At 37.5% G+C, this 72,089-nt stretch overlaps 1 protein-coding gene across 2 annotated transcripts; it reads left to right on the top strand.

Annotated features, from left to right (window-relative positions):
- The first annotated feature begins 4,903 nt into the window (after nt 1-4,903).
- Sec62 (SEC62 preprotein translocation factor) lies at nt 4,904-31,736 on the top strand. Of its 2 annotated transcripts, XM_026394996.2 has the most exons (9): nt 4,904-4,973; nt 12,323-12,431; nt 13,344-13,449; nt 19,125-19,329; nt 19,559-19,651; nt 23,989-24,049; nt 25,866-25,985; nt 29,946-30,383; nt 30,998-31,736. In XM_026394996.2, the coding sequence occupies exons 1-9, from the start codon at nt 4,938-4,940 to the stop codon at nt 31,057-31,059; spliced, it is 1,230 nt and encodes a 409-aa protein (XP_026250781.1). In that variant the 5' UTR covers nt 4,904-4,937; the 3' UTR covers nt 31,060-31,736. The 2 variants fall into 2 exon arrangements, with proteins under 2 accessions (XP_026250781.1, XP_026250780.1); XM_026394995.2 differs by having other exon boundaries at nt 29,946-31,736.
- Nucleotides 31,737-72,089: the final 40,353 nt, after the last annotated feature.

The raw sequence follows: 72,089 nt of genomic DNA on the forward strand, positions 1-72,089 counted from the left end.
GTATTGAGAGTTCAATTTCTCTACCCTATAAAGTAAGGAAAATTCTGAATTTCAGAGGCAGTCCTAGGGAGAAGTGACAGAGCCCAGAGATTCAGAAAGGTGATAAATGTTCTAGAGAGAGTGAAGAATGCGGTAAGCAGGAAAAGAGGCACAGGCATGGGGTAGACCTACAGGATTAGCTATCAAATATCCCTTATTAACCCCTAGATAAGCAATACCATTGTGGGGTACTCCATTTAGCACTGGAGAAGGAGTAGAAATAGAGAGCCCATTAAAGGAAACTGATAAGGGATGAGAGGTAGGAAGAAAGCAAAAAGCTATGCAGTGTCCTGAGGGGAATCAAAAGATACTTCAGGTTCTTGGATTTATATACCATCTATGCGCCAGTGACTCTGTAGGAGAAAATTATTCCCTTACCCTCTTAGGTTCTATAATGGGGTCCTGTGAATTAAACTGATAAAAGGCAGTTTAACAGAAGCATAAAATTTTGCATCATGTTATTATGTTCACCATTCATGGGAAAGAAGTGAAAACCTCCTTGAATTCAATCTCTTGCACCAAAAGGGGGGGGGGGAGTGAAAAATCAAGGAAGTAGTTACACATGGAAGCTTACATACTTCATAACAAAAAGTGATAAATTGTTGAGAAGCAACTAGATAAAGGAAATGGGTTTGGGATGTCTAAGGGTGGGCAAATTGTGGGACAGCAAGAATACGGAGTTACATGGAGTTATTCAGTAAATTTATAAGATTCATCTGAGCACTGTCTCTATCACTATTGATAAAAGGTTTTTTTCCTCTCCCTGGTGCAGGGAAAGGAAAGGAGACACCTTCACAAGGAAAATGTATGCCCCAATTTCTAGGCAGATAAGAGGGGGGCAGAGAGCTCTTCTGGTGTCTTGTTTTTTCTTTTTTTTTTTAATTACCTTCAGATCAAAATACTCAAATCCCTATTCTTCCCATACCAAACTGCTTCCAATCTTATCTTTACCATTTTATTAAGTTGCAATTCCATTCTTCCAGTTAGTCAAGCACCAAATCTTTGTCACCATTGATTACTATCTTCCCCTCACTCTCAAAATCATATTAACTACCTTCACAATATACCTAGAGTCTAAGCACTTCTATCATCTCTACAATAACCATCCAAGTCTAAGCCACCATCATTTCTCACTTGTTTGTAACAATAACCTACTAAGCAAATCTCCCTACTTTTATCCCTCTTTCAGCATTTATTCCTACAGTCTATTCCCAATATGGTAATTAGGATCCTTTTAAAATATAAGCCTTTATCATATCACTCCTCTGCCCCTAATCTGGCTTGACACACCTCTTGATAGCCCCCATTTTACTCAGTGTGAAATCCAAAATCATTACAATGACATACCAAACCCTGTGCGGTCTGACCCATTTCCTTTCTGACCTTAACCCATAATTCCCTTCTCTTTTGAATGTACTGCAGCCACTGACCTTACTGTTTCTCAAACACACCCTGATTCTCCCACCTCTGGAGTTTTGTGAGTACTGTTCATTCCACTTGCAGTACTGTACCACATAAAGATATAAACAGGGTGCTGGGAAGAGGGGCTGAGCTATTTTTATAAAAGTATTAAATGGAAGTGGGACCCAGAAATTTGAAACTTGGTTTATATATGCAAAAATTAGCCATCAGTCATGCTGCTATACACACAGGAGGGTTTTAAACAAAGGAGTAGAAGATGACCTGAAGTGTAGAAGACAGAGTTAGGAAGAATAATTAGGATGCTGTTGAAGTAATTGTTCAGGGAAGAATTCCAAACAGCTCTGTTGTGGAATCAATAAGATTAGCAAATGATTAATAGAAAGGAATGGTTGGGATACTTCTAAGATTTCTAGCATGATTAACTGAGTGATTAATGATGCAGTTATCAGAGTTAAAGAATATAATAAAATGGGTCAGGTTTTGCTGGGGAAATGGTGATTTCCAGTCAGATATCTAGTAGGTATATGGAAGAGTCGGAAATAAACATGTATGCAATATTTTGGAATTAAATTGTTTAAGCATGAATAAGATTCATCAGAATATATAAAGAGAAGAGAAGGAAAGAAACCAAGTACAGAAATATGGTAGCCAGAAACATTTGAGAATTGGGTAGAAGGAGAAAAGTCAAAAAGAAATCAGAAGGAAGAACGTGCTAAAGGAAAATGCTTGAGATCAGAAGTGTTTCACATGGATTTTTGGTGGGAATTCTGGAATATCTGCATATACATAATACATAGAGATATGCTGACTTCATATACACCTTGCACAACAGCCCAAAGTTAATTGTATACAACATTTTTAGTGTACCTACATTTGTATTGCAATCTCTCACGTGAGATCAGGTGTAGAATTTTTCACTGTGACATCATGGCAGCACTCAAAAAGTTTGAGATTTTGGATTTTCATATTAAGGATGCTCAACCTATAGTTCCAAAGCAGTCTTGGGGCACAGAGCACAGAATGCCTGCTCTGAAAAGCACGATGATGGGAAGATGGGAAAGATAGCAAGACCTGGGGCTAAGGGTCCTGTGTGCCTTCCCAACATCCACTTAAGAGAGATCTGGTTAAAATGAATAAGGGAAAATTAAAATTAAATGACAACGGAGGGTGATTCATAAGAAGAGATGGACATAGATTGATGAAGAGGTTCCTTCTAGAAAAATAGCTATTGCTTTACACTTCCCCCCAGCTCTCAAACATCCATCATCAATCTACATACTTTCACAAATTTTGCCTTATCCACATAGCACTACTTATTTTTTCCTCTGAATTGACTTTTTTTTTTTTTTTTTTTGGTACTGGGGATTGAACTCTGGGGAATTCAACCAGAGCCACATCCCCAGTCCTATTTTGTATTTTATTTAGAGAAAGGGTGTCACTGAGTTGCTTAGTGCTTCACCTTCTGCAGAGGCTGGCTTTGAATTCATGATCCTCCTGCCTCAGACTCCCAAGCCTCTGGGATTACAGGTGTGTGCCACTGCACCCAGTCTAAATTGACTCTTTAATTTAAATGCTTTGTTAAAAATGAGAAACTGATTATCACCATAACTGAAATATGGGTATCACTTTTCAGAGGTTAACAAGACTGTTGCCTGCTGAAGTCTTTAAGTGGAGGGTCGTTTTCTCTTTATTAGGAAAAAATGAGAGGGATTAAAGGCATTCTGCATCATAAATGCTAAAGATGGAGAATAGGAAGTTAATGGTCAATTATCAAATACTTATTTTATAAGATGCTAGCTGGAAAAAGTACTGGATTTGACAAATGAATTATTAGTTAATGGTGGAGATAGAAACAAAATTGTAGTAATCTACAGAGTAAATGGCAATGAGACCATGGGAATAGTAAATCAAAACTCTTCTGTAGAAGATGGTAGAGATGTAGCTTGAGAGACGTTGTCCACAAAGGATTTTCATTCTTCACTGTAGTCCTAGCTTAACATTTTTCATCTACTAAGGCACTCAATATCCATTAAATGTAAGTGTTTTCATTTATAGATCAGCTGTCCTATGAAAAAAAGTCTCCAAACAAAACAGATTCATTATCATTTTGGGTGGGGAGGGTTGGAGGAGGAAAAGACATTTCATAATTCTAAATTATTTTTCAGATTAATTGGTAAGAATCATTACTAGTTCATCTCCCTTCTCACTACACACACACACACACACACACACACACACATTATACCTCTTAGAGGAAAGAAACTAAATGGTTTCCCTAAGAGCAGAATAACATAGTCCAAAAAGAACTTTGCTTTATAAAAAGATTAGGCATTAAGATTCTGCAAGTTGCCATAAGTACACATTAATTGCTAGTAGGTTATAATTGAAGAATTTTGAAACAAATAAATGCTTACAACATTAGATTAATAGGAAAAAATCAGGCTACCATTATTGCATGTGATCTGTTTGGGGAATGGGAAAAATGTAAATAGAACATATCCACTAGCATGCACACACACAAAGTAGGAATAAATACTAGAAGAAAATTTAAACGACTAAGAGACATCTGAGTGGTACAATTAAACTTTTCTTCATCTCACCTTTATTTTCCCAATTTTCTGCAATTAAAAATGGTTTAAAATCTCCATAAAGTCATGGGACTTTGTATGTAAGCGCTAGCTATTTAAACCCCTCTCTTTGGTCTTACGTGGCTCTAAAATACCAATAGTCCATAATAATAATCCACCAGACTTCCTGGGATGTTTCTCCTATTCATCTTAAACTTCCCTGGGTTCTTTCTCCCTGACTTCAGGATTCTAAAAGTGAGTTTTAAGAAACCCCCGGACAATGGCATGAAGAGCCTAATCTATTTAAAGGAGCTGCTACCGAGGAAGCCGCGTGGGAAAAGATCACTGACTAGGGTCTCGCCCTGCGCATTGGATGAGTCCGTTTCTATCTCCACCCCTCATTTACCTCGTTCTTCTCATCTTTTAAATGGAATCTCATGAAATTTGAAAGAGGTGAGATAAAGCTTGTTGGTGACATGATAGGAATTACCACGGTAAAGGTTTCTAGGACTCGGTAGGTCTCAGCCATCCCGTTGGGTGAAAGGCCCCACCCCAAATATACTGAGCCTGACTCTGAGGGGGCGGGGCCAGGGAATCTGCATTTTAGTAGCTTCCCAGGTAGTTCAGATGCTCAGTCAAGTTCGAGAACGGAACTCTCTTCCCAGCCTTCCTATTTTCTGATTCACTTCTTGACTTCCTCCGGGTTCTGGCGAATTCTCCAGTTTCCACAACAGGAGAGGAGGGAAGAGAAGCCGCCACCAAGGACCTCAGGCCCTTGGGGCAGCCGACCTCCCTCTCTCCCGGCGCCCGCCGGCGGGTTACATAACGGACCGCGGGACGCGTTCTCGCGAGATTTCCACCGCCCCCCTCCTCGCTCCACGTCAGAAGGAACCGGGCGGAGCGGCCAACATGGCGGAACGCAGGCGACACAAGAAGCGGATCCAGGTAGCAAAGCCCAGTCCAGGGGTAGGGAGCTTCAGCGCGCTCGGAAGTAGAGGAAGCGGGGAAGACCTCCTGAAAAGGCGCGCGAGGGAGAGGACGGGTGGGGTTCCGTCGCAAGGCAGCCCGCTTCAGGCTGTGTCGTTGTGAGGGGCCTGAAGTGGGGCGGTGTTGGCTACTGCGGAGACAGAGGTGGTGGTGGAGCAGCAGCAGGGGAAGGAAGGAGGCGCCGCTCTGGGAATCCGGCCACGGAGACGCGGCTGAGGGCCTCGGGTTCCTGTGGCGGTGCCGGCCCAAGCCTGCGCTGGCAGGTCAGCCTTCTCCAGAGCTCGGACAGGGACCCACCCCGCCCCGGGGCCCCTCCTCCGTTCCCTTCACCCATCGACTCTCGCCTTAGCTATCCCGAAATTAAGGCCACGGTAATTGGGGTAGAAGGAGGCGGAGAGCTGACCTAAAGCAGAGGTTCTTTGTGCGCGTAGACGGTAAGAGGAGGAAGGACCTGGACCTGGTCAAATAAATGTCCCAGGGGCGCAGGTTGTGATCCCCTAATCCAGATGTTCAGTTGCGTTTACGTTTTTCCTCAATATTTTAACCTCATAGTTCCACTTGAAGCTTACTGGCTTTCTTCCAGGCGACACGTTGTAAACAAACACAACCTCGCTGGTGCTGCAATGAGCTGGTGGCACCCAGAAACCTTTCACATGCCAATTTGTCATCCTCATAACCTACATAACATCCCTCCCTCATTCCACATGCATATCATCTGTGCATTTCTTCCCAGCAATTTTCCCCCTGTTGTTCTTTGTCAAGAGGATTAAATATGTTGAGCATCTTGGACTCAAGATGTTTATTAGTCTCAGCAGTTCATATGCTGAGAAATCAAAAGCATCATAAATTGATAGCATGTAGTAAAGTTGTCAGTTATACTAATCTCCAATTGTTACACTTACTGTTTTCTGTTCCTCGAATAGAGTGACTTTCCTATTTATATTCTCTGCACTTTTGTTTATCAGCTTTTTGGCCCTCTTACAGGTGTTTTGAGCAAGTTAAAGTTTAAATTAAAAATTTTTAAAGTGGTCTTTCAAGTACTCTGAAAAAAGATAATGATCTAGTAAGTTTGCAGTTTGGCAAAAAAAAAAAAAAAAAAAAAGTAATTGTGAACAGGGTACCAAAGGGAATTAAAAGAGGCAAATTCCAAGTTCAGACAGGTCTGAAGACAAGTCTTAAGATCGGTAGAAGTTTATATTCATACTATTCCTGATCTTTTGAAATTTAGTGTTACTGATTTATATAGACAACATTTTACCAAAATTTTATTGGGAGTTGTCAGATTTGTACTTACTGTACTCCTTATACTTGACAACACAAATTTTGTGCCCATGAATACCCACTGTTTGTAAGCTGTATTTACAAACCATTCAAAGAGTTTTGAATTCATACTCTAAAAGAAATAAGCCAATCCTAAAGAAACAAAGGCTGAATGTTTTCTCTGATATGCGATGCTAATTCACAATAAGGGGGGGGGCTAGGGAAGAATAGAAGTACTTTGGATTAGACAGAGGAGAAGTGGATATGGGGGGTGGAAGGATAGTAGAATGAATAAGACATCATTACCCTATGTGCATATATGATTTCATGGTGTAACTCTACATAACATATAACCAGAACAATGAGAAGTTATACTTCATTTATGTATGATGTGTCAAAATGCATTCTGTTATCATGTGTAATTAATTAGAACAAATTTTTAAAAATATTATATATATATATATATATATATATATATACACACACACACAGACACACACACACACACACTATTTTACAGTTTAAACTGCACCTTAATATTGTCAGGAAGGGTATATAATTCACTTTTTGAATAGTTGCTGATAAAAAGGTAGGTGAATATAGTATAGTACTATAGAGGTAGTGGCCCAGAAATTTAGTGTTTGCCACTGTGCCTCTTTGTACTGAAGCTCCACCAATTTTTAGAGTAATTTTGAGCGAGTTACTTTTTAACCTCAATTTTCTGTATATGTAAGGGATTTTTTACCTTTTAAAAAATTTGTTTTAAACCTTAGTTTATATTATACAGTTGCTGTGAAAACAGTAGGTAAATCAAGTACTTACTAAGTTATAAATGTTACAAAAAGTGCTTGGTGCACAACCTCTTCCTCCTTATCCTCCCCTAGGACAAAGAACTTAGGTTGGATTATTATTTTAGTTTTTGTTAAACACTTTTCAATGTGGTGAAGATTGATTAACAGCTATCTATTCAGTAAATAAACATTAGATTATGAGTTACAGAAAGTGTATCTACTTACTTTCTATTGTTTATTTCAGGATCTGATTGTTAAAAATTAGTTCTGCATACTGCAAAATGAAAATACGTTATTTTCTCATCACAGTTTTTAAAATAACTATGTAGAATATTTGTGGAAGATCTTGGAGTGGTACTTTTATGTCATTAAAATTCTGACAAATTTATAAAAATACACTGTCCTAGTCAACTCCCCCTTTTTTTTCCTTACCAGAGAGTCAGAAACTCTATGCTATTGATATCACGTGAGATAAAAAGATCAAATTAATGACAAAGTTCAGAGTTTGTTAAAGAAAAGATTCTTTTGTAGGACTTCAAAGCAGAGTATTCTACAATAACACCTGTTTCCTGTTATTTGATGTTTCATGATTATTCATTTCTAGAAAAGATTTTATGTTAAGTAGATTCAGTAACCTTGAATTATAATTTGTAATTTGGGGGAGGATGTTTGGTATAAACAATAAAATAAGCTCAGGGTTAAAAAAAAAAAGTAGTAGCTAATTCATTTGCTTTTTCTAGTGCAGCATAATTTCAGATTCTTGTGTCCCATCAAAGTTGGAAGCAAGAAGACTATTGTCACATTTCCTTCTAGGACTGAAAGTACTCGTCACTGAAAACCTGAAGTGAGCCACATGTTCATTGACATGATGAACAATTTTTAATGATGGAGATTCTCAAATAAGAGTGATATCAATCCAAATTAATGAAAAATTTGAATAGAGTTTTAAATTATTTAAGAAATGAAATTATGTATGTTTTTAAAGAAATACAGTAACTTCGTGCAGATTTAACAGTGCTGCTTACTAGAAGCATTGATTTAGAATCCTGTTGTCATGAAATTTAAGAGTTGAAAATAGTCTAGTAAAATTTTTTTTGAAACTTCTTCACCAATTAGTCTGATATAAAAATAGGTGATGGGCCTAGAGTGTACTGCCTGCCCTCATTTTACAGATAAACTGATGTCCAGTGAGGTTATGTGACATAACCAGGATTGCTCGTCAAGATAGTAAAACTAGTTTTAGACAGATCTTCTAATTCCCAATTGAATATTCTTTCTACCTCACCATTGATAAAAGTAAGTTGTTCAGAAATACTTAAATCCTGATTCTTTATATATCAAATTGTACAACAAAAAGACTTAATATGACTTGTCCCAGCTAAAGGGAATCATCTCATCCAGTATTCTGCATATGTGTATATGTTGTTGAGTTTTGGGACATTTAAATGGCTTACTTGTTCTTAGAACTTTTATAACCTCCACCAGTTATTTTTGTTGGATTTAGCTGTCTTCCTTGTACCAAACCCCTGACATATCATAAGCTATGCTTAATTTCAGGAAAGGAAAGAAAATAGCAACTTTTGGACCATAGAGCCAGACTACAGGTCTTACTTCTCAGGACCTTCTGAAGAAAAGAGAAGGAACCCAGGAAGATAGTCCTAAGTCTGAAATCTCCCCACACAGGTTTAATGGAGGGTTTTGCAGTTACCTAACAAACCTGTTGTTACAGAGAGAATACAATAGAAGTGAATTGGAGGTGTTACAGAAGGATACTAATACAGTCAATATACAAAGCTGTGTGACTTTGAGCAAATGATTTACCTTAGGTCCCTTCCAGCTTTCAGATTTTATTCTGTTAACCTATTGTTGGCATTTTCACAAGTATTTTATACTGTCTTTTTTGTGTCTTTGTGTACAAATTTACAGTTTGTAAACTTGAGTCTTTTTCTTTTTTGCTCAGTTGAGTATTGACAGATCAAGTAAGGCATTCTATTGGATATAGTTTTTAAATTCTTCTGTAACAGAAATTCTGTAAGATAAAACCCATGTTTACCTACTCTGGATCTAATTTTTTTTCCTCAAAAATGTTAAGTGTTTGGCTAAAATAATGAAACTGGTAATCTATGTCATTGTAGTATTTGTTGATGTGTTCTAAAGTAAAAATAGTTTTTGTTAAACAATCTTTTTTTTTTAAAGAGAGAGAGAGAATTTTTCATTATTTATTTTTTTTAGTTTTCAGCAGACACAACATCTTACTTTGTATGTGGTGCTGAGGATCGAACCCGGGCCGCACGCATGCCAGGCGAGCGCGCTACCGCTTGAGCCACATCCCCAGCCCGTTAAACAATTTTATAAGACTGTTTTAACCAAACTTTGAATTTAAAAGTGGTTTACAGCAATTAGCACATTGGTATTTGGGTGCAAAGAAAGGCAGTCTAGCTAAACTTGTTGGATCTTAACGTCCTCATTCTAACACATTCTAATTTTTTGTCTAAAAATTTCTCTCCTTTTGTTTCAGAGTTGATGGGCTGGTTTCCTTTTCATTAGTGGGTGCTAATTTCCTAAAAGGCCTTTATTTCTTTTTATAAACCTTGAAATGTTAATATTTTGTTCATATCAAAAGGGAACACAGGGAAGATACTATAGTTCATTGTATAAACAAGAAGCAAGTTAGACTATTTTATACCCTCTTTAGGCTGCAGCTGGGAAACAGAATAAAGCCATCATATAGGATCCCCTGTATGACCAACTTCTCATAGTCAAAGCCCCAGGAGATAACAAATTGTATTGTTTTCATAAAGGCAATCCATATTGTAATACAGATAACAATTATAAGTTACTGATACTTTAAGAAAGTATCAATGGACAAGTAATTCTGTGTCTAGTTAGGAGAGATTATCTAAATCCTATATTTTCTAAATCTCTTCTGGTCATTGTTTCTTAGTAGTATCTTTCCAGGGAGGGTATGCAGTTGTGGAAAAGTTGGCTAACTTGAATTTAATTGTTAAATGAGATTTTAAAAATTTGTGTATACATTATATACAAAATTCCCTATTGCATAATAGAATCAACTTTTCATCTTTTTATGTATCCTGATATTTAACCCAATTTTACATGTACTACTTTGATTATCTCTCAGAAGATTAATACCTTTATCTGTAATCAGTAAGTGTTTTAATTGAGTTAGTATGAATATTGTCATACCATGTCAGAGTGACATTATTGTTCTCCAGAATTACCTTCCTCCCAGTTTCCTTTCTGTTATTGAAAAACTATCATTTCTGTTGACCTACATACCTTTAACTAACCTTTTCATTCATTCTTTATAATTGAATCCTATTTATTCTATGTTTGTAATGTTTCAGATATCTACATTTTTTTTCCCCCTGTTCTTGGTCTGGCATCACAACACATTTACTTGAATATTGTAGTAGTCTTTTAACTAGTTTCCGTGCTTTATGAGTTTTTTGTTGTTGTTGTTTTCAAATTCATCCCACAGAACCACCAAAGTAATATTTAAAACATTTTTCTAATTCTCTTCTATTCAAAAATTACTAGTGGTCTTTCTGCTGCTTACAGAATAAAATAAAAATTACTTATTACTTATACATATTAATCTCCCAGAGCTTCATAACTGGTCTCTCCTGGAGTCCACCGTGTTTATACTTTTCATTCAGTTTACTCCAAACTCATTCATCTTTCAAAATTCAGTGCCTTCTTTCAAGAAATCCTTTTTAACTGTTCCTATCCACATTTATCTCACTTTTACTTTGTGTACATCTAATATATTTCTTCCACTCCTTTTGGAAAATAGCAGTTGCTTCTTTTGATAGTTATGTGCCAAAGTGAAGGTGTCATGCCTTACAAATGTGTTTGGTATTAACAGTAGCATCTGAAGATCATAGGATAAGCAGTCAAGAAGTACATATTTGAATGGTTTTTCCTCCCACAATTTTTAATGCCAGTAACAAGTTATCAATTAGATATATCTTCAAATTGACAACAGATGTATTAGATGAGGGGAAAATGAGTATAGTCGTGATTATAAAATAGAATTGGTTTCTGTAAGGCATTAATATATCATTATTTTCAACTATTATGTAATTTTTTCAGCTGTATGAATATATATATTTACTAATAGATGAAGCTCATGTTTATTACACATGTATATTATACAGTTAAATACTGTTATTTAACATGTGATGTCAACATATATTAACATAAAATGGTTTTAAAAATTCTAATAAGGAATTTCACCTTTTATTGTGTCAGGAAATGTATTTTATAGCTAAGACTCAAATCATGAACCATGTAGATGTTAGTGAACTTTTTGAGTGTTAAAATATTGAATTTGCAATTTTTTAGGACTCTGGGGTTTTGGGGATACGTATCTTAATAAAACTTTTTTCATGAGTATTTTGTTTTTATAGTAGTCTTCATTCCAGTTGAGTCGTTTGAGCTTTTAATTTTTATTGCTACAAATAACTCACAGCTGATAGTGGCAAAGTATATAATAGAAAATTTAGAGAGAGAGATGGAAGAAAACAGGGAAGAATTAAAGCTTTTTCAAAACTACTTTGTGAGTGTGCTTCCATTAACCAGATGTTCAAATGACATAGTAATATCTGTTTTCTGCAGTTCTAATTTTTGCCTTATCTTTATTAAGGAAAAGAAGAAGGCAAGGTAGGAAAGGAGTCCCAGACAATACCTGGTATCTGCAACTACAGAGGAAAGGGGAGGGAATGAGTACCAATTGTCAGCATCTTAGGAGTTCTTAAGGCTACTTCTTGGAGGCAGCTATCCTTGGTTACTTTGAGAACTGTCCCAATTGGCTATACATATTATTCAGGGTACATACTTTGGTTGTAGCTATTTTACACTTAATTCATTATACTTTGACATTTGGACAGTCACTATTGGCAATATCTTATCTTTTAAATTATTGTTTTGTGACTATTAAAAAGATGAACTGGTACAAAGTAGTTACCATACTGGAAAAACAACTCAAATGCCAAAAAGCAGAGTTGAGGCCAAAAAGCAGACAGGTCTGGCCCTTGTCTATTTGTATTTGAAAAAATATATAGTTTAAAAATCTCTATTTTTCTCTTTTTTGTGCATTACCAAGCTCCAGAGAATGCCTGAAGCAAGGGCTGTAGTTCATTTGAAAAGATTTACAGAACAGATCTGTAAATTATTCTTCAGTGCATAAATTTCTCAAGTAAATGTTTACGTTAAATTAATATTCTTACGTTGCAGGAAGTTGGTGAACCATCTAAAGAAGAGAAGGCTGTAGCCAAGTATCTTCGATTCAACTGTCCAACAAAATCCACCAATATGATGGGTCACCGTGTTGATTATTTTATTGGTAGGATTATAAAACCATATTAGTGAACATATCATATGAAGTTACCTAAATTTGGATTTTGTAGATGTTTTAGAAGTACTTGCCAAGTGTGTTTATTGAAAGTTGGTGATTAATATATGACAATTGATTATCCTATTCTTTTTAATTGCATTTGTTGGAAATTTTAAAAATAGGATTTACTTTTAGTATTCTGAAGTATTAACTTTTATCTTGATAGTGTGTGTACTTGGAACTAACTAGGAGCTTTGGTTCTTCATATTATCCATACAACCTTGTTATATAAACTCTTGTAGTGTATAATAGGGCCCATAGCTTATAAATAGTGGTTGTGTTGCCTTTTTTATCAATTAAAATTGAGTTGCCATTATAGAGAAGAAATTCTGTATCTTCTCTTTCTTTAGTAATATTAATGATTTTGATATTCAGAGTTTTTTAAAAATAGACATACTGATCACTTCAAATCTAACATTTAGCTATTTATACTGACAGTATTTGATTGTTTACAGAGTTATTCTTCAGTGGGTTACAGTAAAATTTGATGAGAATTTTTATTACTGTGTGGAGAAAGAGGAAGGTGTTTGAGTTTGTTTATCCTGTATTTGATAAGAGTGATAGTTGCATACAAGTATTTTGCAAGTTTTTGTCATAAACATTTCCCTATTAATTTACCTTGTTTTAAATAGTATTTGAGAGCCATTTATTTCACAACGTTACTTTAAAAGATGCTTATCAATATATTTCATAAATTGAGGTTTTAAGGAACTGTTATGATGGTCATATTATACTTAATTTTACATTGTGCTAGGTTTTATTTTCTGTGTCAGAATGTTGAAATTTGCCTTATGAAATATTGTTTATGTAGACATAAGTTCCAGTGAATACTAAATTTAAAATAATAAATTTCTTCTTTAGCTTCAAAAGCAGTGGATTGCCTTTTGGATTCCAAGTGGGCAAAGGCCAAGAAAGGAGAGGAAGCTTTATTTACAACAAGGGAGTCTGTGGTTGATTACTGCAACAGGTAGTATTATTTCTTAGCACAACAAAATTTATTTCTTTGTATAACAAAATAATTTTTAAGTTTCACCATAGCTCTTTACTTATTTTTTGTCATTAACGGTAGCTCTTTTACTCTATTGCCAGGCCTGCTAAACTAAAGGGTCAGCAATATATCATATGCTAAAGTCTATAGTGAACAAGCTCTTTTTCTTTTAGAGCAAATGGTTGGGAGTGTTTTTCTAAAACTTTTGCAGGGATTCCTATATCCTTGTTATCCTTGGTTTTTTAGTGTCTGTGCCCAGAACCATAAGCCAAATACCCTTCCCTGTTTTTAATGATTACTAATGTATAGTATTCCTTGAAAATCAAGGCAACTACATCTACCTTTCCTGTCTTTGAGAATTCAGGATGCAGTACAATTTGGTAACATAGACATATTTTTCACATTACATATTTTTTCTTTGCAGACACTCCATGGATTTACTTATTAATACTTACTAAGTATATTCAATAGTAGATGTTGACTGAATTTTGTTTTCATGACACTGATATTTATAATCTGAGAATTGGAGATTTTAGATTATTTTTCATGTTCGTAGGGAGGATACATAGCATTTCCCCACATAATCTTCACAGTGCATTAATGTGTATCACAAATATTCCATGCATCCTAATCTTGCACCAAAGATTAATAATAAATGATTTCTAAATGACACTGGCACAATTTTTAAAAAAAAAAGAAAAAGAAAAAAGCTGTATATAATGATTCCATCCCACTTTTTTCCAAAAAATAAAAAAAGCTGAGATATGGTATTAATATTGGGTTTACTAACACTTAAGATATTAGCCATCTGAGAATCCTCTTAAAACCCACTTTTTCACAGCCTGATTTCTTAATTTGTTGTATTAAATAAATCAAATATTTATCTTTTTTTGTTGTTGTTTTTTATTTTTATTTTTTGGCACCAGGGATTGAATCCAAGGGCACTTTACCACTGAGCCACATTCCCAGCCTTTTTTTTTTTTTTTTTTTTTTTAGTTAGAGACAGGGTCTCACTGAGTTGCTTACAGCCTCACTAAGTTACTCAGGCTGGCTTTGAACTCAGAGTCCTCCTACCTCAGCGTCCTGATCCACTGGGATCAAATATTCCTTAAAATTCTTAGTTGTCAAAGACGAGAGATCGCTAATAGGCATTTCAGAAACAGTACGTTTCATTGTTGGGTGGGGATACCCTAACAGTGGTGCAGTTGATATTTACTTGTTCCTTACAGCAATTTGTCTAATAAGAATTAGCTCCAAAATACAAACTCCCTGCCTACTTCAAAATAATTTTTTTTAACATATGGTGTAAAAATTATAAATGCAGCAACTGAGGCATGAAGAATTTAAGAACCTTGCCCAAGGTCACAAAGCTGGTAAGATTTAAGGTTCTAAATACAGTATTCTGGCTTCGAAGTCCATGCTCTCAACCACTGCACTATGACTATCTCCTCCAACAAGATGATGGTTCTTTTAAGGGAGCAAAGATTACAATTGAGTCACTTGCCAATACTAATTTTTTTAGATATTAAATCTCTGAGACTATTTCTCTGAGGAGAGCACCAGTATGGCCCATATCTATTTGGGCTTGTAGGAGCTATGGAACCATTTTAAAAACTTTTAAAAGCTCCAAAGACCTAGGTTCAGAGAATGTCATAGAGGTAGTCTCACTTTTCATTTTATATGTTATTTCCATTTATGTTGTGTCTGTCCTTTTTTCATTAAAGTAAAGGAGAGAAGCCATTTCTAATATAACTATTGAGGATTGGATGGCCAGTCCTTATGGGTTCCTACTCAGCCATAGAGAAAACCACAGTAAGATTCTTGTCCAGTTTCACCTGAAGTGTGAGAAAAGACACAAAACAGGAAAATGTGGGATAGTTAAAAAAAAAAAAAAAAAAAAAAAGATCTTTTCTAGTACAATCTGTACATTTTGTGGCCTACAAACTAGTTCAAACTAGGTGTCAATGAAATTTTGCATCATTGACCTGCAGTCTAGTAATGTCCTCCTCACTTTTGTGCAAGTGAGTCACACTCTTTCTCTCTTCTGGTCTTTCTGTGATCCTAACCTGCCACTTTCCTTCAGTAGTTCTCTTTCCTCTATCCAATCTGCCTGTCAATATTACAAACACATCTCTCAAGTCCTTCTTCTACCATGTAGTATTCCCCAGATCCTCCAGTTCATATTAACTTTTGTTTCTAAAGTTATACTGACTTATCAAGTTAGTATCATCCAGTTTGGCCCTTAACCATTTTAGAATTCTGGTATATGTGTTAGTGTTTTAATCTCTTGCATCTAAATCTGAAAACAATTGTAGGATCGTTTCTCCATAGCACTTGGCACAATGGGACATGTAATTAAAATTCACCATTAATACATAGGTGAAAGTACCTAATACATGCCAGGCGTTAAATAAATATTTGTTAAATCTGAAAAAAAAAATGCTTAAGAAGTGAGAAAAAATACAGAAGTAATTTTAAAACTTTTTACAAGCTGCTTTTAAACCATTTATTTACTCAACCATGTATTTATCACACATCTATTGTAAAGCAAGCCCCTGGAATACAGTTACTGTGACTTGCTTCCTATCTCAGAAAACAGAATTCTAATCTGTTGGGAAAGATTTATAATTAATAACAATAGCTGATGAAACTGTCAAGAATGATTTCACAGAGAAAATGCTTTAATCAAAATTTGAAACATAAATAGGCAGTTACCCAGCAAAAAAGAGAAAAGGGGTGTTTATTCCCAGGAGAGGGCATAGGATATATTGAGATAAGAAAGTATAAGTAGTTCTGTGAAAAATATCAAGACAGATATTTCTTTGGGCTCATGATTTGTTCTGTATCTCATATGTAAAGCCAAATAAGTAGAGGCTTTGATTTTATTACAAAAGTTAAATAATGTTAATCTCACAATTTTAGGCATAGAATGAATTGAAATAGACATCCTCTAAAGACCCATAAATGAATAAGTCAGTGATTGTACTTAGTACAAAATGGACTAGTGCTATAATGATCTTTGAAACCAAATGTGTATGTATCCCATAACTAGTAATTGCAGTTGAAGATTTTGCCATAGCAATAATGATAACATTTATTGACTCTATGTATACCAGACACTATGTTCAACAGTTACAAGTTCTTAATCCTAAAAACCCCTATGAGATAGGTATGTCATTTTAGAAATCAAGTGAAGTTAAGTTACTTACCTAATGTCATTTAGCTAGTCAGGTGGTAAAGATGATATTTGAACCTAACTCAATGTGAAATTATTTTCAACATGATTTGATTGGAAGTTAATAATCTACTTTTCTTTCATGGGTGGGGATAACCTTGCAGGAAGAGTGAAAAGTGACAGAAGAAGCAGACGGTCCTACTTGTCCTATGCCCTTCTGTATCTGCTCATCGGGGAAAAGGTTTTTTCCCTCTTACTAAAAGTTCAATGGTTTATTTCTTAAATTACTTATTTTTTTATTAAGAGTTTTTTCCACTGATATAAATTTCAGAAACTGAAGATAAAGAAAAGGATACAGAAGAAAATCTAAATTATTGATAATGTTGTTTTATAGTTAACCACATTACCATTTGAGAATATACATTTAAATTATATGTGTATACATGTACTCTCAATATGTGGACATTTATTATGTGGACATCTGAAATATGTACTATAATATAAAATGCTGGTTTTTAAAATTAACATTACATGAAAAAGATTTCATTTTCAGATTAAATGATGATAAATGTTTCTTCTAGGAAATCACATAAAGGCACAAACAGAATTGGAATATATGTTCATTATAAATTTGTCAAGACATTCTGAAGTAAAAAATATAAATTACCCCTTTATATTCAAACACCCCACTACTATTATGTCCTACTTACTGTTTATAAGTAGCTAATCATTAATTCTCTTTTCAAATTTTATTTACATGTATGTGTATACATATACTTATATATGCATAGCAATTATTAATGGTAACATTTACAAAATTATATGCTAAATAGAATAGGCAGATGAGGAAACCTAAAAGTAAACTTTATGGTAATGATTATGGATTGGACCTAATGTGCTACAAATGGAAGCCCAGCCAGGCAGGTGAAATATAACTGCTCCAGTGGGCATAACACAGTGACCAGAAAGAAGTGGTCATCTGGACAGGAAGATCATCTATATCAAATGACATGATGTTCTAGAGCAGGCACCTGTGAGGTGTAAATAGAAAGGTAGATTAGCGGGTACAGAGAGTACTAGTGAGACCTTGCTTCTAGATTGTGTTGTGGTAGTTGTACATTATCAAGGCAGAAGTGAAGAAAAAGATAAGGAACTTAGAAGCTTGAACATAAGATTTGAAAAAGTTGCTTATAAATGATAAAAAGAAGGGTAACCCAGTTTCTTGGTAGGTTAGAAAGGAACTGTCAACTGCAAAGTTGATTTAAATTGGGATCAGCTGAGCTTCTAAACTTATCATAAAAATGAATAAAAGATCTCATGAAGAGTTTACAGTTAGTGAAAGAGCAAACAGTTGTAGCAAATTATATAGTAAGAAGACAGATGCTAAGGATAGGATAACAGGAAACAGAAGAGAGGATGGGGTGGGCTTGTGGTTTATACACGGTCAACTAAGGTTAAGGGAAAACTTGAAAAAACCTTAAGGCAGTAAAACAAAAAGACATGTTTATTTAGGGAGAAAACATTCCAGATGAAAGGATCAGCCAGTGTAAAGGTCCAGAGGTGAGAATGTAAAAAAAAAAAATAATAACTACTAAAAAGAAGAAAGAACCGTGTGTATAGACAGAAGTTAACAAAAGCAAGAATACATAATATTTTGCCAAATATATTTTTCAAATTGATCTTGTGATAGTCCTTATCAGAGTCCAGAAATCTCATCTTACTGTATTTAATTATTCATTACTTAATTGAAAATATCTCATCATAATGCCAGCCTGAATAGTGAAGTCCATGGAGAAAAAAAAGACACCCAGAAAAATGTTGAAGAGATATGAATAGAATTAATCAAATCATGGACACACTTTTTTTCTTTTCTTTTGCTGTACTAAGGACTAAACTGGGAGTCAGGGGGAGGGTTACTCTACCACTGAACTATATTATTCTCAGCCCTTTTTATTTTTTATTTTGAGAGAGTGTCTCACTAAGTTGCCCAGGCTGGGCTTGAATTTTTCAATCCTTGTGCCTTAGCCTTCCAAGTTGCTGGGATTACAGGTGTGTGCCACCATACTTGGCATGACACACTTTTAATCTGTTAACATTTTTACACTATTTTCCTCTTTATCATTCCTGGCATTGAGACTTAACATTAAATGAGGCTAGTCTTGCTTACTCTTAAAGGACCTAGAGATAAATTTTATATCAATAATTACAAACCTATAATCTCTTTTATACCTAAATTAGTTAAAAGTGAAAATTATATTGAATATCATTGAGTTTTTCATATAATCTAATTGACCTATAAAAGGTTTTTTGACTGTTGGTGTAGTTCAGTATATTTCCATGGGCTTACTAGTTGTAATTTATGGGTTGCCAATTTATGTCTTTCTTTGCTCATTTTATTTGGGTCTTGATCTTTTTTGCTTTTCCGTCTATGTCTGTATAATAGATTGGGAATATAATGTTATACTTTTTTTCCCCTAAGGCTTTTAAAGAAGCAGTTTTTCCATCGGGCTCTAAAAGTAATGAAAATGAAGTATGATAAAGACATAAAAAAAGAAAAAGATAAAGGAAAAGCTGAAAGTGGAAAAGAAGAGGACAAAAAGAATAAGAAAGAAAATATAAAGGAAGAAAAGACAAAAAAGGAAAAAGAGAAAAAAAAAGATGGTGAAAAGGAAGAATCCAAAAAAGTAAATTAAACTAAAATTAAGTAAAAATGATGTGTATTTGATCTACTGGGATATAAGCATATTTAAAATATCAACACCCATTTGAGATGATTATATTGGGATTATTTATAAATATCATAGTTAAGAATTTTTTGTGTTAAAAGTGAAAAAATTTTTGACTATATGAATGTTATATTGCTTTTCCTTGATAATAAGTGTTATTTCTATTATTCACCTGTGGTTTTCATAGGAGGAAACTCCAGGAACTCCCAAAAAGAAGGAAACGAAGAAAAAATTCAAACTTGAGCCACATGATGATCAAGTTTTTCTGGATGGAAATGAGGTAAGAGTATATAGCCTGTGCTTAGAAATCCAGTTTTTCTTGGAAATTTTTAGTAAAATTTTTGATGCCTTCATGAAGAAAAGAAATAATTAGATAAATCTAATCATGCACCTAAGTATGTAAAAGCTATTTAGAATCAGCTTCTCTGAATTTAGATATATTAAAAAAAAAAAAAACAATTCATGTGAATAAGAGGAAACCTAAAGAAATAATGGCTTAATTCAAAATAGTTGCTTATTTCTTTCTCATTAGTGTAATCTAGAGAGATAGGGCAGCTCCATAGTGGACCTAAGTTCCTTTGTTTTCACCTTTGAAGATTGCCTCATGGTCCAAAATGATTGCCAACCTGGATATCTATATCCAGAAGAGGAAAAGAGTGAAAAATCATGCTTGTTTTTAAGAAGGCCTCTTTTTTTTTTTTTTTTAAGAATATTTTCACATACTTTATTCTGTAAGTACCATAATAACTCCCTGTGTAATAAACAGTCATCATTATCTTATTTTCTATTTGAGAAAACAGAATTAATAGATTTTAAGTGGCTCATCACATGGATAGCAAGCAACAGTTAATGATATGTACAAATTTTCTGATTTCTTATCCAGGCTGCTTTTCATATTACCATAATACTCATGAAATACAAACAGTAATGTTCTAAAGTAAACAGCAACACAGTCTTTATTGGGGAAAGGATGCTGTTTTGCAGTTAGAGTAAATACAAGTGGAGTCTTTAGGAGAACATTTGGGAAGTTTTATTTAGACTAGTACTTGGTACATGTGATATAATTGTAGGATGTTTTTGTTTATGTGGCATATATTCACAAACTTTAAAAATCCCTAAGTAATTCTGGGCTGAAATTTGATCTTCAATTGGCCTTCAGAAACTGTTGTCAACTTTAAAAATAAATCACATCTTAATAGTGGACTCTAAAGATAAATACTCCAATCCTCTACAAGTAAATCTTCAAAAACTTTTTTTTTTTTTTTTTACAGAAAGAGTTTTATTATTCCCCAAACTCCCCATATCTACTCTATTGTAAGCACACTCCCCCTCTCCCTAACCCCTGGCAACCATAATTTATTCTTTTTTTTTTTTTTATTGGTCGCTCATAACATTACATAGTTCTTAATACATCATATTACACGGTTTGAATCAAGTGGATTATGAACTCCCGCTTTTACCCCGTATACAAATTGCTGTATCACATCAGTTACCCTTCCATTGATTGACATATTGCCTTTCTAGTGTCTGATGTATTCTGCTGTCTGTCCTATTGTCTACTATCCCCCCTCTCCTCCCCTCCCCTCCCCTCCCCTTTTCTCTCTCTACCCCTTCTACTGTAAATCATTTCTTCCATTTGTATTCTCTTGACTTACCCCTCCTTTCCTCTTATATGACATTTTGTATAACCCTGAGGATCGCCTTCCATTTCCATGCAATTTCCCTTCTCACTCCCTTTCCCTCCCACCTCTCATCCCTGTTTACTGTAAATATTCTTCTCAAGCTCTTCGTCCCTACCCTGTCCTTGTTTGCACCCCTTATATCAAAGGAGTCATTTGGTATTTGTTTTTTAAAGATTGACTAGCTTCACTTAGCATAATCTGCTCTAATGCCATCCATTTCCCTCCAAATTCTATGATTTTGTCATTTTTTAATGCAGAGTAATACTCCATAGTGTATAAATGCCACATTTTTTTTATCCATTCATCTATTGAAGGGCATCTAGGCTGGTTCCACAGTCTTGCTATCGTGAATTGAGCTGCTATGAACATCGATGTAGCAGTGTCCCTGTAGCATGCTCTTGTTAGGGCTTTAGGGAATAGACCGAGAAGGGGAATAGCTGGGTCAAATGGTGGTTCCATTCCCAGCTTTCCGAGAAATCTCCATACTGCTTTCCAAATTGGCTGCACCAATTTGCAGTCCCACCAGCAATGAACAAGAGTGCCCTTTTCCCCGCATCCTCTCCAGCACTTATTGTTGTTTGACTTCCTAATGGCTGCCAGTCTTACTGGAGTGAGATGGTATCTTAAGAAGGCCTCTTAAGGACACTGTCCAAGAAGCTGGCAATTTCATTTCTGCTTGAATTCCACTGACTAGAATCTAGTCACATGGTTATACTTACCTGAAATAAAGTCTTAGATATGCACTTTTTATGCTGAATTTGCCCAACTAAAATTGCAATTTTCATTATTATCGAAGAAAAAAAGAACAGAGTAGTTAATGGGGGACATCGACTGATCTCTGTCTCTTATACACATCACTTGAGGGACCTAAAATTTTCAATATTATTTGATGCTTTGTTCAAGGAGCTAGCTTTTATTGTATCTTATAATTGTAAATTTGTGTGGTGGCAACCTTCCAGGAAGATTACATTGGTTAATGTTTTGTATTGGTTAACCAATACAAAAACATTAGTTATATACAATTGGGCTATTGTGAATTTCAGGGCTTATTCTTTCTTACTAAAACATTAAGTAGTGTATATAAAATACTGGCTTCTAGGGCTATGTGTTTGAAATTTTGGGGAAGCTTTTTTAAAAATATGTGTTCTGAGGGCTGGGGTTGTGGCTCAGTGATAGAGTGCTTGCCTAGCATGCACAAGGCACTGGGTTCGATCCTCAGCACCACATAAATGTAAAAGGAAGATATTGTGTCCACCTAAACTGAGAAATAAATATTTTTTAAAAAAACTTGTTCTGTCTAGGCTTTTCGCGAACATATTTGCATGAGAATCTTAAATTTCTTAAACGGAAGGTGGGGGGGGCATGGGTATGCATTTGCATACAAATATCTTATGGTAATTTTAATGGTTAAGAACCTTGGTTGATGTCTACCATGTGAGAGGCCCTGGGTTTAATACAGTATACAAAAAAAAAAAAAAAAAAAAAAGACAAAAGTTTGGTTAAGAACCCTTGTAATAGAAGTACCATCAGTTAAGCATTGAGCATTAGCTATATGCCAGCTATTTTTATAGGTGCTGGTAATAGCATGGTAAATACAATGAAATTCTCTACACAGAAGCATTTAAACCTGTTACTTTGTTGAAGGTTAAGCATTTATGGTGTAAGATTAACAATTAGGAATTGTTATTCAAAAACTAATTAGAAAGGACAAGTAGGGTTTAAAGACCCTGGACACAGCTGAGCCTTCAAGGCTGACAGGCAGATTGCCAAGTGAACCAGAAAGAATTTATGTCTGTTAGGGAAGGAAGCAAGCTGAGCAAAAGCATGGGTGCTTGCCATCCTGAAAAGACTAAATTTTATTCTTAGAAACCACCAATGTATTCCACAATATTTAAAGGTAGGAAATGTCTTTTTTTCTTAATATATTTATTTAGAATGGTAAGTAGCAGAAGTAATGTCTATGGACTTATTTCCAGGGAGATTGTAAAGAATAAAGTAGGGATTGAAGTAGAACCCCAGGTGTTAGAAATAGAAGAACCAAGTTGGAAGGACAGAAAGAGTTCTGGTCAAATAGGAAATGAAAGACTTCTGTTATTTGTAGAAATTAAGAAATAAAACTAAGAGTTATGGATAATGATTGAACATATCTCCAATCTGAATGATGTTCTGTTGTATAAAATTGCCTGCTAAAAGTACATCAAGCTTTAAAATAGCGGTTCTCTACATGTGGGCTAAAAACCCTCCTTGAAGGAGTGGACAGTGAAATTATTGCAGGGAGTCACTGAATCTTTATGTTCTCCAAGCATGATAGTGGTTCTTTATTGTCAGTAGGAGAGAAAAAGATGTAGTTTAGAGCTGTTGGATCTTAGTAAAGCCTGGCTGGAATCTTAACTATGTTCTTAGCCCAAACAGATCCATTATTACATAGGAACAAAAGGATTGATAATTGCTGATCCTTATTTTGAATAAACAGTGATTTGCACACATAAACAAATTATCAAATGCATGGAAGCAGCATTCTTATGATCATTTTCTAACTGAATGAATGCCAAAGGAACCATTATTATTGAAGGGAAAGTCTTTGGAATTTTTCTTAGAAAGTAAGCCTCATATATTAAGATGTTGGTGACTGCCTTAGAGGTCCTTAAATGTAGAAATAAACTTTATGGTGGATGCAGTGGTGCACACTTGTAATCCAACTTGTCAGGAGGTTAAGGCAGGAGGATCACATGTTTGAGGTCAGCCTGGGCAACTTGGCAAGATAGTCTCAAAAATTTTTAAAAAGGGCTGAGGGTGTGGTTCTGTGGTGAAGCACTCACCCAGCATGCACAAGGCCTTGGGTTCCAATCCCTAGTATTACCAAAAAAAAAAAAAAGACCTACTTTCCATTGTGACCTTAGAACTTGTAAGCACTAAGGTTTCTTGGTTCTTCTAGGTTTATGTGTGGATCTATGACCCAGTTCACATTAAAACATTTGTCATGGGATTAATTCTTGGTAAGTAGCAGGATGTAAGTAGCATTAAAGTATAATCTAAAATTTAGGAAACAAATGCAGAACCACAAAGGAAATTATTTCTAAATATAAAAGTTATCGTTTCAAAGTGAGTACTTTAAATAAAGTCAGAGGATAAATGGTAAACTAAGGAAAATACTTGCAATACATTAAAATGAAGATCTTTAAGGGATTAACAACTTGGTAGAAAAATGGTAAGGTTGTGCACAGATAAAGCATTACAATAACCAATCATGGATGATACTTAATCACGCTCAAATACAAAATAAAGCAACAGTGATTAAAGAAATTATAGAATTTGACAATGAAGGTCTTAGTTAGAAGGTCTCTCCAATAATTGACAGGTATATCCATTGTTTTAATTTTAGAGGGAGGTCAGTTTGGCATATCTTTCAAATTTTAAATGCATATAGTCTAACCCTTCAATTATACTTGTAGGAATTTATCCAATTTTATGCGTGTAGTTGCACAAGCATATGCATTTACGTGTTGCGTATTTTAATCCAAATCCTTCAGACTATATTTAAGAGCATAATATAGCATATAATCTTTGAAATGTTAAATGCCTATATCTTTTGGCCTAATAATTCCATTTAAAGGAATTCACTCTGTTACACAAACACAGTTGCACAGATGTATATGTACAAGGATATTTGCACTGATATCTATTAGAGGTTCAAACTGAACAGAATTCAAGTTCTTTAATAGGAAAAGGGTAAAATAAATTACAGTATAGTAGAATACCATGTATCTTTTAAAGAATTAGTATGCACTGATTGAAAGATATCTAGAATAGCCAGGTGTGATGACATGCACCTATAATCCCAGGATCTTGGGAGGCTGAGACGGGAGGATCTCCAGTTCAAAGCCAGGCTCAGCAACTTGGCGAGGCTTTAAGCAACTCAGGGAGACCCTGTCGCTAAATAAAAATATAAAAAGGGCTAGAGGTGTGGCTCAGTAGTTAAGTACTCCCGGATTCAGTCCCCAGTATCCAAAAAAAAAGAAAGAAAGATATCTGGAATATATCTAATTTTAAAAGAAATTGCAGAAGAATAATATTTATTCAGAAATGGAGTAGAACAAGAATTAAACGAAGATGTAGTCTTCATTATACCTTCTGATTTGTTTTTTTAAACATGAGTATATTTCTCTAAGTTCAGGGTAGGAGTGGGTAGGGAAGAATGATATAACAAATAGAAAAATAGATATTAATTAAAATAATATTGATGAATATGGTATCATAGGACCTCATTCAAAATAACTCTTATGATAAGAGTAGAAACTGTTAAATCCAAATAGCTAATAGCTATTGATTACTACTAATGTAGTAGTCACTTTGCTAAATCTTTTACAGACAGTATATCATCTCATCCTTACAACATCATCTAAGAAGTTAGAACAGCACTGATTAACTCTAAAGTAACTTAGCCTGAAAAGGATTAAGTAACTTGCTGTGTGTTACTTAGCTTATAAATGATAGAGCTAGAATTTGAATACTGTTCTAAAGACCTACTAATGCTGGAGATACTTATATACAGTACGCCTGATTTTAAAAAGGCAGTCTGTAGCAGAATCAGCTGGTGAGCTTCTTGAGTCTGAATATCAGAGCTCCACCCCAGAATCACAATCTCTATGATAGGGTCTTTAGAATTTAATTTTTTTTTTTTTTGGTTTGTTGGGGTGTTATTTTTTGTTCTTAGCTTTTCCCCAAAAGAATATGTTCTCTCTTGTTACAACCAAGTCATTTAAATTTTTGTTCTAGAAGTTATCTATGTAACTTTGTCATTTCTTGTTCTAGTGATTGCAGTTATAGCAGCCACACTCTTCCCTCTTTGGCCAGCAGAAATGAGAGTAGGTGTTTATTACCTCAGTGTGGGCGCAGGCTGTTTTGTAGCCAGCATTCTTCTACTTGCTGTTGGTAAGTATTACTAGTAGTAAAACTAACCTCAGTAAGGTAGGTATTGAGCAGTGGGAAATATAATCTGGAACTTTAGTAAAACTTAATAGCAAACTTAACATAGGTATGTCAAGAGTTACATGATTCTGCTCTCTGGGTTAAATCCCAAAACATGGCTCAGACTTGATTAGTTTGGGTCTAATCTGAAGAAAGGATTACTGGATTTTTTTAATTTTTAATTTTTTGATTAATATTACATTTGATTGACAAATCATGATTATACCATGAGGTACAATGTGGTGTTTTAATGATTAAATCAAGCTAATTAACATATATATCACTTTGCTTACCTTATCATTCTTTATGGTGAAACATTTTAAGTTTATCCTTTTAGTTATGTTGAAATAAATAACATTATTTTAATCTGAAAAGGGTTTGCTTTAAAGATTAACTACAGCAAGAATTTATTATTTTTGCAGTGATTTATTATTCAGTAAAACACTTTGATATTTCAACAAGGCCAATGCAGCTTATATTAAATATTTAAATTCTGTGCTTTTTATTCAATAAAGCATATTAGAATTCTGCTATGGCCAGGCTATATATGGTAAGATTAGGTTTTATTTGTTCTGAACAAATGATTTGCCACTTTGGGGGAAATTGGTAATTTCTACTCAGGTACCAAAATAAATTTTAGATACATCGAGAAATTAAATGTTTTAAACATCAAACAGGAAAACATAAATAAATTGGTGTCTTCTGTAGCCAAGAAGATGATCAAAAGGGCTAATAGATTTAGATTACATAAAAATTTAAAAACCCTTTTCACATCAAAAAGACAAAATTAAGAACAGGCAATAAACTGACAAGGCAGACAAAAAATCAAAGATTCCCATCTACTCTTTTTTTTTAAAATCAGATACAACATTTTTTATACCTTTATTTATTCATTTTTATGTGGTGCTGAGGATCTAACCCAGTGCCTCGCACATTGCTAGGCAAGCACTCCACGACTGAACCACAACCCCAGCCCACCACCTAATCTTATCAGTTAATAAAAGGACCTGAATATTAGGGAATAGAGAACATGAACATTCTTTCATCCTTTGAAAAAGAGAATAAAAAATAAATGATTAATAAATTTTCATCACTAGTAAATAGTATAGTAAGATAATGAGGTATTTTTTTGCTTGTTTAATTGGGAAGCTTTCTTCTTTTTAACATTAACATTTTTAACATTAATACTCAAAACACCAGGGAAGGTATGATAGTTATGATTTTCATTTTCTTACTTAAACTTGTATTTTTCTACAAGGGGCATGTTATTTAATCTGGGGGGGGGAGCAACAAATGTTACTTTTAATCCTAGTCTTTGAAGATTTTTCCTTGTAGACTGAGCAGTTTTTACTTTGGGAAAGATAAATGAATTTTTCTCAGCTTATCTAAAGTGGTTTACATTGAATTCCTTGATCTAACTGGAGTGTATGCTATTATATGATATGAATTTCTGATTATTTTTCCCAAATAACAAATCAGCTTTTCACCAAGCCCTAAAAGTACTTCTTTATAGAAGAAAAAATAACACCCACATTATTTACCGAATATCTGTTGTTAAGAGGACAGAATTGGACCAAGATTATCTTAACTGGGTGCATGTAAGAGTCTATAAAAAAAATTTTCATTTTTATAAAGCATTACTACTATAGCTAAGCAGTTTCCCTTTGCACATCCCTTCATCCTGGTCATCAAGATGTCCTGGGTTGGTGGCACACCCATGAACCCAGAAGCTCATCCTGTATCTTTCTTTAATTTTTTGTTAATATTTATTTTTTAGTCAGACACATATCTTTATTTTTTATGTGGTGCTGAGGATCAAACCCAGGGCCTTGCATGTGCTAGGCAAGCGGTCTACTGCTGAGCCACAACCCCAGCCCCTCTCTCTTTAATTTGACATGATTATATACCTCCTTTTTTCCTCTGTGATGTGCTTCAGTGAGGCCTTCTCCACACACCTTTCATTTTTCTTTCCTCTTATTCATCTTGAGAAAATCCACTGCTGCTTTTGCAGGTAACACACAATTGTAGACCAAGAAATAATATCTAAGCCTATGAAGTAGGTAACTAGAGTAAGTTGGTGTGGATTTAAATATGGAGCAGATAGCCTTGCAAATTCAAGTAGGAAACAAACCCAACATGTTGATTCTGTTAGAAAATGCAGCTCTAAATATCTTTTCGAATAGTATTGATCTGTAGTCATTTATAAAATGGATATTACTTTGATATTCTATGAAGTATTATATATTGTTTTCAATTATATTTGTTGTTACTTTGAATTTGCTTTGTTAATTCACCATTTAAAATAAGACTTTTGGCATTTTTCTAAAATTTGTCACTGTTGGTATAGAAATGGTATACAGTACATGTCACAGTTTTTCTGTGATTCTTCCCTTTGCTCCTGGTAATCTAATGCCATATGGAGAAAAAACTGTAAAGCATGTTAGAATTCTGCCATGCCCAGTTGTGCCATTTCTATATTGAATTTTCTTAGGTTTTGATACAAGATTTCATATTATGAATCATCTGTCTTATAAACCTATAAAACCTATCATAGTATCATAATTGTGTCTGGAGAAAAAATGTTCAGCCTCCTTAAAAGTTATTCATTTTCTCTCTAATCTATCATGGAACTTGTTCTTGTCATAATTTCAAACATTTACTTTTTCTGTTTGGACCACCAAAAATTCTAACAACATTCTTTTTGCGTATTTATATTCTTGTGAAAATAAAATACTATTTTATAAATAAAGTAGTTTATTTTTAAATGCTACTCTAAAAAATCAAGGCATAGCTATAACTGTTTTTTATTTTTCCAAAACAAAATAATAGAAGAAGCATTGACAAGCTTTTTTGAGGCTTTATATGAAACAGTGATATATAGTCATGAAGGGAAAAAAAAGTATCAATTGATTAGCCTATAACATTTATATAATCATTGTGGTCTTTATAAAAGAAAAATCACTGAGCCATACATAACTGGTGAATTAATAGAAAACTACATGAAGTATTACAGTTTGTAAAATTTCATCTCAGTTTTGTCATAATATATTGTTCTAAAAGAGTAATGTCATAAAACATACATAAACTCCCTTGCTTTCATTAGTATTATATTGTTTCTTACTATTGAGAGAATTGGTCCTTAAATAAGCAAAAATTATATAACTTACCTAATTAGTAAAACAAATAGATTAAAAGATAGATTCTAGGATTCTTTTTCCAGAGTTGACCTATCCTTGATTTTTTAGAGTAGCATTTAGGCCATGTAAGTGCATGCCTACTATACCTTGTGCAACCCTCAAAAATGTTTTCATTTATTTTAAAATCAGAAATAGCCCAGTGGTAGATTGTGTATATATATGATTATATATATTAGTAGACTGCAGTATTATGTTTGCATTTGTACCATTACATATGTAAAATATAATTTTAGTTTATTTTTTATAAAGGAAGTGCCCTACAAAGGCAAAAGTACCTAGGATTTAGAAAAGTCATAATGCGGCCCTGCTTTTTCCTTTATAAAGCCTTTTTTCTTAGGATATACTTCATTTCTTACTCACATTTATTTCATTTCTTACACAGTGGTCTCATGAATGCTTAAACTTCCAACTGACTGCTGTTTTTTAGAGTATAACATCACAAATTACATAAATCATAAGTGTATGTCCATGGAACAATACCCAGATGAAAAAGTAAAAGTAATTCTTTGGGAGTGACATTTCAGCATTGTGCACTTAAGTTCAGAGCAGAATGTTCTGCCATGAGAATGTTTTGATAGATGCTAAACTAGTCAGGATTTAAAAACTCATATTAAGGTGCATGAAATGTGCAAATAAAACTAAATGTTTTCTCAGCGTTTTATTAACAAATATTCCCTGCTCCCTGATTCAGTGTTTGAATTATTCAAAGAAATTTTTCTCCCCACAGCTCGTTGCATTTTGTTTCTCATCATCTGGCTCATAACTGGAGGAAGGCACCACTTTTGGTTCTTGCCAAATCTGACTGCTGATGTGGGCTTCATTGACTCCTTCAGGCCTCTATACACACATGAATACAAAGGACCAAAAGCAGACTTAAAGAAAGATGAGAAATCTGAAACCAAAAAACAGCAGAAGTCCGACAGTGAGGAAAAGTCAGACAGTGAGAAAAAGGAAGATGAGGAGGGAAAAGTAGGACCAGGAAATCATGGAACAGAAGGCTCAGGTGGAGAACGGCATTCAGACACAGACAGTGACAGAAGAGAAGATGACCGATCCCAACACAGTAGTGGAAATGGGAATGATTTTGAAATGATTACAAAAGAGGAACTGGAACAGCAAACAGATGGGGATTGTGAAGAAGAGGAGGAAGAAGACAATGATGGAGAGATACCTAAATCTTCACATGAAAAATCATAATTCAACTAATTTGGGGACTGAATAAGGGCAAGAGGTTGGATTTTCTATGTTGGCTGATCATCATAATGTACACTTCTTATTTGTAGCATTCTTTATATCCATTTACTGAAATGTATTTGACATCCAAGCAGTTATTCAGTTCATTTTATAGACTATTGGTACTACTATTGGTACAGTTTAAAGCCATTAATAAGTTTATCCATTTGATAATTTTACAGTAAGTAGGTCTCATTCATTTTGATAGTTATCAAAGATGCATTTTCCACAATGACATTTAGATTAAGGGCATTTTTGATAGTTGTATGGCTTTTTACTGTTAGACTAATCAAAATAACTTTAGAAGGAATAAAGAAATTGCAACGTTTCAAATTATGCAGAGTTATGTAGCCATTTCACAGTTTCTTTAGAATGAAATGCGTAACACTTTGTTCTTGATAGTTTGCTTTTGTTTTTCATCATAAAATTATACCAGGAAATTTCTTAAGATTCTGAGTTAGCAGGATTCAAAAGCATTTCGTGGAAACAAGCCAACTAATAACAATGCAGCAGCACTTCTAGTTTAGCTGCAAATTCTCCTTTTCCAACTTAGGAAATCCAAACTGATTTGTACGTTTGATTCAGAGAAAGATGGTCATCTCCAGTAGAGAACATGAACAGCATTGGTTGGAAGGTGATGGCTCTCCTACCTTCTTCCCCATCTCCTTGTAACGTAAAGCGTATTCTGTATATAATTTACGAATAAAACATTTTATTTTAATTGTTACTTATTATTTAGACATTTCTCAACACTTAAATTTGTAAAATTAAGACCATGTAAGGGTATGTTTTTAGAGAAGTGAAAGTTTCGATAACCCACAGAACACCTGTGATCTTTCTACAGCAGCTTCAGTTTTGTGCCAACATTCCATGTATTTGAATATGAGTAAAAACTGATCCTTATTAAATATAAGAGCAGACTTAAAAGTAGCTGTTTGTAAGCCTTAATGTTCATTTTGATTTATTTTAAAACTTTACATTCAGAAATGGGGTACTGTATTACCAGACCAGGAGGCCCTGCTGTGAAAGATAATTTACTGTTCTAAAATATCAATTTAAAATAAAGGCTATAAAAGAAAACATAGAGAACCATTGGACTCTAATTGCTTCAAACTAGTTTTGTAATTTGGTTTTATGTTTCAAATCATAGAAGAGCCTTGTTTACTTATGAGCATAATCATTCCTTGGAGTTATACTCTCAAAGTGATAGTGAATATTAAATTATTTTCCTTCAGTCACAGAGCAATTTGCTTTGTTATTAAAATAAGTGGAGTAGGTCTTTAATTTTTTTAGGTTGTTTCCCATCCAAGTGTTTGACTAAAGATGTTAAATTCTTATAATTATGAAAAAATACTTTTTCTGTATATTGAAACATCCTATCAAACATGGCTTGATTGCTTCTTTAATAGTATTCCCCGTAAGTGGCTAGAAGTGTGGCTCTTCCATGTTAATGCAATACTGTCAAGGCTGCAATCATTTCTAATTTTCTCTTAGCAAATGTTTGTTGATTTTAGTGCCTGGGTATTTCCCCCTCACATTTGCAGATCTCTTTTGCTTTATTTCCACAATTAAGGATATATAAAATTTGAGCTTCTGAGCTTCTTAATCACCAGTAACAATAATACCTATTATGGGGTATTGAAAATGATACCAAAAGTGTTTCTCAGAAATAAAATTAATTTTGTTAACAATTACTACAATGGCAATACCCGAGCACTCACTGTTTAAAGTTCTTTCTAATACATGTATTGTGTCTAGTCCTCAAAGACATGTGGAGCATGGCAGACAGGAAAGTCAGCTTTTTATTGTGTGTGGATTCTTACAGAATGTTAGTACAAGGTTTTTAAATATTGGTGATTCTGAGGGGAATTGCATTCTTAAATGGTTAGAAAGTGAGTTCAAAATTTCAGCTTAGTTTCTATTGTACTCCTCAAGGTTGTATACTTTAAACAAACATAAAACTTAAAGGCTGCATATGTTACAATGCTCAGAATAGATGACTGTCTTTGTTAGCTAACTTTAAATATCCTCCAGAGCATGGAGAATTGTTTACAGTAGTCAATAGAATTGATGATTAAAATAAAAGGGGGCAGGGTAAATCTTCAGATTTGCTATGCCACTGTTAAGTATAAGCACAAAACTTTCAGATACTGTAGGATTTAGTGTGGAATGGTTATAAACTGGCCTAACTAAGCAGAATTGAATTAACAGGACTAAGTCCAGATGGTCAGAATAATGCATATGTGAATGTTCTTAAAGTTACTATATTAAATAGGGTGCTTTTCCTTTTCCCTTCCACTGAATTCTTTAATTTCCAAATATAAGGCCTAGACAATGTTAATTGAATAATTTAGATGAACAATATTCAGAAAGTAATAAATTTTAATATATCGCATTGAAATTATGCAGTGGTGATGGATTTTGGTGTTTTCTCCCTCTTTCTGGTTTTATATAGTGGGTACCAATTAGCTACTGACTAGAAACCATGTCTTTTGCAAATTGAATTTTCTTTTTCCTAATCTTTATTAAGAACTGGAAAAACAGCATCTCAGTTGTTCTTGTATTTGTGGTAGTTATGTGCTATATAGTCACTGTGATCACTCAATTAAACCATTGCTTCTAGGAGAAATAGAGGGCTGGGTGTTTGCAAACCTCTGGCTACATTTTATTTAAACAGTCAATATGTAAACTTGTTTTAGTTGTTCTTTCTGTTAGAAAGACACTTTATTTAATATAGCTGATTCATTAACCCTGTACACAACAAATAACACTATACTTCCTGTCTGAATAGAGCTTTTCTGACACTTTTTTTTCTTTCATAAGGCACATCACAGCCTTAGGCCAAGTGCCTTATTGGACACACTCCTTGGGGGTCACTTTAAACAGTGAAATCACCAACAAAAAGCACAAATGTGAAAAAAACATGGCATTAAATAGAGCAAAAGGACTCTCATTATATATAGTATGAGACCTGGAACAAGAAGGTATTATTCAACCTTAGCTGAGAATGCATTGGACAAGTCACAAATTTTTTGCTACTCTGCGTATAGCTACAAAAACACTGCAGAAATTTTAGCCAAATTCACAAATATGGAATGTTAGCTTTACTATGAATAAAGATTTACTGTGTTTAACTATAAACTTGTGGTATTTAGTTACCTAATTTACAGAATAGAATATTGATGAATTGTGCTTCAGTATTTGCGTAACATTTTAAATATCCACTCTGGAAGTAAATAGTTCCTAACTGTTGCATAGTAGATAATTTGCTTTTACTTTTAGAGCTGTATTTCAGGTCTTTGTTCATTCATTAATGCTGAGCACTTACCATATTACCAGAGTGTATTAGACAAAGCCATGAGTAAAAATCCAATATTCCTGTTGACCATCAAATAGTGTAAAATGTTGTGGCAAAGATTTGCCAAATGGGCTAGACATTTCTTATTTACCCTCCAGCTCTCCTCTACTCCATGAGGCTGAACTGAATGGACCAGAGCAGTAGGCTACTGTGCCTCCTGGCTTCTGGGTGAGATTGGCCAAAGATGGTCCTGGCCAGAAATCTATTCTTTTGGCTCTTCCCCCAGTGGAGCTGCCTCAGGAGTCGAAGGCTACCACTTCTCCCAAACTTCCCTTCACCACTATGAGTTGTCATTCTCTGTTCTCTCCTTTTGACCATGGACAATATCAGAGTTGAGGCTCATACCCTGGAGTTTCTGAAACTAATATGCTTCCTCTGTACCCTATTCCCACACTTGTATCCTCCAAGTATCATAAGAACCATGTTAGAACTAAAACCAATGGCTGGGCACATTGGTGCATGCCTGTAATCCCAGCAGCTTAGGCGGTAAGGCAGGAGGACAGCAAATTCAAAGCCACCCTCAGCAAAAGTGAGGTGCTAAGCAACTCAGACCCTGTCTCCAAATAAAATACAAAATAGGGCTGGGTATGTGGCTCAGTAGCCAAGTGTTCCTGAGTTCCATCACCAGTACCAAAAAAAAAAAAAAAAAGGCCTATGATCTCTGTTCTCAATGGGACATTAGAAAGAGAGGGCAGGATGGCTTCAGTTCCAACTTTTTTTTCTACATGGACCCTTAGACTATTTTTAAATGCAGAAAATGAAATGCATGGATTACAAAAGAAACCAATTAATTAATGTAAGCTATTAAGCTGTTGTGTTCTGATACAGTAATATTTGTGTGCAATTACTAGATTTAGGAGGGGGGTCTAATACTGGAATGACACTGAAGTAGCATAATATACTGAGATCTTTGCATCAACTCTAAAGTGGTATGAAAATAACAAACTTCTATTGACAAAAAATTACACTACTAATACAACTGTGGATTATTTTTTACATTTACAATCAAAGAAAATACTAAATTTCCATTATAGTCTAGTGAAAATAACTTTTCCCCATCCATGCTCATGTATGCTCTGAATTCTAAAATCTCATCAAGATCTGTGAACTACAGGTTTTAAGAACACCTGAACCTAACTAATCAGCTCCACCAATGTTTCAAATAGGACTATAATATTATATTCAAAGGCCAATAATGCTTAATTTAGTATAATACTTAATATTATTCACATCTCATGTCTACTTCATTAGCACAAATCAGCAAATTATGCATGTTGCAGAACATTTTGTTTTTTTATCTTACTCCTAGATAAAAGGTCAAGATTTTTTTTTCTGTAGCAACTTTAAAATGAAGAAGCAGGGCAGGATCCTACCCATACTGAGATTATCTTCCATTCATTTAACAAACATTTGTGAAGCCATTACTATGTGCCAAGAGTTGAGCAATCATAGAACTAGCTTGGGAGCTAGAACATAGAACTAGCTTAAAGAGCCAGTTTAGTGAGAGAGACAAGTATTCATTCAGTCAGTTGCAACAGGGTTGAGCAATGTCAGATGAGTCTGTGACATGCCCATGAAATCCCATGAGTGTCTAGCCCAGACCAGAGAGAAATCTGGAAGAAATCTCATGATCTTGAAGAATGAGTTGGTGTTATCCAGGTAAAGAATAGAGCCAGTGCAGCAAGATGTGCAAAAATAAGACAATGAGTGAAACTGGCATTTCCTGAAACAAAAAATAGGTATAGCCAGAAAAGAGAAGTCCATCAAGTCTTTCAGGTGACAAGTCATTTTTTGCCTAGAAGGCCTTGCTTTGGAAAACATTCCTCCCCCTTTCGTTACAGTCCTCAGTTTATTCTAGGTGACTGGCCTCCAGAAAAAAACTCCCAATCCTAACCAGGCCAAAGTCCACACTTCCTCTGGATCTTGAGTTCTTGGGATCATGTGTGCCTAAAGATGCCAATGGCTATATTGTTCCCACAGGAACAGAGCCTGCCTAGAAACAAAACCCCATGACAGAAGCAGAACCAAGGGCTGGATCAAGACGACAAGGCTGCCTTGACATGCCGTCTTATTACATAAAAATCAGAAGACGCTTCTAAGTAAAATTAAACAAAAACCCTGACCTTATTCTTAAGGGACAACTACTCATAGTCTATAAACCCAAGGTGTGTAACAAGTGTGTCCATGTGTTCACTGAGATGGGAAGAGATTAAGTAAATGGGGTCATAACATGTGTATCTTACTCTTAGAATATTCAGAAATTGATGATCTGGAAAAAGAGGGAAACCAAAGACTTGAACTTTTTCCAGAAGAACAAATCACTGATTTCTGGTTTTAAATTATATTTCTGCCCACCAACTTCAAGCTTGAAAATGTGAACATAGGCTGACCTTAGACCAAGTATGTACAAAATACAACATACAAAATGTTACAGACTCCATATTCCACATTACACCGTGTTTGATGATCAATGAGGGGATTAAAAGAGGAAGTTTTTATTACTAACTTTTCCCATCTTCAAATATGTATCTTTTCCTTTCACAGTTATGGCCTATTGTACTTCAAAGAAAAAAAATAAAGATCAGTCACAAGAAAATTAGTCTACAGCTGAGGACAGGAACAATAAGTGTGCACAAACTGGTCTGCATTTATAGTCTACAATATCAAACAGATTTCACAACTGTAAAGAACTACTGGGGGCTGGGGTTGTGGCTCATTGGCAGAGGCTTGCCTAGCATGTGTTAAGCACCACATATAAATAAATAAAATAAAGGTCTGTGGACAACTAAGATAATAAAAATTTAAAAATTAAAAAAAAATCCATTGGAGATTACACAAAACAAGGCAGATTGGTACTCTTTACTTGCAAATACTCTGCAGGTTTACAAAATCAAAACCTTATTCTTAAAAGCAATTTTTCCTCATTAGTCTTCAATAAAAGAATCCTCAGAATTCTCCACTTTTCAAATTCCCATACTTTCTTCTACCTCGCCTTCCATCTTGCCCCCAACATAGTCTCCTTCCAATGGACTGATTATAAATTTTGTAACTGAAAATACATATGCAAAAAACGAGGCTTGGTGGTGCATGTTTGTAGTCCCAGCTATTTGCAAGTCTGAGGCAAGACAATTGCTTGAGCCTGAGAGTTCCAGACCAGCCTGGCAACACAGGGAGACCCTTTGTCAAAATAAAAACAAAACAAAAGACACATGCAAGAACTCTGAAAAAGTCTAGTGCCTCCCTCAGTTTCCAACAACGTTACTTTTTAAATAATATTGGAAAGGAAAATAGTATATTTGTTCCCAAGTTTCCATTGATGTCAAGTCACAATTTTACACAAATAATTAACCAACAGGAGGGAAACAACTCCTGGCAAATAAATTCAAATTTTCAGTGTCTTTGTAACCTTTACATTCTTATTCTACCATGGTAGGGACAAAGGACTGCCATTTAGGCTCCAAGTATAGACCAGAGACTGCTTTTTTCAAGAGGCACTTACTATTCTCTGCAGTATTCATCTTGAAACTGGTTCACCTAATTCACCAACCCTTCTTTTTCTTCAGCTAGAATTTATTGAGCCTCTACTATGTTCTAAATAATGAAGATAAGAATATGAGGAATCGGTAGTCCCTGCTCCAGACAGCTCACAGTCCAGGGAAGGACAGGAATCTGTGTATGCTGCAAGCAGGAACAGAAGCATTTTCTATCTCAAGAGCTGTAATTCCTGCCATCAGAAAACTGCTAGCCTGATAAGGTTGAGACAGGGTAAGTACAAAGCAGAGCCCTATTTACTTGGGGAATGCAAAGTATTCTGGGCTCTGCAGGAGTGGCAGAACAAGACCAGGAAACTGTGCTTACCCAACAAGGAAGGGTTTTTACAGCTGCTCTGTTTCCTTTTTTTTTTTCTTTTTGGTACTGGGGATTGAACACAGGGGCTCTCAACCACTTAGCCACATACCCAGCCCTAATTTGTATTTTTATTTAGAGACAAGGTCTCACTGAGTTGCTAAGCACCTCGCTGTTGCTAAAGCTGGCTTTGAACTCACCATCCTACTGCTGTAGCCTCCCCAGCCGCTGGGATTACAGGCATGTGCCACCACGCCCAGCTCCCTGTTTCCTTTTCATCATTGATAGGACTGTCCTCAAAAACCAGGAATAGTGCCCTCCAGGAGTTTACAAATACAAGTGAGAAGTAGTCATTAATTGTAAGAGTAGAAAGGAAAGCAGCAAAATAACTCTTACAGCCTTTTTGTTTTAGAGGCTTCCAGCCCACATCTGGAACAATAGCAAATAAACATTCCATTTGCCTCTTAAAAGTTTTCTGTTTATCATGATTAAAGTTAAACCTGTGTAAAATAAATCATCAGGATGTTCATTTAATTTACCCTACCCAAACCCTCCCCCAGCACATTACCATGAGGAAGCAGCCCAAGACACTGTTCTATGTTGCCAAGAACAATTCCTTCTTGTTGCTTTTTTCTAGAAACAACATACAAGTATAGGGATTATTATTATTATTATTATTATTTCAAATAGATCTGTGCTATAGAGCTCAGCCCTGCCTGTTGCAACACGAGCACTCCCTTCAGGATCAGGGCAGCCAGAAATCAGAAAAGAGGGGAGTCTGCTCTAATGTTGTCCAAGACCAACTTCCTGTTGACTTTTAATGTCTGCTAGCACAGCTTAATTGTGTAATTAATCACGAAATATTAATTAATGTTTGTGTAGTGCTGATTTTGCTTCATTAAAACATTTACAGAAGTTCAAAGGTAAGCAGATGAAACATCTAATTGATTTTTGTTTTCCACTGTTTTTGTTTTGTTTTGTTTTGCATTTCTGGGGATTGATCCCAGGGCCTCAGGCATGCCAGACAAGTGCCATTGCTGAGCCATATCTCCAGCCTTCCGCTGTCATCATTTTAGGGCATGACACATGCACAGATAATTTTTTAAACATAAACTTTCAAAATAAGTGTAACATACCCAAGAACAGTGCACAAATAATAAATTGTACGGCTCTGAATTATCACAAAGTGAACACACCCATATAACTATAAGGCCAAGAAGCAGAACCTAGAAGACCTCTGCTCCCCAGCTTCCTGACTCCTCCCTACTATGCTCACTTTGAACACTATGGATTAGATTTGCTTGTCTTTGAACTTCAGGTAAGTAGGATCATGGTAACTACCCTTTTGCATTTTCTTTAACACTGACTTTTCAACATGTTGAGATTCATGTCGTATGTACCAGCAGTTCTCCAATTACTTTTGTACAGGTTATTATCCGCTTCCTAGACGGGAGAGAGAACTAGCAGATGATGGTAAAGGTTCCAACTGAGACCCCAGGTACAACCGTATTTCCTCATCTTCCTGATCAACATGGGATGAACAGGGTCACCGTTGTCCAGTGAGGGTATATTCCTGCCTTGAAGAATAATATCCAGAGAACTATCTAACCATTATGCCTCAATCCCTATTAAGAATATCTGTCCCCTTCACTGTGAACTTGACTGGAATTTGCTGAGTGCCTCCCACGTGTAGGTCCTTGTGCTGTGTGAGTGCTGCAGCTGTGATAAGCAGCTTACATTAGAAAGGAGCCATAAGACTAGCCATACAATTTATTATTTGTGCACAGATAACAATAGTTCAAGGGCATAATATGACTAGAGATGATAAGAGGCAGAGACACAAGGTGCTTTGGGAATTCTTAGAGGAAATCACTCTCACTTGAGGGATCTGGAAAAAGGCTTTGAGGTAGTGTTTGAGCCTTGAAGGACCAGTGCAATCACCAGGACAATCTGTGGAAATATTCCAAGCCACGGTCATATCCTGAGTAAAAACAAACCAAGAGAGACAATAGGGCTTTTGTGGAAAATATTAAGTGTCCTGGTTGGCCACTTGTCCTCTCTTTGCTTTTTAAATGGGGAGACTCCCCAAATTTCTTGGTTCAGACTCATTAAATACCCTCAAGGTAATGACAGTCCTATTCTTGGCTTTGAACATGATGAAGTCTTTTGCCCAAGTGCAATGGGCCTAAGTCCTAAGACACCTCAATGGCAACATGTCCCAAATGTAACTTTGATCTCCATTCCTGCAGGGCTGCTTTGCTTACTGAGCTCAAGTCAGGATCAACCCAGCTAGAAACTTAATCATCTTCAATCCACACATATATATTAGCCACCAAATTCTATTTGTTTCTCCTTAGAATTATCCCTCTACTTGTTGAAGTATTTTTATTTTTATTTTTTTAATTTGTTCTAATTAGTTATACAAGACAGTAGAATGCATTTTTGATATATCATACATAAATGGCATTGTAAAGTTTCCAAGCTGCAGGGCCTGAGTTAAAAAGTAAAAGACCAGGTATTGATAAAATTCCTCTGCTACCCCAAAAACCTGTAATCCCTGTAGCTGTTAGGACAATACCCGAACTGCCCAGTAAATATTCCCATTGACTCCCTGGTTGTCTAATAACCTGGGACTCTGTGTAGTTTGTCACGTAGTCCTTTAGGCCCTAAAACCAATCAGTTTGAATGTGTACCCCCCTTAGAAGTGACCAATCACCCCTGCCCAGCCTGTTCCCGCCAATGAATGTACTAATCATGTCTCAGAGTTGTTGTTCAATTTTCCCGTGCCTCATGATGATTTGTTCCGATGTATGCAAAGCCCCCCGCCCTCCCCAAAAAGTGTACTTAAGCTCTGCTTGACCTCTGCTCTGGGCTCTGGGCCACTCTCCCTTCCTGAGTGAGCCTTGAGCCTCAGCGCGCTGAATTAGGATCCTCTTCAATAAAAATCCCCTTATTCATGTTGCATGAAACTGGTCTCTTGTGGTCTCTTCCTCCGACGTTTCGCGGGTCCCTTACAACATCATGTATATATACCACATTTTCTTTATCTATTCATCTGTTGAAGGGCACCTAGGTTGGTTCAATGGTTTAGCTATTGTAAATTAAGCTGCTATAAACATTGATGTGGCTGTGTCACTGCAGTATGCTGATTTTAAGTCCATTGGGTATAAAGCAAAGAGTAGGTTAACTGAGTCAACCGGTAGTTCCAGTCCATGTTTTCTGAGGAATTTCCATACTGCTTTACATAGTGATTGCACCAATTTGAAGCCCCACCTTGCTGAAGTATTTTTAAAAAGTCTCTTAACTCTGCCATTCTGCTTCCCAATTAGCTCAAGCCATTATGGTCTCAGGATGAGGCTGGTGGTATGAGGGATCGGGGTGGGGTAGATGTAGGAAGGACTGAGAAGATAAAGGATGCACACAGATTGTGCAAAAAGAGAGACCAGAGTCCAAAATTATTCCAGATTCCTGGCCTGAGCAACTAGAAAAGCCAAAATAAAAACTTTGGGACTTGAGAAAAGGTAGGGCAAGATAATTGAGCTTTGAGCATGTTGTATTTGAGATGGGACATCCAGATGGAATGTCCAGCAGGTCATTGTTATAGTGATGTGCAGTTTAGGAAAAAGGAGAAAATTAGAACCCACCATTTTGGAGTCATCAGATCAACCTTGAGCTGGGGGATAAAATCGTGAAATTGAGTGAGATTACCAACAGGGAGCAAGAGACCAGTGAGCCAAGGTTGGACCAGGGAAGTCACCATTTAAGAGCAGGCAAAGGAGTAGGAATCCCCCTGGAGACTGGGAGGAAATGTTCCAGGAGGTAGAAGCAAGGAAAGTGGTGAAGGGAGGAGGGGTCAAGGATGAGGCCACCACCAGTGGAGCCAAATGCAGCAGCAAGTGCACTGGGCTGTGCAATCATGGAATGCCACCTAAATAGTAAAGAAAAGTTCTCCAAAGATTACTAAATTGGGGGAGAGTATCAGGGTATTGCTATGGGAGTAAAAGCAAACAAAGAAGATGTCATAAGTTATTTTGATACAATAATCCTTGGCCACCAGGATTAACACCAATAACAAGGGCATTCAAGTATCAATAACAAGGAGCTTACCAATCAGAGCCAGAACAGAGAGACGCTGGGCAGATATCTTTGCTGAAGTTTTTTATTGTTGTTGTTTGGGTTTGGGAGTTTTTTTGTTTGTTTGTTTGTTTGTTTGTTTTATACTAGAGATTGAACCCAGAGTCACTTTACCACTGAGCTACATGCTCAGCCCTTTTTATTTTTTTACTTAGATACAGGGTCTCACAAATTGCTAAGGCTGATCTCAATGTTGGGATCCTCCTGCCTAAGCCTCCTGAGTGCCAAGCCACGGTACCCATCTGAAGTTTTCTTTGTGTGAGATTGCTGTGACCTTTGTGCAAGGTCATGGTCCAACAGTGAATATTCTTGTTGTTAGGCATATTTGCATGAAGTCCTCTCCTTCATAATTTCCCAGCTTTATTTAGTAGTAGTAGTAGTAGTAGTAGTAGTAGTAGTAGTAGTAGTATTTTGTTGTTGTTGCTGTTGTTGTTGTTGTTAGGACTTAATACAAGTGACTCCATTTTGATTCTGACAACTTTCACAGAGGTCAGTATGTGTTTGCAAAATGGTTTCATCAGAGGCTGGGAAGAGCCAGACAGGAGCAAGGAGGAGAATGAATGAACGGGGAAGGGAGGAGGTCTGAGCATGACCTTTCCAGAACTTGGCTGAGAAAGGGAAGACTAAATAAGAATGTAAATAAAAAACAAGGATAGGAAAGATTTGAACTTGCTCAGGGTGAGACTGAGTGTGTGTGTGAGTGTGTGTGTGTGTGTGTGTGTGTGTGTGTGTGAGAGAGAGAGAGAGAGAGAGAGAGAGAGAGAGAGGAGAAGCTGGATAAACTGAAGACAGTTTGGTGGACCTCTGATCAGACAACAGATGGGAGGAAATGGAAATCTGTGCAGGAACCCACTCACTGACCTCTACGCTTCAAGGGTCTTTAAGAACACTTTCTTTTTATTTAACTTTAATGTTTTTATCATATTCACAAGCTTCAAAAAATAGAAAACTATAAAAGGTGAAAAATCTCCCTCTGTCCAATTTCCCCTCCCATTTTTAACCCCTACATGCATCTTTCCAGTTTCTTTATGCATATACAGTAAAGTACAAATGTAGGTTCTTATTTTCACTGAATCCCTTTTCCCACTACCTCCTCTTCCCCTTTTAAAACCAAAAGCACATATTATGTCCTCTGTTCTGTATGTTGCTTTTTGTCACTTATCAGTATGTCTTGGAGCATCTTCCCATGTCATTGAGTGGAGAGCTGTATGCTTAAGAGCATTTTCCTAGGGTGCTAGGGTCCTAAATGCCAGAAAAGTATGTATTTAAATTTCCTCTGGTTGAATATTCTGTCATTTCATATCATAATATTTAAGCATTTCATTTTTTAAGTGCAGCAGGTTTAACAACAATTTACTGAAAATATTAACTGGTACTGATTTTTTTGTATATTTCAAATTTTCCATAAGAGTAACAGAAATAGAAACGAACATCAGACTCTGTATCTCCTCAGGAGGACATAGGACTCTACCACATTTTAAAGTAAGTGTCCTGTTGAATGTTGAGTGAAGAAAGAGTGAATATATCTGAATATGGCAGAAAATCAGCAGAACTACAAATCTGATAGTGTTCAGAAACCTGATAACTTGGAGAACAGGTGAGACAGGACAGTTGATTCAGGTTTAGGCAACAGGAAAATATCACCATCAGCAAAGGGCAAGTGTAGAAGTGGACCTGGCAATTTGCAGTGGTGGAGAGCACAATGAAAATCAGAGATGTTAAACTTCTTAAATCTCTCACATCCTGCACTGATGGCTTCAGGTGATGCCCTTGAAATAGAAAAACAAAAATAGAAGCTACCTCTCTGGAAGTGCTTGAATGGGAATGGATTTATTTGAATTGAATTTTATGCTTTGAATAATTTTAAGGTTTAAATATACATCTTACTCTTGGTAACAATAATTCTCTGCAGTCAATCACTCATAATTCAGTGTTTTATTTTGCTGCAGTACTGAAGATTGAACCCAGTGGCACTCTACCATTGAGCCATACATCCCCAGCCCTTTTTATATTTGGAGACAGTATCTTGCTAAATTGCCAAGGCTCGCCTCAAACCGAATTTTTTTGAATTAGCAATCCTCCTGCTTCAGCCTCCTAAGTCGCTGGAATTATAGGCATGCAAACCAGTCAGTGTTTTTGGTTTTGGGTTTTTTAGCCAGCCTGAACCTCAGATTTGGCAATGAATTTTTAGAAATAATATCAAAAGCATAATCCCCAGAAGAAAAAAATTGATAAGGTGGTATTTTAGTAATTTTTTTTTTTGCCTCTGTGACCAAAAGACAAGAACAATTTTAGAGGAGGAACAGTTTATTTGGCACTCATGGTTTCAGAGGTCTCAGCCCAAAACAACCAACTCCATTGCTGTGGGCCCAAGATGAGGCAGAACATCATGGCAGAAGAGTATGATGGAGGAAAGCAGCTCAAAACATAGCACCAGGAAGCAGAAAGAGCGCATTCCCCTCAACAGAGACAAAACATATACCCCAAAGTCATATACCCTAGTGACCTACCTCCTCCAACCACACCCTACAGTTACCACCCTGTTAACCCTACAGGGGATTAATGTACTGATTAGGTTAAAGTTCTTATAAGCCAATCATTTCACCTCTAAACTTTCTTGCATTGTCTCACACATGAGCTCTTGGGAGATTCCTTATATCTAAACCATAACATGTAGATTTTATCAATATTAAACACTTCTGCTCACTGGGCACAGTGGCAGATGCATGTAATCCCAGCGGCTAGGGAGGCTGAGACAGAAGGATTGCTAATTCAAAGCCAGCTTCAGCAACTTAGCAAAGCTCTCAGCAACTCAGCGAGATCTTGTCTCTAAATAAAAAATATTAAAAGGGCTGGGGATGTGGCTCTGTGGTTGAAGTACCCTGGGTTCAATCCCTGGTACAAAAGAAAATTTCTGCTCTGAAAAAGATACTGTTAAGAGAATTAAAATCCAAGCCATAGGCGGAGAGAAAATATTTGCCAAGCACCATCTGATAAAGGACCTGTGTTCAAAATAAACAAAGGACTCTTAAAACTCAATAGTAAGCAAAGAAACCCAATTTTAAAAAAAATTGGCAAAATACAGACACCACAACAAAGACATACAGATGTGAACTAAGCATATGGAAAAATGTTCCTCATAAATCATTAAGGAGTTACAAATTAAAACAGTGTGTTGGTCAGTTTTGTATTACTATAATGAAATACCTCAGACTATGAACTTATAAAGGAGAAAGGTTTATTCATCTCATGGTTGTGGAGGTTCCAGTTCAATATAGGGTGGCCGCATTGCTCTGGTTCTCTAATGAGGGTGGCACATCATGACAGGAGCTTGTAGTGCAGCAAATCATTTCCATCATGAGCCAGGGGGGAGAGAGAGAGAGAGAGAGAGAGAGAGAGAGAGAGAGAGAGAGAGAGAGAGAGAGAGAGAGAGAGGAAGGAAGAGAAAAGCCCAGAGGGGTCCCACAATGCCTTGCAAGGGCTCATCCTCAATGACCTAAAGACCTCCATGAGGCCCCACCTCCTAACAGTCCATAGAACCTTCCAATTCTATCACTTGGGGACCCAGCCTTTAACATATGGCCCTTTGGGAGACATTCATCCAAACCATAGCAATGAGATACCACTACACACACACCTATCAGGTTGGCCCAGATCCAAAGCACTGACACACCAAGTCTTGGTGAGGGTGTGGAGCAGCAGGAGCTCTCATTCATTGTCGGTGTGGATGCAAAATAGTACAGCCACTCTGGAAGATACTTTGGCATTTTTCTTACTAAATAGAAATATGGATCTGTTCAAATGAGTGAAGAGTACCAAAAACAGTAGCAGTTTTCAAAAACATGTGATCTTACAGTTCCTGGGGGTCTCTTTCCAGGAGATCTGCAAGGTCAAGTTATTTTCATAATAATGCTAAGGTACCTGTCCACTCTCCTTCTCTCACAAGTGTCAGTGGCATTTTCCAAAATAATATGGCAGCAGCTTGACTGCATAGGCAGATATGAGATTCCAGCCATAGTCTAGTAAGCCAGACATTCAATAAGTTTCTTTTTTTTTAACAGGTTTTTAAAAAAATATTTGATGTTTCAGTTGTAGTTGGACACAATATCTTTATTTATTTTTATGTGGTATGGGGATCGAACCCAGGGCCTCGCCCATGCTAGGGGAGCACTCTACCAATGAGCCCTCAATAAGTTCCTTTAAATTGTAAAATAGTGCCACTTGTCTCACAACATTCTCACCTTGAAGAACAATTATTTTTATAAAGGCATGATACTTATATTACCATGTCTTTTATTGTTTCTAAACTAATTTTTAAAATTCTTGGTTTTGGTTTTTTTACTTTTTGGAGTACCAGAGATTGAACTCAGAGGCACTGAACCACTGAGCCACATCCCCAGCCCTATTTTGTATTTTATTTAGAGACAGGGTCTCACTGAGTTGCTTAGCACGTTGCTTTTGCTGCAGCTAGCTTGAACTCGTGATCCTCCTGCCTCAGCCTCCCAAGCCACTGGGATTATAGGTGTGCGCCACCACACCCGGCTTGGTTGTGATTTCTAATGCTATCGATATTGATCCATATTTACCACATAAATGAAGCTCTTTGGCATTCTCAAGCATTTTTCAGAGTAGTTATTAAGCAGGCAAGAGACCCCCCCGAGAAGACTCTTGCCATAATTAAGCTTCTCCAGAGACCTTTACCACAATTATTCTTGTTAACAAAACATCAGCAAAGAGTTCTGCGAAAAGGCTAAATGTGGTTAGATGCTTTATTTCCTGTTGCCCTGTTATGTCTTGCAAAAGCTACATTTAACTGCAGACTTGATGGGTATACTCTTTTATGGTATACCCTGTAAAATCCCTGACTGGTCTAAGATATGGGATAAAGAACACCTTCTGAGAACTCAAAAGGAAAAAAAAAAAAAAACTTTTATATACCTCCAAGCCCCTCCTGCCACTGGATATAAAATTTAAAAATTTTCCAAAATCTTTTTCCAGAGGAGAATGTTTTAGGCTATTCAATAGCCTCTCTGAACCCTCCAGTCAACAAACCTGCATCCTGAAACCCAGGTGTCCAGCTTCTTCTATCCCTAAGGGGTCCCGAAACCAAAAGGTGTGAGAGCTGCTGTTTTAGAGCAACTTAACATTAAAAACTCTTTGATAAAGTTGACTGAAATGAGGAGGATTCAAAGACAAATAGAACCATGTGGTAAAAACAAAAGAAAGCCTTCAGAAGTGGAGGCAAACAGAATAGGACCAGAAAACTCAAGCTAGAGATTAGAACACAGGAGAGGAACGGCTCAAATTTGAGGAGACTGGCTCTGCAGTGTAAATCATTTACCTGCTCAGCACAGACCAGTTGTGCCTAGCAAATATAACTGCCTGACAACCTCAGCAATTAGTTGTTTGAGACACAGATATGATTGCCGACGATGACTGCATTTAATAATAATGACACTTAAATTGCATCTGGCACTTAGGGACACTGTCCAAATCCCTTGAGGCATTATTATTCACAGTTACTTTGTGCCATCCTGTATCCATTTTACTTAAAAAGAAATAGTAAACTCACAAAAGAAAGAGTGGGAGGTTGAATTCAGGTAGCCCTGAATGTAAAATTCTGCCTCATCCTGACTCCATCTAGAAATTGCTGGAACTTACCCATGTCAAGCCTGCACTACAGAAAGTGCTCGCCTTGAGAGCAACAGTGTCCTTGACAAATAATTCATGTCCTGTGACTGGCTTTAGCTTTGACAGTGTAGCTTCCCTTGTTACTTCCCACAGTTTGAGGCTGATTTCTCTTAAGTCTTAGAGTCACTTAAACTTTTAAATAAATTCCTTTTCTTCTCCACATCCTCACCGACATGTGCCATTCTTTTTCTTTTTTATCGTAGTCATCCCAACCGGGGTTGATTTCCACTCTTTGCATTTAGGATGACTGTGGATAATCTCAATATGAATTGAATCCTAAACATTTAATGCAAAGCTTTTATATACGATGCTTCAACTTTCAAGTTTAGGGTCTACTTTTGACTTCCTGAGACCAGAGCAGCAAGAAATCAGTATCATCTAAACTCAGAAGGGAAGCAGCATTTGCCCATGAGGCATAGAGAATTTTTCACATAGCTCCTGAAAATATCTGGGCCCAACTTCTCAGAACCAGAACTTGCAAATCTTTGCTGAAAACTCTCTGGGCTACCTGAATTCTTTTCTCTAGGCAAGATTATTTTTAAAAATACTTATATCTTTCTTATTTTCTATGTTAAGATATAATTCACATATTATAAAATTCATTTTTAAAGTGTCCAGTTCAGTGGCTGGGAATGTTGCTCAGTGGTAGAGTGCTTTCCTGGCACACATGAGGCCTTGGATTTGATCCCCAGTGCCCAGCCCCCAAAACATATAGTGCTCAACTCAGTTGTATTTATATATTCACAGTTTTGCAACCATTACCTCTAGCTAATTCTAGAACATTCTAAATAAATACAGTACCCATTAGTAACCACCTGATCTTCCCCTGGTAACCACTCATCAATTTTGTATTTATGGATGTGCCTATTCCAGAAATTTCATATAAATGGAATCATGGAATATGTGCCCTTTTATGATTGGCATATTTCACTTGAGATACTGTTTCCAACACTCATTCATGCTGTAGCATATATCAGCAATTCATTCCTTTGTATTAATATTTCACTGAATGGGTAGACTGCATTTTGTTTATTCATTCATCAGTTGATGCAAAAATACTTTCTTTTCCACTTTGGGTTATTATGAATAATGTTGCTATGAACATGTTTTTGCATGGATGTATTTTTCCATTTCTCTTTGATATGTAACACCTAGGAGTAGAATTGTCAAGTCTTAGGATAACTCCCTATTTAACTTTTGAGAACTGGAAAACTGTTTTCCAAGAAAGCTACACCATTTTCATTACTACCTGAAATGAAGGTATGTTGCAGTTCTTCCATATTCTCACTGATGTATTATCATTGTCTTTTTTAATCATTTAAAAAATTTTAAATCATTTTTTAAAATTACAGCCACCCCAGGGGATATAAAGTGATAGCTCATTGTAGTTTTGATTTGCATTTCTCTAATGACAAATGATGTTAAGAATCTCTTCTTGGGCTGGGGATGTGGCTCAAGCGGTAGCACGCTTGCCTGGCATGCGTGTGGCCCGGGTTCGATTCTCAGCACCACATGCGAACAAAGATGTTGTGTCCACCGAGGACTGAAAAATAAATATTAAAAAAATCTCTTCTTGTACTTACTAGCCATTTTTGTATCTTCTTTGGAGAAATATCTTTTCAAATCTTAGCCCATTTTTATATTGAGTTACTTGTTTTTTTATTGTTGAGTTGTATATGGAAAGATAATTTTGAGGTGTATAGTCTATGCTGTTTGCCTGAGTTCTCCAATAAAATCCTTTATTGGGCACTGTCCCTTGTGTATTAGTTTACTAAGAGTGCTGTAACAAAGTACATGGGACTGGGTGGCTTAAACCACAGAAACTTATTGTCTTACAGTTCTGGAGGCTGGAAGTTGGAGATCAGGATGTCAGTAGGGTAGGTTCATTCTGAGGGCTGTGAGGAAAGGATCTCTTCCATACTTCATACTTTTCTGATGGTTTTATGGAAATTTATGGCCTGGCTTGTCTTATAGAAGAATCATCCTGATCTCTGAATTTGTCTTCACATAGTATTCTCCTTGTGTGCCTGTCTATGCCTAGTTTTCCCCTTTTAATGACACCAATCATATTGGATTAGGGGTCCATCCTGCTCTGGAATGACTGCATCATAATTTAAATAATTTATTCTAATTTGTTATACATGATGGCAGAATGCAATTCATTTCATATTACACATATAGAGGCACAATTTTTCAAGTCACTGATTGTACACAAAGTATTTTCACACCATTTATGTCTTCATACATGTACTTAGGGTAATGTGGTCATCTTTGGTTGGGTGGAGGTAATTCTACCTCTTCATAGATTTTTCCCTTGTCCCATTGAACTATTTCCTTACTTCTTCCTCCCTCTTACTTTACTCAACAACCATTTTCTGAGAACCTGCTATGAGCTGAGCGCTAAGCCAGGAAGTGTGGGGATACAACCACATATCCAACCCTCAAGGGACTAACATTCAGTTTCCCTCAATTGCCTTGTTGCTGGTCCAAATTAGAATAAGCTAGTTCATTGTGAAGGGACACTGCAAAGAGGGCACAAAAGCTAGTCCCCACACTGCCACCTTTCCTGAGTTTCTACCACTAGTGACATTAAGATAAGATCTCAGACTCAGCAAGAAGTCACCAAACATGGAGAAAGCTAAGGAGTGTAGTCCGGGATTTGAAGTGCTGGTTTTCCCCATGTGTGTGATTGCCTTTTCCTATATAGGCTCTGGGGCTGCCAAGGCCATCCATACCCTCACCAAGAGGCTCCCCCTGTTGACTTTACCATCCCCTCTGACCTCACTCCCCTCTCCTCCAACGAGAAATGCAGCTTTCTACAAAGCATCTGAACCATTTCTTGGCAAGTGTTCCCACAAACCAGTCTTGGGAAAATGGTTGAGAAAACATTTGTTCCCTGAGGAGTCCTAATCTTTTAGAGATACACATTGAAATATTTACAGATGAAATGATATGATATCTGGGATTTGATTCAGAATAAAGCACATGTGAGGAAGTGAGTGGGTTATACCTGAAACAAGACTGACCATGAGTTAATCATTGTTGAAGCAAAGTGACAGGAACACAGGGGCTATTGATAACCTTTATTTATTTTTACATTTAAAATCTTCCATATTAAAGTTAAGAAGGAACATATTCCTACATTTCATCATATGTCATTGAAAGGAACTTATCATTTCGATATATTTTGCTGCCTAAATACTTGCCTAGATTTTAAAAAAAATGCCACAGCAAAGAAAAGGGGGGCTAGATTTCTTATCTATTGGTGGTCTTAAACCAATAACGGTCTTGTCCTCCATAAAATGCATAAAACACACAAAACTCTAGAACATCATTCTAATAATCGAGTTTAAAGGGATAAACCCCATCTGGGGACAGATAGTTGAACTTGATTAAGAGATTTTCGTGGCTCTCTGTGATTGAGGTATATATGTACAATGGAACATTACTCAGCATTAAAAGAGAATAAAATCGTGGCATTTGCAGGTAAATGGATGAATCTGGAGAATATAATGCTAAGTGAAGCAAGCCAATCCCAAAAAAACAAAGGCTGAATGTTTTCTTTGATACATTTCTTTTCTGTGTTTGAGGTGATGAACTGACTTGTCTTGTCTCAGAATTTTCATACACTCATTTCCAGGCAGCATATCATTGGTATTGGCTGGAGATCATGGAACTGTGGTTTTTAGCCTCAGTAAAATCTGAGAAAAACAACTGGGAGATGGGTAGAATTTTCTTTGAAGTTTATCTGCCTTTTCAGTACTCCCTTGAGCCAGTATTATGTAGTACAAAGACCACAAACATTAGAGCCAGACTTGCATCTTAGAACTTGTGTAAGTTCTATAATCTCTCCAAACCTCAGATTCCTCATCTATAAAATATGAAATAATGTCTAATTTGCAGGGAAACTTTTAGAGAGTTATGGATAAGGTATGTGAAATGCCTCTCCCATCACTCAATAAGAACTTATTGTGCATGTTCCTCTTCACCCCACATCTCCAATGATTAGCATATAGTAAGAATGCAATACCTGTTGAATTAAATCTCAGATGGCGGTGGTTAGTGGAAGTATTGAGACTATACCAGATTCCTGTCTTGGCAGGTCACCTGAAACACATCTAGATGACATCCCCTTCTTCTTCTTCCTCACATCTAATCAATGACCAATGTTCTATCTATTCAAGTTCCCAGCATCAATGGAATTTATCCACCTTCCTTCAATTCTGCTACTTCTCCCTTAGTTCAATACTTTTTCTTCCCTCTCTCCCTGCTTGCAGCAAAGGCTGGTCTCCTTATGTTTATGCCTCCTTCTTTACAGTCCATTATCTGCACTATAGCTGAAGGATGTTTTAAAAACATATGTCAAAAACATAAGAGTATAATGAAGTCTCATGTACCCATCACCGAACTTCAACTCTCAATGAATGGCCAGTTTTGTTTTATGTATACCCATCTGCTTTCCCCAATGTTCTTGAATTATTTGAAGCAAATCCCAGAAGTCATAGCATCTAGGGACATATTTTCTAAATCCTTCATGTGCCTTATAAGCCTCCGTATGATTTGATCCCTATTGACTTCAACTACAGATCCCATGTTGTTGTTCCCCTGTCTTAAACCCAGGCAGATCCGGCTTCTCTCAAGTCCTCCAGCAGTTCCTGAGGCCTTTGGGCTATTTTTAATGCCCAGAAAAGCTGTCATTTATCTTCTGTCCCCTTTTGCTCAGCTGTAGGTATGCATGCTCTGTTGCCATCTGCCCATTACTTCCTCAAGAGGCCCCTAGGCTCAGGCTGAACACCTCTCATCTGCTCTTTTTGTACTCTCTGCTTCTCTTGCAAGTAGTAACACGTTACTTTGTAATAAGTTATGCCAAGCTGTTTTCCCTCTTAAAAAACAGCTCCGAGAAATCACATCTATTTTGTTCCCTGCTGCAGAAGCCAGTGCAAAGGTCAATACTTTCCTTATAGAAGGCACTTAGTAAATATTTGTTGTTGTTTTTTTTTTAAGAGAGAGTGAGAGAGGAGAGAGAGAGAGAGAGAGAGAGAGAGAGAGAGAGAGAATTTTTAATATTTATTTATTTATTTTTTAGTTCTCGGTGGACACAACATCTTTGTTGGTATGTGGTGCTGAGGATCGAACCCAGGCCGCACGCATGCCAGGCGAGCACGCTACCGCTTGAGCCACATCCCCAGCCCGAGTAAATATTTGTTAAATGAGGCTCCTAAGAAAGGTATAAACAAAAGCCACAACCATTTCATGTTATAAATTTATAAGTTGCTTTGATATTTAGACCAGTGTCATAAATCTTTCATAACCACAAAAATAATGCTTAGACCTATAATTTTAAGCAAATATTGTTATAGTCAATATGACTTTTTTAAAAAAATTATAAGCTGCATGTTATGCTAGACACTGAGGATTCAAAGATAAATAGTACATGGATTTTGCCCTCAGGAGCTGGGTCTAGAGGAAATGACAATCATTTCTTTGAAAATTATCCATGCTATATATAGAAGCCGGAATGTTTTAGCCAAAGATCCTGTAAAATATCCAGCTGCTAAGAATAAACAGGAGTTTGCTGTTAAAAACAAAACAAAACAAAACAAAAAAAAAAAACAGTTAACATTTACTTTGGGCCAGTTATGCTGTAAAATAGTTTTCACACATGATATCATTCAATCCTTACAACATCACTTGAGGTATGTTTTATTATTCCTATTTTACAGATTAAAGAAAAACTGCCAAGGCATTAAAGAATTAACAAACTCTTTCTAAGTCACCCAGATTTGAAACCAGAGACTTTGACCTCAAAGTGAATATTCTTACCCTGTGTCTGGGATTGACAAATAATCTTTGAGCACTGTTGCAAGAAAAAGTAAGAAAATAAAAGACACTCTTCAATTCATCCAAGTTTTCCCCTTAGTGTCCTGGTCTCAGAACTGTGTATACACATTGCATAGGAAAACAATGGATGTAAAGAAAAGATTTACTGTTTAGGTTAGGTTCCCATAGACCCAAGGTACTAACCATTGAATTGGAAGTTTGTACCAACTTCAAATTCTCATGGGTGAAGCTACTGTCTACCATGAATTTAGTTCTGTACTGTTTTTCTTACTTGTCTATGGTGGGTTCTGACTCAAATGAAATGTATTACATTTTGGGAGAAGTTGTTAGGGTAAGTTTCACTTGTGGAACTTAAACCATGAAAAGAGATTCTGTATTAAATATACATATATGAAAGTTTTAAAAAATATTTTTTATTAAAGAAAATTTCAATCATATACAAAAGTAGATCAAATAGAATAATCAACCTCCACGACCCACCCCTTGCTTCAACAACAGTCAACTCATAGCCAATCTGTTGTATTTATATTGCCATTGATTTCTACCTCCTTTTGTTTTATTTTGAAGCAAATATGTTCAGGAATAATTTGAATGTTCTGTTCTTTGGGTTAAAAGAATATATGGAACCAGCAGAAAATTAAATGTGATTTAGTCAGCAAGATACAAGAGGAACAGGAACAAAAAAGAGGACTCTATGTGATTTTGACCAGAGGAAGACAGGGGGATTGGAGTGGATTATTGGAGGTGTTTGTACAGGCAGACAGTAATGCGCCCCGTGGGGAAAGTTTTGATGTGCACAAGGAGAATGCAGTGCTTCTACATGTCACTGTCATTAGCACATCAGCTCTGCACAGTATCTTCACTGCATCTTCACCACCAAAATGATTAAGACATTTGTTCATGAATCCATGGTGCCTCTTCTGTCTGGCCTAAAGCCATTTTGGCATGAAAGGAAACCCTAGAGTGGGACTGTCCTATTGAAATATACTGTGAGACACAGGTGTGATTTTAAATTTCCTAGTAGTCACATTTTCAAAAGTAAGAAGAAGCAAGTGAAATTAATTTTAATGGTATATTTATTGAACCAAATGCATCCAAAATATTATCATCCCAATATGTCGTCAATATAAAAATTATTATCAAGATAGTTTACATTCTTTCTTTTCTGCTGAGTCTTTGATATGCAGTGTGCATTTTATAGTTACAGCATAACTCAATTTGGACTAGTCCTTAAAATGGGCTTGATAGCAATATGGGATTAGTGGTTACTGCAATGGACAAAATAACCTTAAAGAACACAGGGTAAGGGAGTTAATATCTACTTTATAATGTAGTTGAAAATATGCTACTTAGCATCACTGGCAAAAGCTGAAGTACAGTGGGTATAAACTGGTTTGTCCAGGAAATCCACTGACACAAACAAAAGAACACTAACAATGAAAAGGTTAGACAAATTCATCTACAAACAAGGAAATAACTACAATCTCCAAAACCCAGGCTATGAAGAAGTGTGTCTCTCCAGATCATAGTATAGTTAGTGAGTGGAAAGCATATTGGCAGTTTCTCAGAGATTCTTTACTTACAAAAATATGATAGTGAGTGGAGGCTTGAGTCACTCAAATCCGGGTGCTATTATTTATAAGCTGTGTGACCTGGGCAAGTTATTTAATCTCTGTGCTATGGGTTCCTCATCTATACAATAGGGGTCATGAAATGTGGGACAGTCCTAAGTATTAAGTAAAGCAGTCCATAAGGAAACAAGAAGAACCACACCCATGTTTAAAGCCATTAAAAACAACACACAACAAACTTAACAGCCACAGGATCATGGGAAGATCAAGAGGAAAGTGGGAACTGAAGATAAGAAAGGGACAGCTGATGATACAACTGAATTTACAAATCAATTTTATTTTCCCTGGGGTCTGGGTTCTAACTCAGTGAAGTTGTTTGGAGGGGGAGGGAGAAGAAAGTGAAAAGGGCTCTGTAGGTACACAGCAGAGTTCATTAAGCAAAGTTAAAAAAAAAAAAAAGTCACTAGCCAAAATATCTATTATCTAGGAATCTTTTCAGTTGACCACAGCAACCTCCTATTTAGGTAACTTTCTCTCCAGGAGGGAAACTCCCACTGAGAAAAAAGGGAAATACAGAAAACTTACAGAGAATGTCCAGAGGCAACATTTTCATTTTGAAACTGCCAACTACTTCAAATCACTCCACTGAGCCACTCCAAATAGTTTCTGAATAAAAGAACAAAGGATCTAGATACAATACAGATGCAGAGATGAGTCAAACACAAAAATAATGCAATCAAGTCATGTGCATAGTACAACTAAAAAAAAGTGACAGTAACAGAAGAACATTTAAGAAAAATGTATTTTGCTTGCAAAGAATTCAAAAGGAACCTATAAGTTTTTTTGTGTGTGAAAGAGCTTTAGCAAGAGAAATGAGAGAGAAGAGAGGAAGGTGATATAAATTGGTATTAGCCAGGAAAGAAATAATATGTAACAGTAAAAACATTTTGGAAATGAAAGTCACAGGAGAAGCAGTAAGAAGTAAATATGTCTGAGAAAAGAATCAAAGACTTGAAAGTTAAGCTTGAGAAAATATAGGAGGAAGAAGTAAAGAAAAGAGTGATTACCTCTAATCATAGATTATGTTAGAATAATATATGGAATAGGTATGAGGGAAGAGAGAACTTAGACAAAAGGGCTCTCATCAACCCTCGGGAAAATGTACCTGCAAAATCTAGACAACCAAGAGACAGCTTAAGATAAAAATAATTTTCAAGAATGGGAAGGATACTGCCTTGATGCATTTGATGGTGACTACTGATTCCATTTAAATATCAAACTAGGGCTGGGGCTGTAGCTTAACGACAGAGCGCTTGCCAAGCATGCATGAGGCTCTGGGTTCGATCCTCAGCACCACATAAAAATAAACAAATAAAATAAAGGCATTCTGTCCATCTACTACTAAAAAAATAAAATAAAATAAATAAATAAATATCAAACCAAGGGAAACTATAGCAAGAATTATAATCACAGAGCAGAATGAGTTGCAGGGTTGACACTGATGATGTAAATGATCAACCAGGTGGTCTAGAAGGGCAGGCTTGATACCTGGGCCAAAAGTCTCCAGCAGCAGGGCTGTCTTTGGAGCAGCCATGAAGGCATGGCTTGGCATTGTTCCTGTCCTCAGAGGTAAGCCTGCCTCTCTGGTCTCCTCAAAGATTCTGGGTTTCTCTTAAAAAAAAAAAATCTGTTTAAATAGCTGGAGTGTTTGTCATTGGAAATGAAATGATAAACTGTTCATGTAAAATTTGAGAAAGATGTATATAGTCCAAGTGTTAAGTAGATGGATGCTCATCCATAGTGGGCAGGAATGTTTCCAAACTTTTGAAAGGGCAGTTTGTCAGTTTTGATGAAAAATTTAAATATGAATCCCTGTGACCCAGAAATTCTACTTCTGGGAATTTGTCTGATATTAAACAAACTTCTATACATTCAACAAGTATTTATTAAATATTCTGTTAGGTGCTAGAGACTGCAATGAACAAAACAAAAATCCATTTCCTCTTCAAACTCACATCCTGGGGTATTACAGTGCAAGGAAACTAGTAGAGAAAGTAAAAACATTAGGTACAATATATTATAAAAACAAAGAGTATTAACTTAAAAGAAAAAGCAAGATAGGGGACAGGGAGATATCGGGCACTTTATAATCTGAGATTGGTGGTCAGGGAAGAGTCACGCCTGAGTAGAGACCTAAAGGAGCTGACGGATGAAGTTATGTCATATTTGGAAGAAGAAAATTTAAAAAAAGAGGAAACAGCAAGTGCACAGGCCCTAAAGTAAGTAGAACCCTAACCAGCATCTATTAAAAATCAGCAAGGAAGCTAGGGTGGCTGGAGCAAAGTGTAATGGGAAATGGAAAGAAATGTAAGAGAGAGGTAATGGCAATGGGGTAGACAGCTAACTTTGTTGGCCATAGTGAGGACTCTAGGTTTAACTCTGTGTGAGTGATAAGCCATTTCAAGGTTTCGAGCAGACAGATATCATTTGATCCACATTTTCATATGGCTGTTCCAGCAGCTGTATTGCAAATGGGTTGGGCGAGGGCAAATGTTGGAACCATGCAGAAAGCTATTTCAATCACCCCATCAAGAGACAGATAGCAGCTTGGACCAGGGGGAAAGCAGTGGAGTAGGGAGAAGTGGTCAGATTGCACAAAAGGGAAAAAGTGTGGAGACAAAGATGTTCAAGAATGTTTTCTATAATCAAGAGAAACTAGAAAGAACCTAAATGTCCAGTAACAGAAGACAACATGACTAGTCATATGCTTCTATTGTTCTCCTTTTTATAGGTTTTGGAGAGCAGCTATAGTCAAGGAAATTAAGAAAAAAGATGTTAGGCAAATGGTGATTTCTATTAAACTTTAAGATTGAGTTTCTTGTCCCAAAGTGTCTAAAATATGAAAAGGAATAAACTTTTGTCTAAGAAGTGAAAATGGGAAATGAATGTGTGATTTGGAATTTACATATTTGCCAGGAAAATATTTTGTGGAGGCTCAAAACTGGTAGATAAGAATTATCTCAATGTGGGGCTGGGGTTATGGCTCAGTGGTAGTGTGCTTGCTTGCCTTGCATGCGTGGGGGCATTGAATTTGATACTCAGCACCAGATAAATAAATAAAATAAAGGTATTGTGTCCTACAACTAAAAAATTTTTTAAAAAAATTATCTCAATGATCATTTATTAATCATTCCCCATATGCCAGGCATTATTCTTGTGCTTTTATGATAGCATAAAAAAATCTAATTTTATAACACATAATCTAATTTCACAAATTTGCCCAAGGTGATTAACTAACATAAACCAAAGAGCTGAAACTCAAACTGGGGCTGTCTGATGCCCAAACCTACCCTGTGGTGTTAGGCTGGCTAGATTGATTTTTGAGGCTTTTCGTTGGGAAGAACAGTTCACCTCTTGGGATTGCATTGAATTGCATGTAACAAACCCAGACTATGAGTGCATTAAATAAGCAAGGAGGGTATTTTTCTCATGTAATAAGAAGGCTGAAGCAAGACCTGTCCAGAGCGAGTGCCACTTCTCCTCTCTTGCGTGTTGCCCTATGGCCTAAGATTACTACCCTACCTGCAGCCTCAGAGCAGGAAACAGGAAACTCAAAGGAACAATATTTGCATCAGTAAAGCAAAAGCCTTGCCAGGACTTCCTCCTATGTCTCATTGGTCAGAACCATGTCATGTGACCCCTGTTTCTACATCTCATTGGTCAGAGTCCTGTGACCACCCCAGTGATGACCTCTGGGAAGGTGAGTACTTTAGTTTGGTACACAGTCTTCCAGAATGAAACCTAATTCACTCAGAAGTTAAGAGGGGAAGATTATCAAGGAGGCAGTTAGTAATGTTTATCCGGTTAATCTGACCAATTAGGGACGTGGCAAGAGGAGATGATGCCTCAAAGTGTTACTCAATGGTGGATTCCGAGGGGTTCTGGGCACCATTGTTGATAAATTTCACTGCAAGAGAGACAGAGAAATGAAGTCTTTGTTCCAAGAAGCCTTGAGCTTAGCTTCACTTCTGCTTGTTTATTTATTTAGTTGTAGATGGGCACAATACCTTCATTTTATTCATTTATTTTTATGTGGTGCTGAGGATCAAACCCAGTACCTCACACATACTCCAACACTGAGGTACAATCGAAGCCCTTCACTTTTGTTTTTACAGGAAAGAATGAATAGTGGTGTGAGGATGGCCTTAAGTCTGAGCCTAAGCAACTCTGTTTAAAAAACTCCAGTTTGAAACCTGCTGTCTCACCAGGCACACCCAAAGAGCCCTCCAGTAAGGCCTCAAACAAGTTACTTCCCCTCACCCTGATAAACAGAGTGAAGCCCCTGGCAGTCTGTCCTCGACTGATAAGAGGGAAAAGCAAAGAAAGATTAAAGTGGAGACCACCAGACCAGATGTTTCTGACCCCAGGGTAAATGTTGTCATGGAGAAATCCAGCGGTAGCTGATAAGGATTGAAAGGGGGGTCAAAAGCCCCCAAATTTAGTATAAATAATAGAGCTAATGAACAGGGATTCAGCCAGCCAAAACAAGGATGCACTTGAGCTGGAGAGCCTGAGAGGACCTGACATCCCATCACTTGTCATCATTTCCTGAGCCTCTGCATGATCCTTACCGCTCTCAAACTCCTATCACCTCGTCTGGACCTTGGTAAGAGCCACAACTTCTCCCTATGATCCTTCCTCAACCTGTCATCCACTCCACTCCAGGAAAAGCCTGCCTTGGTTCCTGACCTGGTCACTGCAGTCTAAGTGAGTGTGCAACTGCTGGACATAAAGCCTAAGGATTAAGATTTTTGAATTTAGCATGCAGAGGAAATGTCTGTCATTAGCCTGTTATGATTAAGTGTGTTTTGCAGTGCTTAGAATTAATCTAGTACTGTTTGCTGTGAATTGATTATGTCTACTGCAGTGCCTAGCATTGAGGATTGTCGTTTTCTTGATTAAGAATCTATAGAGTGAAACTGTATTGAGTAATCTGAGTGAATATAGCATTGAAAGGGGCAGAAGCGCGTGTACATTCTTTATTTCTCCCCTCAATTGCATATGTTGCAATTTGCCCCCTCGAGACAAGTGGGAAGCAATGAATGGTCTTTGCCACAATCCCTCAACCCAGCCCCTTCCATGGAGTTCCCCTCGGGAGGTACCTGGTATGCATAGATATCCTCAAGTGCACACCCTCCCTAGGCTGGAGAAGTCTGAGGGCAGTTGTTGACACAGGTTTTGGGAATGGAGGGAAAGCAGAGGGCACTTGGAAATAGTTGAGGATGCTGGGAGCATTTGAAGACAAATACAGCCTCCTGAATCCTCCTGGAGAAAGACATTGTAAATTCAGTCTAGCTCCTCAGAGTCACCCTGACCAGGTCCTGTCACTAGTAAGGCACTTCTCCTCCTGGACTTCATTTTCCCCTCCTGTAAAGGCAAATAATAATCCTATCTTGAAGTTTGGAGTGATGTACATCCAGCTCCTGTTTTATAGTATACATTCCACATATGGCGGCTGTTATGTGTGTCAGGAGTATGATCACTTATTCAGCTCCTATTCTCTCCCTGTCATTAGTACTGACAGCCCTTGCTATTCCTTTATGAGAACACACACTCTGTGGCTCTCTGCCTCTTTACTTCCCCCCTGTGGATTCTGGGCAGAAATACCTCAAATTCTGGTGGATCCTATAGTCCTTCTTGATTCAGAGGATCTCACCCCTTCTCTAGGATATCCTTTCTGACCTCTTCAGATGAGTGAAGCCCCTCCTTAGTGCCCCTAGCAGTCCATACTTCTTTCTGTCAGGGTTCTTACTGCTCCCTGGGGCCATTACTGAGTTCCTGACAAGGCCAGTCCAGGCTCTTTCCAGGGTTGAGATATCCAGGCTCCTCATTTAAGGCTCTGTTTGAAGATGAGCAGCAGCAGGAGGAAACTGTGCCATATTTTATATATTTCAACTGTATCATATTTTATATGTGCCATATTTTATACTTTCAAATGACAAGTCATAGATGCTGTCTACAGCAAATCAGCACTGTAGACACACAAAAAGCAATGTAACATGTGTGTTATTTGCAGCTATTTAAACATAAGAATTCATAGTACATCTGAAAGGAAAGTGACCACAACACTCTGAGCGACCACTGCTTTATTGCAGCAGTGCAAAAGAAGAGAAAAAGAGAGCGAGAAAGAAAGAGAGAGCGAGAGAAGAAAGAGAGTAAGGGAGAGCGAAAGCAAGAGAGGAAGACAGAGAGTAAGAGAGGGGGCCCCGGCAGGAGGGAGTTTTTATAGCCAAAAATCTAATGGGGTCTCTGGGTCTGCAAGCTGTCTTGTTGATGTTCAATGATTGGATCACACAGTAGTTGCTAAGGCTGAAATCTTCTGCCTTCAGGCAGGTGGGGCAGGGGTCAGATGTGGGTTTCTGTTGCACCAGACCGGTGGGGGTCCAGTGTTCAGCCTTGAGTGGGGTTGAGTGTTCAGACTTGAGGCAAACAGGTGATAAAGAACCAGACACAGGGGGGTTTGAGTGCTGGGTTATCCTGCAGCTAACGTTTGTTCACCTTGTCCTGCACCTAACAATATCACTGACAGTTGTTTTAGTGGCATGAAAGTCTTGGGTTCTGTCACCCGTGTGTAAGCTCCATCTGGAGACAACTGCCAAAAGTGTAAATTTGTGACTGTTAGCTAACTGAGAGTTTGTGATGGAGAGCTGCCCTGCCTGTGCTGCCTGCGGGGGACCTGGGGTAAGCTGGGGCTTCAACGCCTAGTGCCAGGAAGGGTTTTTTTTTGTTTTGTTTTGTTTTGTTTTTTAGTTGTAGATGGACACAATACCTCTTATTTTCTTATTTATTTTTATGTGGTGCTAAGGATCAAATCCAGTGCCTCACGCCTGCTAGCCAAGCGCTGTACCCCTGAGCCAAAACCCCATCCGCAAGGAAAGGACTTCTTAATAAGCTCCCAGCAGCTCCCGCGTCCCGCACACTGAAGGATGTCTCTCCGCCAGCCTCAGCCTCCGGCACCTCTCGCCACCCCACCGGCAGGGGGCGCCCCCCTCCACTCCGCAAATCCGGCTTGTCTCTCCAGAGCCTAGACGGGGCGCAGACGCCCGTTCTTCCGGGTCTGGAGCCAGCTGGGCGCGGTGGGATCTGAGGGTCGTGCTCCCTGCCTTCCCCTCCCCGGAGTGCTCAAGGCGGGGGCGGAGTGGGCGGGCGGGCACGCGGGCCCCGCCCCTGCCTCAGACAGTCACCTGGGGCCGGGCGCGGCAGGTGCCTGGGCTGCGACCTCGCCGCTTGTGGTCTGGGAGTCTGTGAGCCGAAGGCCGACCTCTAGCTGCCAGCCGCGGGTGAGTGCGGGGGCGGGGAGGCGTCCCGGGGTCCCGGCGGGTCCCCTGCCCCTGTGCTGCGCTGCTTCCCCGGCGTCGGGAGGGGAGGGATTTCCCTTACAGGATTTGGAGGGCTGAGATTTCTCTGCTACTTGAGGGACCCGGGAGTACGCCACCGACCCGTGAGCCTTCCAGGCTCGGGGTGGGACGCGACGGGTCTGTGGTGAGTTTGAGGGAAGCCAGGGAAGTGGCTTTTGAACGTTAAAAAACAGGTGAGGGCAGAGAATCGCGGGGTTGTGACTCCTGCCTCCTCCCGGGCACTCTCAGGTGATTGCGGGCCCGTACACAGGCGCGGGCGTTCGCTCGGGCCGACTTTGCGTGCCGGCTGCTGAGCGGGGCGTTGCGGCCGGCGTCCGCGCGCACGCCGGGCGCGGGGATTAAGCCTCTGGGCTTTGCAGTGCTGGCCGGTCTCCGAGGACAGAGCGCCTTGGCTGGTTCCCTGATGACCAGCCTCACTAGCCCAATGCCTTCTAGATAACCTGGGCCGGTCTTTGGGAACCCGGCGGCTGAAGCAACTTTTTCTCACCTGCGCAGGTGGTCTCGGGAGGTGGCAGCAAGCAGGGTCCCGCATTCGGGAGGCGACTGCGCCCATCGGGCCTCAGAGGACGGAAACACGCTTTCTTCGTTCCCCACTGTGCAAACGCTCTGGTAAGGCGGTTGGGTGTTGCTCAACTCCCAGAGATAACTCGCACCATTGCGAAGAGGTGCAATGTAAATGGTGGCTGTCGATATTGTTCCGTTTCTTCAGGGGAAATGGGTTCTTGTGTGCTTTGTTTATAAATTTAGAGACAAATTTTCATATGTATGATCAGCGTTTCTATGTGGTATCCCAGGAATAGAGTTATTAGAGTTATTGGGAATCACCTGGCTCCTGTGGGGTACCTGTGATTTGAAAACGATTTGAGAGACATAACGCAGCGTTAAATCTTCTGAGCCTTTATTGTATCCTTATTAAATTGTTATGGTGAGATTGTAATAAATCACCCAGTCCATCTTAAAGCAGGAGAGGGAGCCTTTACTCACTAGGCTGTGGGCCAAGAGGCAGGCTGCAAGTCTACACCCTTCTATTCCCTCCTGGAGTTTGAGTACACCTTTATAGTCCAAAACCACATTAATCATAAGTGGCTGCTGCTATCATTCAAAACCATAAACAAACGTTATGAGATCATAAGCAGAAGGGAAGTGGGTCAAAAAGACCCTAGTTGACGAATGGTTACTCACACCTGGACAGTCAATCTCTGACAGGGTACATAGTCCAACAAAAATGGGAAGCAAAAAGGGAACAATTTTATATTGTATAAGAATTGCCATTTTGTGTTGGCAGACATGTTATGCTAAGCAACTATTGATAGGTACAGTGGCAGGGTGTTCCCATGGGAGAAGCATTCCTTACATGACATGGAGTCTCAGAGTAAAATGGAGTCTGTCTGGTCATTGCCCATGTAGCCTGGTCCATAACTAGATGAAAGAACCTTTTAAAACATTGATATGTGGAAGAAATTTGTACTTGTTATTTGATGGGTTTTAGTTTTATTATTGGCGTCATAATTTTGGCTTTAAAAAATCTTTAACTTTTGGTTACTGAGTGAAGTTGAAATGTGGCTTGGGGATATGCCTTAAAATAATCCAATTTGGGGGGAGCTTAACAGAGAAATGGGGGGAACGAGAGGAGTTGGTTATGAGTTGTTAATTGTTGAAGCTGGGTGATGGGTATGAAAATATGTTGAGCATTTTCCTTTAAAAGTAACAATTCTATTACCTGTGGAGGTGTTTTTGGGTTTTTTTTTTTTTTTGGTTGCTTGCTTTTTATTTTATTTATTTTTTTGGCAGAAGATAGGTTTAGGTTTAGTACTACAGGTCCTTTTAGATTCAAAGCCTTCCACACTTCCTTATTCTTTGTAAATTGGTTGTCATCACAAGCCTTCCTTTTCTCTCTCTTGGGGGTATGGATTTATTTTGCTCTAAAGGCACAGGGTGTTTGCTGAGAATGTCAAAGCTGAATGGATGAGTTGATGCAGGTGGATGCTGGGTCAGCTTTTTCTGCACAAAGGGTATCAGCATGCCTGGGGGTTGAGTTGTCTCCAGTCAGGCGGGTTGTATAAAATGTGTTAGCAGTTTTTGCCAGTTGCCCAAATCCCTTTCAAATTACACTCATCAAAAAGCAGAGGCCAGGGTATGAGGATGTAGCTTTGTGGTAGAGCACAGTCCTAGCATGCACAAGGCCCTGGGTTCCATCCCTAGCACCAAAAACGAACAAAAAGGCCAGGCTAAAGTAGTGAACACACATGCGTACACTTTTGGAACCATCATATAGGTTAAAAGATTTTTATTAAAAAAAAAAGATGATCTGCTTATAACTTGAAAGAGATTTTTGTATTTTCTGTGCTGATTTTTTTCATATCTTTATGAGTTTGTATTAGGAATCATGACATGTAAATATTTAGCAAAGAACTGACTACTTAAAATTCTGCATGGTGTTCCATCATTCTTTTAGAGAACTCTGCTTTGAGAGAGAATAGTATCTAACTTATTTTTTCTCAGGATTTGTCTTATAATTTCTGCTCATTCTGTCATGTTGATCAGTAATTTGTAAACATTTGGTTCTAAGAGGGAGCTATTGAAATGCAGTGGAGGGAAAAAGGGGAGGCATATTTCTGAAAGATAAACCCACATTTTTTAGTAGCTTCAGTGCAACTGAACTTAATGCCTCTTTGATTTAAAAAGAAAACAAGTCAAGTAAATGACTTACGTGACAATTAAAAGTAAAAATGTTAGATGAATCTCCTCAAGTCTTGACCTGGCACATATAGATTGAGTAGTCTAAAAGAAGATGTAGAGATGTTTTAAGATTCAATTCAGGGCTAGGCATGGTGTCATGTGCCAGTAATCCTAGCAGTTCTGGGGGCTGAGACAGGTTCAAGGCCAGCCTCAGCAACTTAGTCAGGGCCTAAGCAACTTAGTGAGACTCTAACATATTTAGAATGATGTTGGCCTGAGGCTTAGCATCGATAGCCTTTACAATGTTGAGATATGTTCCTGTTATCCCTAGTTTTTCTAGTGTTTTGAACATAAAGGGGTGCTGTATTTTGTCAAATGCTTTTTCTGCGTCTATTGAGATGATCATGTGATTCATATCTTTAAGTCTATTGATGTGATGAATTACATTTATTGATTTCAGTATGTTGAGAATCAACCTTGCATCCCTGGGATGAATCCCACTTGATCATGGTGCACAATCTTTTTGATATGCTTTTGTATTCGATCTGCCAGAATTTTATTGAAGATTTTTGCATCTATGTTCGTTAGAGATATTGGTCTGAAGTTTTCTTTCTTTGAAGTGTCTTTGTCTGGTTTTGGAATCAGGGTGATATTGTCCTCACAGAATGAGTTTGGAAGTACTCCCTCTTTTTCTATTTTCTGAAATAAATTGAAGAGTATTGGAATTAGTTATTCTTTAAAGGTCTTGTAGAACTTGGCTGTGAATCCATCTGGTCCTGGGCTTTTCTTGGTTGGTAGTCTTTTGATGGTTTATTCTATTTCCTCATTGATATTGGTCTGTTTAAGTTGTGTATATCTTCCTGACTCTATCTGGGAAGATCATATGACTTAAGGAATTTATCAATGCCTTCACTGTCTTCTATTTTATTAGAGTATAAGGTTTCAAAATAATTTCTAATTATCTTCTGTATTTCTGTAGTATCTGTTGTGATATTGCCTTTTTCACCATGTATGCTGGTAATTTGAGTTCTCTCTCTCCTTCTCTTCATTAGCATGGCTAAGGGTCTGTCAATTTTATTTATGTTTTCAAAGAATCAACTTTTAGTTTTGTCGATTTTTTCAGTTGTTTCTTTTGTTTCAATTTCATTGATTTCAGCTCTGATTTTAATTATTTCTTGCCTTCTGCTTTTGCTGCTGATTTGTTCTTCTTTTTCTAGGGCTTTAAGATGTAGTGTGAGGTCATTTATTTGTTGACTTTTTCTTCTTTTAAGGAATGAACTCCATGCAATGAAGTAGTACTGCTTTCATAGTGTCCCAGAGATTTTATTATGTTGTATCTGTGTTCTCATTTACCTCTAAGAATTTTTTAATCTCCTCCTTGATGTCTTCTGTAACCCATTGTTCATTCAGTAGCATATTGTTCAGTCTCCATGTGATGCAGAATTTTTTATTCTTTATTCTGTCGTTGATTCCCAATTTCATTGCATTATGATCTGATAAAATGCATGGTGGTATCTCTGCTCCTTAGTGTTTGCTAAGAGTTGCCCTGTGGCATAGTATATGGTCTATTTTTGAGAAGGATCCATGTGCTGCTAAGAAGAAAGCATAACCACTTGATGCTGGTTAATATATTCTATACATGTCAGTTAAGTCTAAGTTATTAATTGTGTTATTGAGCTCTATAGTTTCTTTATTCAACATTTGATTGGAAGATTTGTCCAGTGATGAGAGAGGTGTGTTAAAGTCAGCCAAGATTATTGTTTTTGGTCAGTTTGACTCTTGAACTTGAGAAGAGTTTTTTTGATGAACATAGCTGCACCATTGTTTGGGGCATATATATTTATGATTGTTATGTCTTGTTGGTGTATGGTTCCCTTGAGCAGTATGTAATGTCCATCTTTATCCCTTTTGATTAACTTTGGCTTGAAGTCTATTTGATATGAGTATGGAGACTCCTACTTGCTTCCGCACTCCATGTGAATTGGATTTTTCCCAACCTTTCACCTTCAATCTGTGTATGTCTTTTCCTATGAAATGAGTCTTCTGTAGGCAGCATATTGTTGGATCTTTTTTTTAATCCAATCTGCTAGCCTATGTCTTTTTTTTTTTTTAAAGAGAGAGTGAGATAGGAGAGAGAGAGAGAGAATTTTTAATATTTATTTTTTAGTTCTCGGCGGACACAACATCTTTGTTGGTATGTGGTGCTGAGGATTGAACCCGGGCCGCACGCATGCCAGGTGAGCGCGCTACCGCTTGAGCCACATCCCCAGCCCTAGCCTATGTCTTGATTGGTGAGTTAAAGCCATTAACATTTAGGGTTACTATTGAGACATGGTTTGTATTTTCAGCCATATTTATTTATTTTTGTTATTTAACTTGACTTGGTTTTCCTCTTTGATTAGTATTTCTTTTATTGTACCACCTCCCTCTGCTGGTTTTCATTGTTGTTTTTCATTTCCTCTTCATGAAATATTTTGCCAAGGATGTTTTGTAGTGCCAGTTTTCTAGCTGTAAATTCTTTTAACTTTTGTTTATAGTGGATGGTTTTTATTTCATCTTCAAATCTGAAGCTTAGTTTTGCTGGATACAAGATTCTTGGTTGGAACCCATTATCTTTCCGTTTGAAATATGTTGTTCCAGGGTCTTCTAGCTTTCAGGGTCTGTGTTGAAAAATCTGCCATTTTCCTAATTGTTTTATCCCTGATTTTAATCTGATTCCTTTCTCTTGTGGCTTTTAAAAATCTCTCCTTATTCTGTATGTTGGGCATTTTCATTATAATGTGTCTTGGTGTGGATCTGTTGTGATTTTGCACATTTGGCGTCCTGTAGGCTTCTTGGATTTGGATTTCCATTTCATTCTTCATGTCTGGAAAGTTTTCTGATATTATTCCATTGAACAGATTGCTCATTCCTTTGGTTTGGACCTCTGTGCCTTCCTCTATCCCAATAACTCTTAAATTTGGTCTTTTTATCCTATCCCATAGTTCTTATATGTTCTGCTCCTGTTTTCTTATCATTTTCACTGTGCTATCTACGTTCTTCTCAAGATGATATACTTTGTCTTCGTTGTCTGATGTCCTATCTTTTAAGTTGTCTACTCTGCTAGTGATGCTCTCATTTGTGTTTTTAATTTGTTTTATTATTTTGCGTTACTTTCCTACTCTGTGGGACTGGTATGTTATTGTTTTTACCCTATAGATTTGTGGTGCTCTTGTATAGTCCCAAGATCCCTCCTTTGTGGGGAAGGACAATGTTGACAGTTCCCAATATCAACAATACATCACCTATGAGTAAATTATTGTTATTAAGACATTTATAGTTACTCTCAATGTCTAGAAATGTTGGATTCAATTATTATTTAAAATATAATCAGTAGTTTCATAAAAGGTGTACAGTTTCTGGTGGCGGACAGAGAACTGGGGGTCGGGTGTATGATGTTATGTTAAGGGGGAAAGATGTGAGGGTATGGGGTTAATATAACTTACTAAATTTGGAGGAGAACTCTAATGAAGAGGGTAGTAGCAGGGAATAGACAGGAGGTAATTTAGGGTAGACAAGTATGTGGGAAGTCAGTAGAATACATAAAAACAAACATATATATATATATGTATTTAGAAAATTACAAGAAGTAAAAATAGTAAAAATTAGGATGTTGAAAGAGGAAGAGAGGAAGAAAAATAAAAGGGAAAGAAAGAAAGATAAAAAACAGAAAAATAAAAAGGGGGGGCTTATGCAATTCCTCTATATTATATTATTCTGATGACTCAGTTCTTAAAGTTCTATTTCATGCAGAGTTCTCAGTTTCACATATGTTAGGGTTGTGAGGACCAAAGGAGGAAGGGTAGAGGAGAAAGGAAGAGGATAAAATGGAAGAGAAGAAAACAAACAAACAACTAACAAAAACAAAATAAATAAACAAACAATAACAACAAAAATACTCTTCCATTTTCTTCTCTTTCAGTAGGTGGAGTTACCTATTCCAAGCTTGAGTCTCTGCCTTCACGGTGGTGTAGGTAACCTGTGTGAGAAGACTAGAGCTCTCCCTCTCTTGCCTGGAGCTTCCCTAATCTTGGTCTCTCTGAGTTGCTCCTAGGTTTAGCCCCTCCTCTCTCTTGCTTATCAGGTCTCAGCTTCAGGACCTCTTCCCTCGATCACCAAGTGGGCAGCGCCCTGGCTGCACTGTGCTCCTGTTCAACTGAGAGCTGATTTTGTGCTGATAGTTACTATACTGAGTTATCACAGATGGGGGAAGGGGAGTTGGAAACTGGGTACCTGTTCAGTCACAGAACTGTGCTGGTAGCCACGCCCACCAAAATATGGTAAGAAAGGTTTTCCAAGATGGAGTCCGTCTATTTTCCCGCGTTGGGGTGTCTGGTGAGGTGAGGGAGCTGGGATGTCCTCGTGCTGTGGCTAGAACGCGCAGTCCAATGACCTGTGTGGGAGTAGAGCGTAGTCTGTAGTTCTGCTGCTCTGCAGAGGTGCTGATTTGGTGTTTCTGCTCCACCACTTGAGAGTCACACTCATGTTCAAACTGTGGGCACTGATTTCTGCAAGGTGTTCGCGGCTCTGGTGGATTCTGCGAAAATCCACTGTATGGGGTCCTGTCACACGCTCTTGAGATGTTGTATTCGGTCAAGGGGAGATCTCATGGAGAAGCCACCTGATAGCTTTCTCGGATTCATGCCCAGAGAAGCCAGAAACTTGGATCCTCTGTGGACAAGTTCTCAAAAAATGGTTTCTGTTGGTTTTGCCAAATAAATTGCAATTCCTTAATCCTGCCAGTTCCTGGTGCTCAGGAGCCAGGCCTGCTTCCTAGGGAACTTCAGCACCTTCACAGCAGAGCAACCCAGGACTCCGAAGCATGAGACTGGAGTCCAGATCTCTGAAGGCCTCCTCTACTCTGCTTTTCTCATTTACATAAAAGTTTAGATTAGCCATACTTGTCATACAACAAAAATGGAATCCGTATGTGAGCAGGCCTCAGTAGGAAAAATGAATGCCTTCAGAATCGCATATCATGAACTCTTTGTGTGTTGAAAAATAGGTATTTTAAACCCTGGGGGTTCCTCAGGTATCCATGGGAATGGAGTCTCAAGAAACTCTCCCTTTTTAAGCATCCTGACTTTCAGAGTCAAATGGATGTTGAGGTTGTACTTTGGCTTTTTGGAGCTGCTCTGCTGGATCCCAGCCACTCTGATGGTCTCCCAGGATAGGTGCTCTCTCCCTCTCTCTCTTCTCTGCCCACCATGTTCCTGATGATGACAAGTCTGCTCCTACATACTGCTTAGGCATAGCCCTTCTGAAAGCCCTGCGAGACTGAGGAACTGAGACACCCCTGCACAGTGTGGGCTTCCAGGACTTTGTACACCCCATGCCTAAGCATGACTTAATTTTCTTATCTTGAAACTTTTGGTTAAAAGTCATGAGACAGATATTCTTATCTCTGCTTATATCTAGAGTTTCATCACAGTGGAAGCTTCTATTGGTTGGGAGAAAAATGAGAAGAGAAAATATCATAAAAACAAACCTGTGGAGTGGTCTTAAGAAAAAGTGAGGAGCTGTTTTGAGGCCCTTGTCACCAAAACTACCAGTCTAGGTAAACACGTGCCCTAATGTGGTAGAAAAGACAGAATACATGAGGGCCAAGTGGAATACCTTGTTCTGGCTGAAAGACATAAACAAAAAGGCTGAAGTATTTTGTAAATACCAGACCAGAAAATTGATTGGCTCCTTTCAGGAAAATGTGGGATCCAAGGGTGTGGATTTGTGCTCCCTCAGATGATACTCCCTTGTCTAGGAAAAGTGGCTTGGTGGATTATTTGCCAAAGCAAATAAAGGTGAGACAAAACAGTCCTAAGTATGGACTCGGCCAAATTGGCTAAATTGTTGGGGTTGATTTCTGATCTTTCTCTACCTGTGACCTTGACCTTTTTATTTTTTTCTCCTTTTTTTCTAACCTCTCTACCTCATTTCATCTTGTGTAAAATGGAGGTGATATAATGCTTGCCTCCTGGGACTGTAAGGATTAAGTGTCACATCAGGAGCTTCTTACAGTGTCTGGCAGGGAATGAGGATTCACAGTGGGGTCACTGTTGTTATTGCTGACAGAGACTGTTTCCTTTATTTTATTTGGAGGAAACACCCACCACAGCAGCAGCGTCCCCCCCCCACACACACTCCATACCCCCATGCCAGAAGAAAGAAATGCCGTCCAGCCCTGACCTCTCTGTTTTTGGAGTGGGCTCTGGCTACATGTTGTCGCCTTAGGAAAGTGTTACAAATGCTAGCAGGGTGTTGGGTGCAGCACAGCTTTGGGATTGATGACAACTGGACCTGAGCATTTGGCTTTGAACCCAGGGCTTTGGCTCTGTTGTTGGAGATTAAAATCTTTTGACTGTGAAAGCAGATGTGTGGATCTGGCATCTGTGGAATAGCAGACTGGTGTCAGTGTGGAATAGGAGGAGGTGCACAGGAGTGCCACTACCCAGCAGGGGTTTAAGGCTGGGTCCTCTGGGCATATAGTGCCTCTTGTGTGAACTGGGGATAAGTGTGTTTCACAGGAATGTCCAGAGGGAAGGAGAGCTAATAAAATTTTATGAAATCCTGACACTGGCACAGTGAAACTTTGCCTGTTTTTCCCCTCAGTGAGAAAATCACAGAACAGATACACAGATGGGTTTTCTTTTTAACTTAGATAAGTAATATGCTGTTAATTAATATTTACATCTTAAATATTTAAAACAATTTTAGCCAGGTGTAGTAATGTACTTCCAGGTCCCAACACTTGAAAGGCTGGGGTAGGAGAATTGCTTGAACCTAGGTCAAGACCAGCCTAGGCAACAGAGAGACTCTGTCTCAAAAAAAGAAAAAAATAAGGGCTGGAGTTGTAGCTCAGCAGTAGAGGGCTTGCGTCATACCTGTGAGGCACTGCATTGGATTCCTAGCACCACATATAAATAAGCAAATAAAATAAAGGTCCATAAACAACTAAAACAATATTAAAAAAAGAAAAAATACAAAACAAAACACATTTTATTGGTTTAAGAAGGGCTGTCTAATTTGATCTTCAACCAGTGATGCAGGTTCCTATTGGTTTGCAT

The sequence above is a fragment of the Urocitellus parryii genome, chromosome 2 (assembly GCF_045843805.1).
Source record: "Urocitellus parryii isolate mUroPar1 chromosome 2, mUroPar1.hap1, whole genome shotgun sequence".
Classification (NCBI taxonomy): domain Eukaryota; kingdom Metazoa; phylum Chordata; class Mammalia; order Rodentia; family Sciuridae; genus Urocitellus; species Urocitellus parryii.

Coding starts and splice junctions, on each gene's coding strand:
- Sec62 (XM_026394996.2), top strand. CDS start 4,938: ATGGCGGAACGCAGGCGACACAAGAAGCGGATCCAG. Junction 12,432..13,343: donor CCGTGTTGATTATTTTATTG/GTAGGATTATAA, acceptor TTTCTTCTTTAG/CTTCAAAAGCAGTGGATTGC. Junction 24,050..25,865: donor TGTCATGGGATTAATTCTTG/GTAAGTAGCAGG, acceptor TTCTTGTTCTAG/TGATTGCAGTTATAGCAGCC.